Source organism: Lepisosteus oculatus, chromosome 5 (assembly GCF_040954835.1).
Source record: "Lepisosteus oculatus isolate fLepOcu1 chromosome 5, fLepOcu1.hap2, whole genome shotgun sequence".
Taxonomy (NCBI): Eukaryota; Metazoa; Chordata; class Actinopteri; order Semionotiformes; family Lepisosteidae; genus Lepisosteus; species Lepisosteus oculatus.
The window spans coordinates 53,398,883-53,470,971 of NC_090700.1; the positions used below are offsets into that span (position 1 = coordinate 53,398,883).

General features: G+C 38.2%; 1 long non-coding RNA gene across 4 annotated transcripts; it reads left to right on the top strand.

Moving 5' to 3' along the window:
- The first annotated feature begins 1,871 nt into the window (after positions 1–1,871).
- Positions 1,872–49,305, top strand: LOC138239155 (uncharacterized). Of its 4 annotated transcripts, none has more exons than XR_011189583.1 (7): positions 1,872–1,980; positions 37,317–37,374; positions 38,266–38,418; positions 38,818–38,931; positions 41,347–41,457; positions 47,228–47,295; positions 48,964–49,305. It is a non-coding gene; the product is annotated as an uncharacterized lncRNA (long non-coding RNA). The 4 variants fall into 4 exon arrangements; XR_011189584.1 differs by having other exon boundaries at positions 38,333–38,418; XR_011189582.1 differs by lacking the exon at positions 1,872–1,980 and having other exon boundaries at positions 36,797–37,374; positions 47,223–47,295.
- Positions 49,306–72,089: the final 22,784 nt, after the last annotated feature.

Sequence of the window (72,089 nt, forward strand, 5' to 3'; positions counted from 1 at the left end):
GCCTTTTCCCCCATTCATCTTAAAAACGCCTGTATCGAGTGAGAAAGGATGCTGATATTCCTTGATAGAGATGTCAGATTTTATGTACCCACATCTGGATTTATTGTTATTTTGTTCTAAAGACCTTTTTTAACTCAACAAAATAGCCCTTCACTTGAAAATGCAAGCGAATCTTTAAAAAAAGGCTCCTGTGGGCAATATACAGTTTCTTCATTTCAGAATGCGTTGAAATATCATGACAGGATACTGTTGTAATTCTTGTAATTTCTCTGACTGAAGAGATTAGTTTCTGATGAAATAGTCTTTTCAATGTTTAATATAGATTAAATAAACTTTTTAATCTACAAAACTGCCCTTTTCTTTGTCCGTGATCTTTGTAATTAAAATAAAGGCTAAAGGTTTGAGTGACATTTCTTGAAGATCATTAAGTTACAAAGGTCGGTGTTTTATTATTATCTACACAGCTACTTATGCCTGGTCGTAATATGTTTTTTTTTTATCTCAAGATATTCATTAAATGTGAATGATGAAAATACTTAAAAAGTCAATTTATCTTCCTGAATTGAGTGTATTTCAAGAGAACTGTGTCTCACCCTGTGATCAGTTGGTCATTGGAGGCAGTTCAACACAATTAAGCCCTTTGGAATATTTATAAAAGCTAATGATTTCCGTGGTGTCTAATGTATAGTTTTAAGTGGCAATTCTGATTTGGATTAGTTTTTAATCTGTGGACTGTACTGATAGCATGCAATGCTGTTTTGCAGAGAAAAAAGGTGTTGATTGTTGCTTTGTTACTGTAAATGTGGTATTTAAATACGTTGGCAACAATTTTTTTTTAAAAGGGCCTAATGACATTTTTGTGTCCCCTCCTGTCAAGTACTTTAAATTAACAATAGGGTTTAGTGTGGACAGTGAAGTGGGGTGTGGTGACAGCAGAGGACTGTACATTATGAAGTATTATCTCCTGGAAATACTTATACCGGATCCCAGCTATTCCTGACAGAGAGCTTTACCATTCAACACATGGCAGCGTTTCTATCCAGTTGTCAAACCTTCATTGAAGGACCGATGCGAAATGTGGGGAAAAAATTGAATTTGGAACCTTTTTATAACTAGTTTTTCTTGAAACTGTGATTGAAATAATCTGATGCATATAATATATTTTAACAGTCATTATTGCTTGAGGTATACCTAAGAAACAAAAGCTCAAACACAGGAAGGAGCTGGGCCAGTGCTTTCAAATGCAGGCTAGGCCATAGACATTACTGCATTGAAAAACCTTTAAAATAATCTGTATGAATAAACTGTATAACATATGTTACTGATTCATCAGGGACCTTCTCCAATGTGCATGCATTCATTCTTACACTCTGTTTAAATAATTAAATGTTTATCATGTCACAGATGCACAGGGTGAATGGCACCCGGGCTCCTTGAACCAGAAATCAGCAATAAAGAGTCTGCCCTCCGTTACAAAGCAGGTGGGGGCAGTACCGGCAGGCTATATTTATCACATGGAACTGAACCCTCTGTCTGTTCCATTTGCCCTCTCTCTTTAAAGAGAACACGGTTAATATAAAAACTCTTCTGAAATGAAGAACTTAACTACGACACTAATTTAATTACTCTTAAGACCTTTACGACAGTAATGTAAATATTCTTGCAGGGGGCCCGAGATACTCTGAGTAATTACTTAAAGCTTTCCTTCAAATCTCTCTGACTTTTCTTTTTTTATTAAAAAGCTTTTTAACATTAGCACTTTCTTCCTGACAAATTAAATGAAATTTCATTACTCTAGCCAGCCTAATGGCATGAAACTGTCTGCCTCTGTGTGAGAACCTTAACCCTTCTTTCCCTGCCTTCGTAGATTAATCAAACACTCAGCACTGGAGTCCAACAGGAATTGAGCATCGACCCATGGCAGAGTGTCTGGAGCTCCCTGCAGTCTCACAGTTTGGATAATCTGAAACAGAAGTGACGGTAACTACCTAAGAATTGATTCCCATATGCTAAGAGTGTAAAGGTGGTTTCACTGTGTCCCTTTAGTGCTCAGGCTTTTGTGTTGCACTTTTACTCTGAGCTTGTCCTTGTAAACTCTAGCAATCGTTACGTAGAATTCGTTCTGGACACAGAGACGCTTGACTTGTGAGAAGGAGCACAGGAAGGTGAAATTCTGTTGATCTGATTCGTGGATAATATTGGACAGTGAATGTCAACGAAGACATACTCTATAGTGTTTGCTGTCAAAAGGCTGGGAATACTGCATTCAGTACATGCTGGATTGGCAATTATTATTTAAATCATGGCTTTTATTATTTGGCAGAATTATTTTTTTGTTACAGGTATTCCATCCATAAAGTAAAACAGATGATTTTGTTCTGTTTTATTCTTACAGTTTTTTATGTTCAATGTGTCATCATATCCGATTTAAACCCCAATCCGACAAGTTTCTATTTCAAAATAGTCCCAAATGGAATCTATACATGCCATTGTCTTTTTCAAACCCACACTTCAAGTCTTGTGTAGGTTCCTATTTCACTGGCTGATCTTTAACACCTCTCGGTTATACAAGGGTTAAGCTCCTTGGCCCTTTTTTCCCCCTGGGTGAGATCTGGGCAGAATTTGGCCATCTGCCCCATGGGTCCTTGTGGGACTTTCAATCCAATTGCCGGATGTGAGTGGATGTGAATTTCAAGGTTACACCTGAGTGTTCAAGGGCAGGTCCAAGTGTAATCGGCACTTAGATCATAGATTAATCTTATTTGCTATCTATTAGGCTTGATTCTTTCTTCCCTCTCTCCCTTCCTAAAGCCAGGATTACTGTGATAGTTTAAGATAATGGATTCTTATGGAAGGGAGGTCAAGAAGGCTTTGCGTTTCAGAAGCCACAGATAATATGATTAATCTAAAAGCCTCTTTCAAAAGGGGTCGCATCTTCACAGGCCTAATTGGTGAAGAGGGATAGAGAGAAATAAATCTGAAACATTGTGTGCAAACTCATTGGATAAAATTCACTTAATTCAACTAGAGTGTTTAATTAATTAACGCTTTATTGTAGAACTGGAGAGTGGGTGATGACACAGATTTTTATATGTGGAGGTAACCTGTTTATTTTTCAGACGTGCATATCGGCTTGAGATCTGAGATGTTTTTATTTCAACAAAATACAAGTTTTTGAGAGGGGAATTCTGCATTTAACTTGACTTGCAGATGTATTCTCCCCTTTTTCAATCCTGTTTTGAAATTTGCTGGAATGACAAAGAGGTAACAGTAATGCTTCCATGAAATATTGATATTTCAAGGCCATAAACCCCAGTCCCATTGACATTTGTATAATACAAATTCTATAACATATCTCTTGGTTAACTGCATTCAATGAATGCATTAGGTTGCTTTTGAAAATGACTAACATTTATATAAAAGGAAGAGTTCTTTAGAAGCCCCCCAAAAAAACTAACCAATATGTCTCTTACTAGTACAAAAGGTCATGTCAAGTTATATTGATTTTGGTAACTAAAGCTTAGCTTCTTGTATGAGCTACAATCATCCTTGTGTTGTAATTTCAATGGGTAGCCACTAGCCAGGTCCTTGATGATAAAAGATAAAGCAAGATAAAAAAAATATCCAAATTCTGACAGCCCAACAGATAACCTCTGACGACATCTTGATTATCTGGGACCGTTATCACCAACTAAATATTTATCGCAAAGCACAGACCCACATCCTCGCTTGCCCGTTTATTATGCTATAAAATCCTTTAAGAAAAAAATCTATGAATGCTTCATGATTCTGCTGCCACAAAACATAAGGTAAGAGTAAAAGTTGCAAATATTCATTTTATTTCTATAGTTAATCTGTATCTGGGGACTTTCATTAGATTGAAATACTGTAAATTTCAAAATTTTAAAAGTTACTTGAAAAACCCAAACACATACAGGCTACTGTATATGTCACTATTACTATATGTCCTTTGGGTTTATGCTATCAGGAATTATGTGAATGTAGTAAATTACCTCCTGTCATTTCACAATGCTGGAAATGACAGGAGGTAAAAGGCTTCTGCTTCTGCTTGCTCTTGAAAAGCACCATAACCTTAAACGTCTTTCTTGTAAGATACACATGTCTGTAACTGGTGAAAGTATTACAAAGTTCTAAACAAGTTCTGTTGAGCACTAATGAGGGAAAACTAGCAGTTCATGGATGCTGACATTGACGTTATAGATTTGACAAAGCTGATCTAGATGGTTCTGTATTCTTGCATAATAGACATCCATTTATAAAATAGTATTCAGCTTTCTCTTCTGTGTGGTGATTTTAAAGTAATAGTGCCTTATCTTGACTCGTGTACTCAACAGAAACTTCACAAAGGTTTTCAAATGTCCTATATATTGTGTTTTGGAGCTTTGTTGTAAGATATGCAAACTCTGGTTAGCTTCAGCCACAAAAGCAAATCTCTGTCCTGTAAAAAAGCAGCACACATAAGTATATATTTCACTTTCTTTTACAGAAAATTGAAGACAAAATAATATTATTAATAATAATAATGATAATAATAAACACCTTTCCAGGCCTAAGGATGCCATATATAGTGATAAAGAAACTAAAGAAAAAATGAAATACAGAACAATAAAAGTAAATAAAATGGAACAAGAAAATACAGGATAAAACTGTAAGGCAGTCGAACATATGCCCCAATAAAAAGCTGAGTTTTAAGTTTAGAGCTGAAAAGAGTAAAATAATTTGTCTCTCAAAGAGTAGGAGGAAGGGAATTCTGTAATAATAAAGCAGTGACAGAAAAAGCACAGTCACCAAAAGTCTGAAACTTTATCGCAGGTACAGAGGACAGAGGACCACCTTCAGCTGAACAGGGCCTACGAAAGGGAGTGGAGACATGGAGAAGCTCAGAGATGTATGATGGTGCCAGATTATTTAAAGCCTTAAAAGTCAGTAACAAGATCTTATATTGAACACATGACTTCAGAACTTGATACTCTATAGTATGTGGGTGGGTGGTTGATATAGTGCATCTAGAACCATGGATGGAGTCCAAAACAAGTTGTTGTGTTGACATGTGGATTCAATTGGCATTTTAAAGGGCGCAAACAGTCACAGCTGGACCAGTTCCAAAAGGATGTAACCCTTAGGCTCGCGATCCACACCTGTGGTATAAATATACATGTGGCTTTTAAGAGTTGAGATCTGTTTCACTACCTACACGCTCACCTCAGACCCAGGCTACAGGTTTTATGTTCTGGAATGTAATATCATCTGCCCGTTTGATTCCCGCTATGAAAGTGTTAAAAAATTAAACTTTTAATTAGCCTAAGTCAAACAGAGATAGTGATATATTTTTAACATGGAAAAAGGGATGAAATATTCACACTTGTGGTTAAAAATGAAGGAGGTCAACTAGTTAACAGTCCTAATCAGGTCACTTGAACATACTGTCACCATTCATCAATCGGAGAGATTTAGATTCGAAATCAAACGAAAAATTGTACTATACATAATCAGAAATATACTGAATATACTATATTACCTGTTTAAACCAATACAGAAGTTAAGGCTTATTTTTCTTACATTTGGTACTAACACCAGTTTCCTCCCACCGTCCATATACTGAGAGGTCAACTGTCTTTGGGTACAAATGGCTTTGGTGTGTGTGTTTGTCTATGTCCTGTGCAGGGTGTACCCTGCCTCATGCCTGTTGCTTACTGGGATTAGCTCCAGCTCCCATGCCATTCTGTATTGGATAAAGCCATTAGAAAATGGATGGATGGATATTGGTATTATACAGAATACCCATGTACTGTACGTAGTAGACATTAGAAAGTTTATTATGGTTCTGCGATAGCTTTGCAGGTATTTCACTAGGGTTTTAACATAGGACTATAGTCTACCTTTCATAGAACCATTTTTATGAGATATCATTTAAGACACATGGTTCAGGGAAGTACACCCCAGCGAAAGCGCACTCAAGCTACAGCAAACTGTGGTAAAAACGTTCAGAAATGTGCCAAACACATCTTTGGCCAACTTATCAAGTTAGATAAAAAATGCTTCTATTTTCAAGGATGTATTATAGGATGTTTTTTCAAATACAACAATTTGATCAGTGCAATGGTCCATGTAATAGCTGAGCATTTTTGTCGTCTCTTGTCTCGGGGGTTAATTCTCCATATCGATCTATATTACCAATGAGCTGTGAGAGACATCTCTAAATGAGACCTACTGTACAGTACCTTTCAGATACCGTCTTTTAAAATCACGATATTTAAGGTCAGACATGGGTCCTACGTGTTATCTTGAAACAAATTGGAATAAATAATTATATAAATCGACTACTGTAAGGATTTGACCAGGGATCATCATTTGGGGTAAAAAAGGAGAACATGTTCTTCATTTCTTACTAAAACTCCATTACCCCCATATACCCTCAGCATACATTATATATGATCTGTTTATTCAGCGTAGTCCAGGGGCATCTCAATCTTAAGTGACTGACAAGTGCAGTAAAATGAAAAGAGCTCAAAGCGAGCTCTAATAGGTAGGGGAGGCCTTCCTAGTCAAACATAAAGCAAATTAATGTGAGCCCTTGCAGTACCTTTAATCTGAAAATGCCATAGAGTAATAACCAGTAAGGGCCAGACAATAGCTGGGGCCAGATTGCAGGAGATTTACAATGGGCCCAGAGACACAGGTACAGAGGCTTTGCCAGGTTACTGCTCAGTGGGAGAAACTTTGCAGATCTGCACAGGTTAGAGATGGAACTGCTCTCAGTGTATTTATTCCTTTGTCTTCCATGGCAATTTTGACTATCCTTTTGCCCCATTCCTCAAATCTAACAGTCCGTGTTGGAAGGTGTGAAAAAGACAGGTGTGAGCAAAATGAGTCATCCGTGCTTTGTTTCAACAAAATTAAAGGTTTTAATGGCAATGTCCACAGACGGTCCTATCATGGCTCTGATAATTATGCACTATTTTATCTCCTGCATTTAAAGTAAAATGTCATTAATATATTCTGCTGGATGTGATTCCAAGAAATGTGTTGCCCCACAGACGCTCTTAGTCTGCATCCATGTATTTTTAATGGGAGCAGTTGCCAGTTTTTCTCCCTCTGGGCCTACAGATCTGATGGGCAACTCAGTACTTAAACTGAAATGTTAACCAGGAAATTGTCAATCACATTTTTGGCATGAGGATCTAGGACTTGTTTGTACTGGGCCTGGCCTTTCAGACAGAAACTTCTCTGTTCACTACAGATGTGAAACCTTGAGTGTGACAAGATTCTGTTAAAGAAAGCAACCGATTTCGAATAGCATTGATTATGATGAATCTGGATGGTGCTCATTTCGTATTCAGGCAAGCTGCACTTTCAACTCAGCACCCGTTTCTCTTGCGGATCCACTGCAGCCAATTCCTGAAACCATTCCAAATTGCAGAAATCACCAAATCACGTTTGAACGGAAGAAAAAAACCTGTATGGAAACGTTTACCCTGAAGATTAGAAATGCATCAGAAAGTCTATTTTGGGTCCATAATGACTTTCTGGTTCAATTAAACCAGCAACTTAGAGCACCCAAAAGTGGTACAGGAGCCAAATGGCCTTCTCTCACTTTCTTGAGTCCAAGAAAGAGTGAAAGCAGTGTCAAGGCTGGCATTTTTGTTCATGTGAAAGCCCTTGAGAGCTGGAAAAGATCCATTAACAGAAGAATGGGTATTGAGAGGAAATATTGTTTTTCCACACTCTGAAATCAACCGTATTTATTAAGCGACCTTTCTAGCAGTGCCTTGTGGGACTAGAGAGAGGGTTAATAAGGCAAGGCCTGCGTGTACACAGATTAATGATGAGCAAAAGGGACAACCATGTAAAACCAATTAGTTTCACGCCTCAATCCGGAGAAGATGGAAGAGTGAATCAGGACCAGAGGCTCATGCATTTTTCCCATCAATGCACAAGATGTTTGCATTGCTTCACCGAGGATTAGTGCTCAAGGAACCTTGAATCTACTCATGCAAAGCAAAGATGGCATCTCCACCCTGGGGAGTAAATTTCAACCAGTCTTCAACTATCCTGAGAGGATATAAGGAAGTGACATAACAGGAAGTACATGACGGTTTACTGCAGCTGTTGAATATTATAATTGAAGTATAAGTACGTTCTTGTCATGTATGGATTATTTCATTCAAATGATTGATTGGAACTTGAAGCCGTGGGTTCCGTTGTGCAGTTGTGCAGCGTTTATTCTCAAGTCATGTCATGTCATGTCTCACTTCATTTGATTGTGTCGTGTCCTAAGTTAAAAAATCTGCAGTATACTGTACATCCATCTCAGGACCATCTCAGTTAGGTCTCTCAGCTCCTCCTTCCTCCCTCAGCAGTTTGGGTAAAAAGTCATAAATATCAACTGGAATCAGAAGGAAAACACAGAAATACAATATTTTCCATAAAATGTAAAATGTAGTCCTGCAATAGCTGCTGAGTTAGCCACGCTGTTGTAATAAAAAACATCTAAAGTCTGTTAAACATTGCTATTTTGCTTTGAATGTATTGAATGCTAACATAAGCTGTACAATTTACTGCAGAAGCTAACCTGTGACACAGCAATGAGACTGGGTACATTTGAAGAGCATCTGGGCACAATTGAAACGATTGAGAAACATTTTCTAATACTGATGGAGTCCCATAATGAACATTATCTCAAACCTCTGAGAGCTGACATTTTTGAACATTTTAGCTGCATTTTCTTTCATCCAAAAATAACCATTCAGGTTAGCTTTTCACGTTCTGGGTGAAATGTTTTGTTTGTTTTGCTCTGTGTTATTGTTTTTATAAGGAGTTTCTTACAGTACATGAAAATATGTCAAGAATTGGTATGTTTAAGGCCGCATGAAAATTTGAATGCAAACCAGCTGTGGAAATATTTCTCTTATCACAGTTATAGCCCTCAGCACTATACTACAGCTCCCTACCACTGCCACAGCTAAGCACAACAAACCAACTTCAAAATCAACACCAAAATGGCTTGAAAGATCATTTTTTTACCCTTATAATCATAGGCATGGTTCAGAATAACATTCAGTCCATTCTTTAATTTGTTCACTTATTTTAACTCAATATAAAAGAAAACATCTACATTAAAAACACACCACAAATCACATTACTGAACAGTGAATAATGAGCAAGTGACTTTTTAATTATTATTTGTAGGCTTTCTTTGGTATCGGAAGTTGAGTATCAGGTGGGCACAATAACGGTAGGTTAAACAGGAAAAAAAGACAAGCACAGAGTCTGGCAATAGCAGCCCAGCAGTTTTAAAATGGAAAAGAATAAAACTGTTTTGCCTGTTTTAAACAGGAAAAGTTCTTGTCTAGCACAACCTGGAGGCTGAAGGCAAGATCTGTATTTGTAGCCAATTCTGAATGGAATGCAATTCACCAAGCAGAAGCTGACGCCTGGCAGGGCTGACAGTGCTGAGTGGAGCTGAGGCGGCATCATTAGGTGTCATTAGCTAAGTGCAACAGCGACATATGCAATGTGCTGAACACCTGCAAGTGTGCAGTGTTGTCATCTAGAGCTGCGTCCTCCCTCTGATCTAAGCTCACTCTGCAACGGAGCTCGGAACAAGAAAAATGGCAGATGGTGCTCAGATGTTCTCATGTCAGAGGAAAGCCTGCGTGGCTTTCGCCCCTCCAAGTCCTGCTTCAGGGGTCGTAGCTGAAAGGCTGAGCCAGTTCTAAACTTTACAATTTTGGTGATATGGACCTGGAGTGCGGGTTGAGCCCTGGGATGCAGGTGTTGCTAATTCCAGCCTGGTTCGTGGGCAGGTATAGAACAGAAACCGTGGATGATATTGGTAAGAATTGGCAGCATCACTTATTGTTGAAGTGTACAGTCTTATAGTCAATTGATGGGTCCTTTTTTCTTCCCGAAAATAAAACGTTCGTGTGCAGGGCTTCTTCTGACATGCAATTTCAAAGCATTGCATGTTTCAAACCAGCTGACATGTTCTATTATTCTAACCTCTTCATCAGACCATCAGATAGGACAAGCCTATAGGGAGCAGATGTCGTCAGTATGATCCATTGTAGCATTAGTGAGGTATAGCCTTGGCCACTATGTCATTGTTTAGGTGTTAATAGTGCTTTATTTTAATTGGTTTTAGACTCCGTGTTTGCAGCATAAGTAGAGGCTATTAGAGCAATGCAGCCAATCCAACAGGGTCTCCCCTGTGAAGCATGTAATAGCATCCTTTATAATATGCCATTTGAAACCATTTAAGAAAGCATACCAATAATATTCACATGCACAAGCACACTATTACTGTATATACAGTATGTGTGCTCTCATATACATACCATATGTTTGCCGTGGAAAATCTGCAGTTGATCTCTGCATTGCAGCCATTCTCTCTACTGCAACATTTGATTTATATTCACGCTTCTAACTTTTGTGCAATATTTCTCTTTTGAAACATCTACGTACAGTACATGAAACCATGAAGAATGTCTGTGTTTTGATTTAGCCTTATGATCACTCTAAGCATTATTATTTATATTTTTATTGCATAAACGTATATTGTAGCATGTAAAATATATAATTTTGTATTAATTTTTACCAGGGGCTGTAATGTTTTTTTTTTTGCTTGAATTTCTCATTCAATCATTCAATACAATTGTAAAGGTGGTATCCTGTATATAGTGCAGTACAAAATGAGAATGAAAATCTGATATTAAATGAAGTAAATGAACCATGCATCATCTAATTAGGTTTCTGTATATGCCCATTTTTGTGTGATTATGTTGAACACAGTTCAGATCCAGAGAAATTGGATCATAAATATTCATTCATTTGTAATCTTGGTCAAACAAGTTTTTTTTTTTAAATGAAATTCAAAAAATGATTTTTTGAATGCCTGCATCCATAAAGTGATCAAAAATTTAACAAATGTGTGTGTGGCAGTGCTTTGATTTCTAAAAGGTAAAAAGATCCATATACAGTATACTGTATAACATATCCAATATGGAAACAAGCTGAACTTTTCTGAATCAGTGGGATCAGTGCTGTAAGGTATTCATAGTATAGATCAGGCTCCCATTTTCTCATCTTGACAAGCTAGAGAATGTGTAACACCAACAAGCCAAATAAAGGATTAAAATTCTATTTGTAAATGTTTGGGAGGTCTTTGATTCTCATTTCCTGATAAAATGACCTTTCGGTCTGTGCTCCAACAAGTGTTAAAAATAAACATACTAATCTGCTAGTGTTTATCAGGGTATAAAACTTTCAGGGAAGACAGTTATGAAATGCAAAGCTTCTTATACGACCTACACCAGCCTTCCCTATCAAATCGTCTGAAATATTTATTCTGCCTCCTTAATAATTGATAGATGCATCAGCTCTCCCGGTCAATTGATTTATTAAGGACTGTTTGGAATTAAACAGCTTAAAGATATTAGATTTAGCTGCGACCTCTTTGCTTGTTAGCATATTCATTTACCTACGGGAGCCCCCATTAGATATTGTTAATACATGCTGCTCAAGTCAGAGCCTGGCTCTCCTCAAATTACATTAATGTTGCTGCTTTGTGTAGCCACAGAACAGAAGAATTTGATTGAGTGCCCGTGTGTGATATAATTAGATTATGGTCTGAAGGCATGGTTCAATCTCTGTGCTCCATGCACCAGACCCTAAATTGTTGCGAAAAGCAGAATGAAACAGTAACATATTTTAGCATGTTATTTGACCTACAACCTTTTTTTATTTTTTCCAAAATAATAAAACAATATTCCTGAATATTGTGCTTTTATTTTTTGTATTAGTGCATCTATTTATATCCATATACTGTAAAAAAGCATAGAGAGTAAAAACAATTACACGTCTAATATTATATTTAATATGAGTATATATGACATATTACACACGGATATAGATATAATAGAAATGCAATAGATATAGAAGCTCAAAATAAATTGTTCATATATTTCAAGACATAATCCTTGATTAAATTGTTGTATTATCATTGCTATTGTCATTGGTCATTAGTTGGCACATTTATACAAAATATAACAACAGAATGAAAAGGATATGTGGAGAAATGTTGTCCAACCCAATGATGAGTCAATCGAATTGAAGTCAAAACAACTAAATCGATTAGGTTAAAAAATGATCAGTCGAATCTACTGTAATCATCGACGATCACTGTTTTTAACAGATACGGGAAAGTAACCTTGGAAAAGGTAAAGTTAAGCCTCCATTTGATCAGCACCTCATGCTGTCCCACCACCATCCTCATTAAAACCTGTCGGTCAGCTCACTCTCTCAGACACACTCCCCGCAACTTCCATGCTCAGACGTCATTTATCAAAGTCAGTCTGTCAACAAATCATATGAAAGAAGGTTCCACACACAAAAGAAACAGGCAATGACTCATATGGGAAAGTACAATTTCACCACAATGGGCAGCTAGCTAGACAAAAGAGAAAACTGTCTTAAGATGCAGTTGTTGAACTTAAGAATGTTGCCTTAATGGATCTTCAAAACCTGCACTGTTACGCCTTTTTATCGGTCTCATTTGCTGGTATTCTGAGCTGTTTGCAGTGGAGAGTCGCCATTTGCTTTTGTAATTCTTTCTTCATTGGAAAGCTTTTTGTTTGTGACTAAACAGGTAACAGCAGTTAGCAGCTTTAACTTTCATCCCAATCGTTTCTTCTTTGACAAACGACATACAGTAACTACTGCTGTATATACCTTCTTAAGGCAATTGTAGTGAATAATGATTTTAACTGAAAAAATGCAATAATTGGCTTATTAGGGGTTATCACCTCCCAGAAAAAAAAAGGCACAGGCAATTTTAATTTAATATAGGTTTCATAGATCGCCTGATGGATTGAAAAGGTTGCATTAAAACCAGGTTTTGGATGGCGTTATAACCTGGGAGTGACTGGGTCTCTTGTTACTGACTTGAATTTCATTTCAAAGGCCCTGCAGTCAGAGGCAGATGTGCAGGTTTCAGAGCTGCAAGAGGCAATCTTTATCGCTTCTAATGTGCAGCTTGGCGGCCACTTGAAGTGGAAATTAAGGTTTTGAATCACAAGGGTGGATAAAGAGGGAGCTGCCGCACACTTCCACTGCATGTGTATAATCTAAAGAACATTCAATGGAAAAAGCAATGTGGTAGAGTTGATATTTTAAGCTTCATGATCCAGAATATATATAGCATTTGCATATAACACATTCTAAATGCAGTATCAAGAGAGTGTATGCAACATGGAGAGGCAAAATACTATGGATGTGTAATAGTTTGATTGCACGTACAAAAAGTAAATAAAAGTGTTTCAAATAGAATATATTTCATTTCTAGCATTTGCCTATTTTTGTTGACAGATTTTCAGAAACTGGTGGTGTATTAGTTCCCAGCTGCCGACTCTGAGGAAGCCTTATTATAGCAGTTGAACTCGGATCAACAGTTTCAACCTTGTACCCCTACAACTAGATGTGAGGATCGGAGAGCAACGTGATAAAGATAGAGGGTGTCTTTGATCTTCCTCATCCATATAAAGCTAGTAAAGTTCCCAAGAAGTGATTGGACCTCCTCGGTCTGCTCCAACAGTGAGACTCAACAGGCAGCGTGACCAAGTTTATTGGTGTCATAAAGACATCATTTGTTTATTTTTAAATGTAATTAAGTCTTTGCTTTAGTCAGGAGAAAAACACAATTTATTGTAATTAAGGAAATGCGCTTTAATTTTTATAGCTCTTTTTATTTTTACTTATTTACTCTAATTGTACATATGCGCTTTAAGGCATAGGGTGGGTGAGGAAGCCGATCTCATACAGTACTTTGCAAATCTGCAAATTACGGAGAAAGCAGATTCCCATACCTGTGACTGGAAGTGCATTTTCTGGAAGAGAAGGTGTTGTAGTACCTTTTCCTGAGGTCCCCTGCCTCAGAATCACACGTGCACTCAGGCACAATTGAGTGGAATATGCAAATGGTTCTAATTGGACCACTAATAGAGCGTGTCTCTGTTGTTTTTAAGCTTTTTTATGCCTATGTAATCAGTGCAGACAGTCGTTAAGTAAATGAAGAGGCAACTAACAATGTCAAGAGAGGGCCCAGGCGGTTACGGCTGACACTACCCTAATCTTGCAGGACCCATTAAATGGCAGTTTCAGCGCATTACCTACCATAACATCCTTGAATATCACTGATTTTATTTGCAGTATCAAACATTTCATTTCACGCACCATTAATGGCAAGTGCCGAGGTTCTAATGCAGCTAAACATTTTAGTAACTACCTGGACTTAAAGAACCAATTAACTTCTGAGACAATATGGCCAATTAACCACAAAAAGGTAAGTCCACCATCATTGCCCTCCCCCGGCCTCCCCCGTACTTATTCCTGCTACTGCAACACCCCACAGCAAAAATTGAATTTGCTTCCTAACTGCGGTTATTGTTTCAGTTCAGCTGTTAATGGAAATTCAGCAGCTGTAATAAAAGTATGAAAAAACAGAGAAGCCTCTGAGATAAACCCTTCAATGCAGTTTCCTGAAATTAAGTTTTCTACCTGTGTGATGCTAGTGAGATCAAGCTGGAACAGGGGAAATTGCTCATGACTCTGTTGCTTTGCTAAAATGATCAGTTTGACTTTATGTTTGATCAGTTTCACTTTTATTATTTTTCTCTTCAATGTCTTGTTCTTAGTGTGCTTAACATGAAGCAGTCTCTCATGAACGTTCCAGGTCACATTCCTACGATAAAAGGTAAAATATCCCAATATCACGTGTGTTTTTCAAGTCTTGTTGATCTAAAAGGAACATGAACTGTGTAATACTTGTAGGACTCATTTAAAATACATAAAATGTATTTAGTTCTGCTTAATTAATTAATATATCTTTTATTTTAAATTTCAAAACATAGAACTATATATATATTGTGGAAATAGTAGTGTTTAAGCAATTCCAGTTTAATTATTATATCAAAAGCATCCACACAATTCACAATTCATAATTTTCACAAAGCTGAAAGACTCTCATAACAAATGGCTGTAGGTATTCATTCGAGACAGAAGTGTACTGTCAATCTACTGTATGTGACAAAGGATTAAACATAAAAAATCCCAATAATCTTGATTTACGGAAACACTTCCAACTGACTTACTGTAAATGTTTGCTTTTTAAACATTTAATTTGTGTCCATTTTTTTCTAACAATAATAATTTCAAATTATTCATTTAAATTATTATAACACTGGCGGCATCATTTAACTGAATACATCAGAGAGGAGCAGAAGGGGTAGAATCTATTTAATTGGTCTAAAAATGTAATCTGTGGGCCATAATCCAGACAAAACGAGCAAAGAAACACGGAAGAAATCCACCATTTCATGAGGTAATTTCATTCAGCCCTCTAAAATCATTACTAACCACCAAAACACTTAATAAAAAAGACTCTTGGCAGCAGGATTGAGTGATGAAGAGGTCTCCATTAGCCCTCCAGAATCTGACCCTTAATGCAGTTATGCCTAACACAAACTTCAAGTGGCACTCCAGGAGATGGGAAATGAAGAGAACCCCTGCTTTCCAATCGATCAGCTCTTTGTGTGTGTGCATGTGTGTGTGCATGCATGTGTATCTCTGGGCTTATGTGATAATGGATTAAGTCTGCAGTTTTCGAATAAAAGGACTAGAGGATTTTACCATCTGCAACCTTTCACAACCTCTTTGGGTACACAGAACTGCAGATCTGTCCACCTCTTTGAAATCTGGGCTCGGGAACAAAATCGCACATGAAAACAGTCCACTCTGCACTTGTGTGGTCCTCTGTGGAAAACATTGAGGTACACTTCACAATAAAAACAATTACAGAAACCATTAGCTCAACACATTATACAGTTCAATAATAAGCTAGAGCAAATTAATATGTTTTAAGTTTGGATTTAAAAAGATTCAGTGGGACCAGGATTTTACCTGCTTTAAATAAACTCAATAAACTCAAGCTCAATAAACCACCAAGAGTCCAATATTCACTGACTTCAGTGTTTGACCAGGAGTATTTGTCAACAGATAAGTATAAAGGTTCCACCAGCTACAGCATATCACCCTGCAGCTCAGAAATGGCAACCCACTGCAGCTAAGCAGGTGTATGCCTATCCTGGATGGGAGACTTCCTGGGAAAGCTAAGGTTGCTGCTGGAAGAGCTGTTAGTGGGGCCAGCAGGGGGCGCTCACCCTGCGGTCTGTGTGGGTCATAATGTTCCAGTATAGTGACGGGGTACGATACTGTAGAAAAAAGCACTATCCTTTGAATGAGGCATAAAACTGAGCTCTTGACTCTCTCTGGTAATTTGAAATCCCAGGACGTTTCTTGACAAGAGTAGGGATGTTCTGGGGTTCTAGCCCCCTGGGCTTTACCAATAATCCTTTACCAAGTAGCCTCTTAATAATCCCCTTCTCTGAATGTGCTTCATTACTCCCCACCAGAACTGTTGTGTGGGGAGTGTAGTGGTGCAGTCTGGCTGCCATCATCATCCTGGTCCAGGAATTTGCTACACAAGTGTAAGGAGTTATTATGACCAGGCAAGTATAAAGGATCAAAACAAAGTGAAATGTTGCATAAACGCTGAGTGAGATCTGATGGGGAACACCGACTAGATTTCAACACAGATACAAATATATTCATAAAATATATAAAAGTGGCCTCTGTTGCCAATCCTTCTGTAGAGGAAAATCCACAGTTAATGCTGCAATATAAGAAATTAAAAAAATACGTTGAAATCTTAAGGATCAAGATAATGTACATACAATCGAACTGAAGTGATTATGTTGGTATAAAGAATGCTCAAGAAATGCCCTAGCTGATGAGCTAATTCATTTTCTGGCATATATATATTGCAAGGAAGCAAAAATCACGGCAGGAAAGAAAAGGTCTTTGGAACTTGTTTTTAATTGTTTTTATATCATTTTCATCCTGCCAAATCCCAAAGCACCCACCTGGTTGATGTGGGACAGCCACGGTGCTGCAGCAGCCCCACTGCACAGAAAACTAGGCAACAGTAAGAAATAACAGTTCAAGGGAACCTAGTCAGAAACATTTATCAGTTTAGTGTCTCAGCCAGATGATGGCATCTTCTACAGCATAGCATGGCTGCTCACCATACGGGGGCACTAGTTTTGGAAATTCTGGACCAGAAGAAGGTGCACCTTCTACTGGTACACCAATATCACTCATAATAGCAACTCCTTTTTATCTGGGCTCTCTTTTCCCAGTACAGTCCAGGCCTAGCCTTGCTTAGTTTCTGAGATGTGACAAGACCAGATTATAAAATAAGAACAGTGCTGTGATTTTTATGTGTCCTTTCACAGTTTCCTTCCTTTTTATAATTTGAAAACTAAAAACTTTAGCATTTAGATATTTTAAATGATACAATGGCAGTTATTGTTTGGTGTAAAAATTTGAAGAGGACAGGCCTAAGTCGCTCCTTTCTAGCAATGACTGATTATACCAATTACAATTTTCGGCCCTTAACATGTTAAATATTTTTCACAAGATGCTAGTAAATAAATTCTCTCCCTGCTCTTTGCTTGGTCTGATTAATGTTATTGCCCCCAATTTCCTGCTCCATCTATTTAAATTTGCACTTCATTTTAATACAGACTCTTTGCATCTCCTAATTAATAATGAACTGTAGCCCAATTGTATTCTTAAGCAATACCTTTAATGTCTCAGATACTGCTTGTCTAGAGGGATGAAGAATACAGAATGATTATACTTAAAATCATAGTCATGTAGTGAGTATGACAGCTCTCATTCGTCACTGAATGCTAAATAGCAGTGGTTATAAGTAAAAGAAAAACATTTTTAATATTTTAAACATTCAAAATATACCACACATTAAACAAATACAAAACACAAAAACACATATCTTCCAAAATTCACAGTACCTCAAAATATAGTAAAATCTGCAGTATGTAGATAGCCCCAGTGATGCATTATATAATATGGAGTTGTACTTGATTTCACATATTACATTTGGTCAGGTATACAAAAAATGGGTCATAAATGAGAACCGTTAGATTTTATTTCTTATTATGCTTCATATGAGCACCGCTCCCGGCACTGCGAAAGTTATACTCTTGGACTCTTCTCTACCACTTACACATACTGCACACATGGGAAGATTCTTTCATGTCATGCTTGCTAACTGGCAGCACGTGGGTACCAGTCTGTCCAGATCACCAGTCATTTTTCTAAGTTAAACAAAGTGAGCGAGAAAAGCCTTGCTCTGAGGGGTGAGTCAAGGGTAGGATGGAGAGCAGGTCACCATTGTAAAGGCCAGTTACCTCCGCAAGTTGTAATTAATGAGGTCTAGCTGGATGTGACCTGGATTTTAGTGCATGTTTCTCCAGCCACTGCATGGGAATGATGAGCTTAGAGAGGATCAGACCAGATTTTGTCATTTAAAAGCATTTAAACATTGACCTTGGTGGCCAGTAGAGAAAGGCATGTCTTTTGGTTACCTTTGTATCGCCGAGTGATTTGTTTTTATTATTTAAAAACAGAGGGATTATGTACATCTCAAACCATGGGTTGTATTTTAGCCTGTCATTTCATACATAAGAACTGAAATTCAAAACCTCCTAAAAGCATCCTTTCCAATGATACTCTCTTTTTTTATTTATTTTACATTCATTGTATTATTTGTCACTTACTTTCAGTTATTCTAAAAAAGAAGCTCAGTAATATAAAGAAATATAAAACCAATATGTTTTCATTAGTTTAATGCTTAAGGAGAAATTTGTGTATCTTCTTTCAACATTTTCTTAAAATAATCTAGAGTAATGAACAATGACAATCCTACCAAGCATATATTAATTGCATAGGAATAAACTCAGACTTTGGGGTGTAACTGTGCATGTTTATGCAAAACTGTGTGTACAATCCTTATAGTAAATAATTGCAAAATTGTGCCTTTTATTTTCCACAATGACAAATCAACATACAGCCAGTAAGGGTACTGGCCTCTGTGAATGTTTTAAGCAAGACATTGGGAAGATCAAACTACTCTAAACAGAAAGCTAGAGCTAAGCTCTGAAAATGTAAGCTTGAAGAAATACAGTATATCCAGTATACATACAGTGTGTGTCTGAGTAAGTGGTCCCTTTCATTCTGAACCAATAGACCTGTGCTGTGTTGCAAAAATGTCACTGATGTAATCTACTATGTGAGATAGTACCATCCTGTGTTTACACTGTCAAGCCAGGGCTTCCACCCTCCAAGTGTCTAAGAGTAAAGGCATAAAGATTCAGTTAAATGTGTTGCTCTGTGAACCTCGCACACTGCCCCATAACCTCCTACTAACTAGGTAATCTTATTCTTATTGATTTTCCAGCTGGCTTACTGCAGGTCTGATGGAATGATGTCAGCACAGAGCTAATGAATCAGATAATAAACAAAGAGAAGCATAAAATATCATTATTGCAACCTTTTTGTTCCCTGTGGGTCTCTGATTATTATGATATTACGATATTGGAAATGCAATCACCCTGTATACAAAGAATGGGAGGGGTGTTCTGGCTTGAGAGAAGTGAAAATATTAATTCCATGTCTGTCTTTAGTGCCTTTCTTTGCCAAATGTATATCTTGACCCTTTTACTTTCCTTACAGAATAAGCTAAATATTTAAGGTGAAACTAAATAAAAATCTAAAATGTTGCACAATGGAAAGCAAAAAAGCTCTTAAGAGAAGACATGATTTAATTCATACTGTACCCAAAGGTAATAGTTTCTGCTATTGCAGTCAGCTACAGTTGATTTGCTTTATTACAGATGATTATAATTGTGGCTGTGCAGTGTCATTTTATAAAGCAGTGTGAACGATAAAACCTGTTTATTTGAAAATAGCCGTGACCAGACAACACAATAAACCAAGATTACTTACTCAAGTGTTGTAGACTTTTAACATGGACATTTAAATATTTAAACAATGCTGGGATTCTGTACTGTACATTTACAGGCAGCTATGAAATGTTAAGCAGCGTGCTTCAAATCAATTTTACATTTTTTTGGCCACATTATTTTACAGAATCTAAATCTTTTCCCCATTTGCTCCAGGATAAAATATAAAGTATATCAGGAATCTGTTGTAGGTGCTGTACTGTAAATTCTGCCAGAGTACAGGGCTTGCATGCCAAGTCATTTATGATGTGGATGGCTGAACAGTTACCTTGTTAGGCATTGACTTTCCCTCCCTGATTTTGTTGTTGCTGATTAAAGGTAACCTATACTGTCACACTAATTCTGGTGTCATGATGTACAGTATCAGACTAAATCTGGATCTCAACAGGAGCACTCACAAAGAGTGTGCTATACCCTCTTGTAAGTTGCGACCTTTCTTTGTTCCCTTGAAAAGCACTTTTTTTTTCTTGTTGCTTTAATTAAAATGAAAGGGACCACATACTCAGACACCCACTCCCTACAAGGTGTGTGTGTGAAGTTGCCCGTCTGTGCTGTTAATTACTCTTCTGTTACACAACACAGGTGTCCAATAAATTTATCACCATCAGGTTATGAGGATGAGGGGAGAGGAGGAAGGGGGGCAGGGGAGGTAGAGGGGGTGATCATGCTAAACAGCCTGTGATTACAGTACCTGCTAATGTTCCCGAGACAGGAAGGAGAAAATGTGTGGTTCCATATTTCAGAGAGGACATCTCACCAGGTGCCTAATGTGGAAAATCGCTCTTCCTCACTCCTGCCCTAGTTTTGCTATGGTGTATGTTTAAGAGCAACTTTCTTGTTATCTGTTGTTGGCTGTATTTTACTCATCACCGCATGAGTTATAAGGTCTTCTGGCCTTTCTGGGGGCTCTCGTTGGCACAGAAGAGCTGCCACAGGTACATTTTATGTTGCATGAAGGGAGAAATAAAGAAAAGAGGTTCCATGGTTAATAAGCATGAACAGAAGGCAAAAGAAAATGCCTCCTTTTAAATGACCCTTCTGAATGACATAATGAAAAAGCATTTTGGGTTATTTATCTCTAATGCATTCATGAGCTTTGCTGCAGTACAGCAGTGTAGCACAGTAACCTTTGTTAAGTACAGAGATACATTAGATCAACACCGACTGCATGGCTGTGTTCCAGAAACACATTTTTTTTCTTAATCTAGCTTGAGGGGAAACATGGGCCTAATTCATCTACTGGTACCTTGGTATAGTGTTTGGGAGCAACAGACTAGCTAAAGATCATGTAGCTTGTAGTGGCTCCTGTATTCTCTGCTCCCAAAGGAGACTAGATGTAAATGGAGTTTTACTGACCCAAATGTTCTGTCCACACTCCCAGTCCCCCAGTAGTTGTACAGCAGTATTAAATCCTCCTTTTTCTTCTCTGTACAAATGAAGGCCTTGAGCTACATGTGTATGTTCCTTTTGCTGAAACCAAAACCACATATTAATTAGGAAAAAGGACACATTTTTTTTTCCTGCTCCAAATATTCTTTGTCCACTGTTCCTGTTCAAAAAAGCAAACGTTCTGCCACGAGCCTGCCGAAGCTCGAAGAGGCACACACCAAATTTGCGCCGGAGCAAAATGACAGCCACCTCCACACACGTTTGCACCGATTAATTTCTGTCCGCAACACCCCGAAACCACGCAGGGGCTGCGCCGTTCCAGCTTCCTCATCGCCGGAGGCAGTCGAATCAAAATTGAGCTGCCATAAAAACAAGGACAGGCCAGAGCAGAAATGGACAAAAGGGGGCCAATATGTCGGCCTAAACAGGAAGGCCCGAGCAGCTTTAGGATGCGCCTGGCGTGTGAATAATGAGCTGGTTCGTGGGGCTGTGTGTAAAGATGTAAGTAAACATCGGAGCAGAGAGAGCAAGCAGCACACCAGCACCAATGGAGATAAATCCCTTTTTCATGTCACATTGACCTTTCCAACCAAGATGAAATCAGTCTCAGCTTAAAACAAATAGCCACATTTCATCTGCAGTTACCCTTCAGACCGTGCCATATGACCTTTGAACTTAATTTTCTATCCAAACCCATTTCCATGCCCCATTTCTCCCACTCGCTGCTGATAAGGGTCTGTAGTGCATGAGTAAGGCCTGATTAGGGACATATTTTATTTCAGGAAGATAAGCCTAAATAAGCACTCGTTACTTAATGTCTTCTGTTTGCACTCTTTTCAAAAACATGTAGCCAAAAAAAGTTTTAAAAAATGAAAAAAAAGGAAACTAGCTGGAAAAAATTCCTTATGTCACCAACCCCTTTCAGGAGAAGATTTAGAAATGTGGAACATTGCAAATACAGCAGATAGTGATGCTGAGAACATACAGTAAGAATGGAGAGGAATATAAATTAAATGGCAAATTGTGATGTTTCCTCATGTCAAATCTTCAAATTCTATTTTTTTTTTAATTGTAAGATACGTATGTAAAAACAAATACACAAACTGACTGGATACTTTTAAAAAGTGCAGTTATCCTGGATGCTTCGGTTACTTCAGCTGCTTTGTGTTAAAATGAAAAATGCAGCTCTTCTCAGAAGTTGGTACAAAATAAGGAATACGACATGATAAAGCCTTGGCTTTTTCCATCTCCTCATCCTCTTTTGCCGTTGCTACCGAACTGAAAGTGTGGGAAAAGGAAGAAGGCGAAAGGGTTCGTCAGCTTTTATAGATAAATAAATACATAAATAAAAGAAGAGATATTTCCAAATGTACGGGTGGGAGATTGAAGCAGTTGGGTCACCTGAAAGGCTAATTATTGTAAAATGTCAGGTTAACTCGGAAGGCCTCTGTTCATCCAAGTGAAAGCAGATTAGCCCAGATGGAGCCATCTTCAACACAGCCCTTGATCAGCCAATCAGGAAAGAGCTGGGATTAGTTTAGCACCTTGTCTCATCTTCAAGCCCTCGCTCACACACACACACAAAGGTCATTCTACACTCCTTGTCTTCTCTCCTGCTCCCCCTGTCCCCTCCCTTAGGACTCGCTATTTCCTATAGTCGGAGACAGACTGCCCAGAAAAATATTTTTTTACATATTAAAATTTCAGATATACACTCATTACACCATAAATTTGTGTGCAGAATTTAAGGGAACCTCAGCAGCTGCAGTACTGAAAAAGAAGCCCTAGAGGAGCCTGCACTTGTGAGTTTTTATTGATTGTCAGAGCCTTGTTATGGAGCCGGTGCTTCGAGGAGTATTTTCTCCGTCTTCAGAAAGCTGAAAGCGCCTGTTAACACGTTTGCTAGCTTGTTCAGGAGAAATCATACACTAAACATCGAACAGAAGGCATTTGGTCATTCAAACCAAAAGCTGTAAGAGTCACATTGTATTCATATTGTACTCACCGCATCTGGGACCCGAATCGTGCAACATGAGATCCACAGGCTGATGACATGCACTACAACAAATAAAGTAGCAAAAATGTATTCTGTATCAAATTTGTATGACTTAAGATAGGCCTGGCATGGTTACTTTGTTTATTTACAGTTTATACTTTCAATATTGTCGTGAATGAGCTGTGAGAGTTTCACTCAGATACGATCCCCTTTGACTTTCATTTCTTCAGATTTGTAGAGCTGTATTTAATTACCTACCAACATTTTTAAAAAATAGGCTTTGTAATAGTCTTCAGATGCTCTTTTATTCATATCTTTGGAACATTTAAGATTATCCTTAAGAAGGATGCAGTGTGAAAATATTGCAGGTTTCTGAATCACAGTGATAGTCAGCAGACATACAATGCAATCCTCAGATTCCTGTTGTGTGTCCACTGTGCCTTTGGCTTTCACATGCAGAAACATTTACAATGAGTCCACAGAAGAATGGTGCCAAGGACAGCAGCATAACTGAGATGGGTTTAAATCTTTGCAGGAATCAATTTGAAGATCTGTGGCATTGAGAGGACAATTGAATAAAATATTTAAAAGATTATGCCAATATCTATACAGAATAATGCTAGATATTGCTATCAGCTCAGAAAAGTTACTCCAAAATTGATTAGTGTAGCAAAGGCTGCTTTCTGTGATTTTGTTGTACCTGTGTGTGCAAATCCACAGTTTTCTACTATATACATATTTATGCACTGCTATTTTTATTGAACTCACCAAGGAATACATTATTCCAGTTGGATTCTGGTCATTTCTAACACTGAAAGAAAGACAATGTAGGGCATTTTTATGCTTACTGTGATGACAAAATTTGATTTCAACTCTGAAAGGTGATTCGGTTGTAAAATAAAAGCATATGGTTTTAATGAGCTGATACATAGTGAGAGGGGGAAAGGCCTTTCTCTGTTGAAGGGAATGAAGTGGCGTGTTCAGAGTAAGAAGGGAGAATATTCTCTGTAACATCACAAAAGCCAAAATCCACAGGGTAGTTTTTAGTTTTATAGTAGCCTAGCAGAACAACATCTCAACCATGTCCCCCGCATTTAAAGTAAAGTGCTTATAATAGATTTACTTCATGACTGAGATTAAGTGACCCTTGAAGATTTTAGTTTTGCATGTGATAAGGAAAAGCATTAAATAACTATGAGTAAAAATGGAGCAATTAATGTTTCTAAACAAGAGGCTCCACGTAACCTAATATTCATCTTGGAAACTGATGGATTTAATATGAGTTTGTTTTTTAAAGAGGTTTCCTTGTGAGGTTAAGAAAATAAAGATGCTGACAAGAAAATAACTTCTTTCCCCTTTTTTAATCCCCCTGTGGAAGATTCTGTTTGCCAAACCTCCCAAGTTGCTAAAAGCATTTAGAACGAAATGAATTTATTACAACCCTAATTTAATAAATACAAATATTACAAGAGGTGACCTTTCCAGTTGGGCAAAAATAAGTCTGAGCTGAACTGTCTGTCTTGTGTGAGAACGTGCGAGGGAAATGTTGCTCTTTTCATTCAACATCTCACCACACAAACCAGATTAGCTCTGTAATAGTTATTTAACCTTTTCAGCTAAACAGGATTATTTATTTCAATAGGTTTTTCAGGTATGCATTACATACACACCGAATGTATATTAGGAAGAATTAAAAAACGGTAACAAACAACTGGAAACATTTTTTCGCTATTGGAGGCATTACATTATTGAAGCTGTTATGCATATCAAAACCAAACAACTTTCCTAGTTATTGGTTTTTCAGAAGTGGTACCTGTAGTTGCTGTGCTGATAACCAGCCTGAAAGCAATAACTGTGAAGGGGTATAGTGACACAGCAATCTAAGATTTAAGTCATTCATTTTAAAATCTTTAATGCTCTGTTATCTAAATAGAAATGTATGAGACAAGAAAGCCACTCATTGAGGTATAACACAAGCGATTGCACTTTTATTGTATATGCTATATCAACCAATTTTCCCAGCTTTCATCTTCTGCATTATTAAATAAAGAGAAATCACTTTTACATCATGTATTATGTGCCAAATGTATGGTGGTGTTATGTTTTTTTTATTATTGCCCCATTCTGCTGAGACCTACAGTATGAGGAACTGAAGTGTCCAGTCTTTGGTATTCACAATGCGCATGAAACTCAGCAGCCTTGTACTGTAGTAGACGTTTGCATTCAGTTTCAATATAATGGATAACATTTCTATATTTATTCAGAACAACCTGTTAATAAAAACTCAATCTACTGGTCCATGAAGAAGAATGTGATACTTTAATAAAATATGGTTGTTATATCTCAAGGGTCAACAGCCTCATGTGTGCTTGTGCATTTAGTCAGGGAGCCAACCAATTAAACTAAATGGGAATTCTGTGGTTTAGAACCTAGGTGTTCCAACAATCTGAGGTGTGTTTTTTTCTTTCTCCTCCCCAAGTTGAACAGTCCTGATGTATAAGATTAAAAATACAAGGAATCAGATCCTGCACACATTATTAGGCTAGCTTTGCTCCCATACCTTATAATTTTCTGCTATCATGCACAGACTCATTCAGAGCTTACAAATTAGAATGACTCTGATAATTTCGCTTCATATCTGGGGTAATTGTTGTTTGACGCAATTATCTTTTTAAAGATTGGTGAGAGTTTTTTTTTCTGTCTGCCTTTATTTATTCAGTATCACATTGCTGTTTTCCCCCTGGGTTTTCACTTCTAATTTGTTCAGCTTCAAAATAGGAAATTGACTTTTGTTATGCTTGGGATACCAAAACCCGACTACTTTCTTACCATTACCATTTCCTTTACCATTTCTGGTTTTACAGTTCTTTTTCTGCTCCGGTCCCTTGAAACAATGCTTTACGCAGAGAACACAGAGGATACATCTCATTCCTCATTGTGTCGGACTTCATTCATTTAGCATTTATACTATCATTCCAGATTATACCTGGTGGAGATGTCCAGTATTTCTGATGGACTTTTTTTTAATAACCCATCTTGTGCCTTGTTGTTATGCATGACATCCAGGTGAGTGTTTGACCAAATCTGGTGACCCAGACCTCTTGCAGCTGTGAGAAAGGAAACCGTGACCCTCTGAGATCCGACACTACAGCACCATAATGATGAGCAATGAGTGCCTTGACTCTCTCATGGAGCCACCCAGGCAGATGATCCTCTCTGCCTGTTAACCTTAATACATCTATCTCTTCCTCCCTGCCTGCTCTCAGACTTCAGCTTTGAAATGCTGCTGGTGCTGTCTGCTTAGGGACTCCGCAACAACAAACCGTGGGCAATACAAATGGATCCGCAGTGGGACAAAAATTAAGGCAATTTCATGTTTCAGATGGGAGCTAAATGTAATCATAAATGTGTTGTTATAATTAAACCTGACTGAATCAAGGCCTTTACAAAGTGCATGGGGATGTCTATTGCATATTATCTCTTAGAATCTATTACTGAAAAATTAATTATATACTTAACCCTAAAGTGACTACGGGGTCCAGCCCTCCAAGATCTCCCACAAGCCCACATGTCATCAAGGGGTCTTTTCTAACTTAAAATAGCATAACTTTTTCATTTATGAGAGGGACACTGCTCTTATTTTGTAATCTGTCATTCAGAACCATTTTACTTATCTTATAAAAGAGAAATGTAATTTTGATTATACAGAAGATCACATTGCCATCGCCTAGTGGTCGTAAGGATTTGTTGAAGCCTCATGGTGGCAATCTAAAAAGAATAACAGAGTGCCTTGTATTTTTGATCAAGCAAATACTGGTACACACACCAGTGGCTCACAGGTCTGCAGAATACACACATGGCCATACCACCCTGATCATAGACGCTAAGCAGGGGTGGGCAAGCTCTTGGGAGTACCTGCTGCTGTAAGAATGGTAGTGGGAGTCTGGAATTAGTTACCCAGCCATATTTTTGAAGCCGATACCCTGGCTGCTTTCAAGAAACAGCTGGATGAGATCCTTTCAATTAGCTACTGACTACCAAATGGGCTAGTTTGGCCCTCTTCTTTGTAAGCTTTCTTGGGGTATTGTTCATGCCAGTTTTTTTTAATGCCTATTTGTTGTGTTGGAAGTACTAATGTGTGCAGTGTACCATCTGGAGTGAAAACTCCAAATGTGAAAACTGAACAGAAGAACATGGTGGTGGGAAGCAAAGCCATTATGTGGAATCCTGGTTTCATCATGTGTTTCCACGGCTGTGCATATCTCCCAATTGAAATGTTCAATCAAAATCTCTGTTTTTAATCCATGGACTCTGAATACTGATTCTTCCCAGGAATGGTCAAAAATAATCGAACAGCTGTTGTGTATTTGAAGCTAAAATATATACTGTATATTAGCCTACCAAAATATTATAGAATAGCACTTGATCCAACGCCAGGAGCTGCAACTTGTACTTGAAATGAAAGTATTGGATGTACTTGGAGATATACAAAACAATAGCAAATAACTCAGGTCTGTGCTACATTTTGGAAACAGACTTTTGTAGCCTGAACTACAATTTCTGTGGGTATTTTGTATATGGCAACTCCAGCCTCCGAACCCTTGAGGTTGTCTAAAGCAGCACAATAGCCAGGTGTGCTGTTGTCTTCTGCAGTACACCCGTGTTATTAAGTTAAAGGTATAAACAATTGCAGCAATGAGTTGACGTAGGATGAAGATGATATTACATGCAAGGGTGTTACATGTGCAACATGCAAGCTGCAAAACAAATTCTGTTATATTAAGCTGCATTTTCAAATACTCATTTCTTGTAAATATCTTCAATAAAACTGCACAATCAGCACGATGAGCGAAGTCTGTGGCCTGCTTATTTATAGTCCTCAGGAAATATGGGACATGCCACATACTGGGTTATACCCACTACTTTACTGCTTCGTACATTGGGTTGGTGGGTCACTCTTATAGGACACACCATGTTGTAATATTTTAGTACATCAGTGTTCTTACCATAAAAATGCCACCAACTCTAGTTTTCAATGCCCGAGAACACAGGGTCACTGACTAGTCTTTTTGAGGGATACATTCACATACAGTAGAAGTTATCTGTAATTTCATGTAATCCCCATTTCTCATGATTTATGACACAGGGAATAAGAATGAAAACATACAACCAATTATATTGATGTTGGGTGTGGTCATTTGGGAAATATATGAGATATTGTAGTGCAGGGTGAGACATTAGGTGAGATTTGTATTTTTTTATCAGTACCTTTAGCAATCTGTATTCCTAGCAACTAAACTAAGTAAAGAAAATGAACCCACAGATAAGTCTTTTCATGAATTCTTCGGTATTGTACTGTTATTTCATGCCTTCGCAAAAGCTTTTTGAATTTCACAGTACTAATCTTGACTTCCAGAGCAGACTGTGCAGCTCACATCCTTTACTGCTGCATTTAAAACATTGTTCTGCTGCAAACAGTAGATCTTTTTTGCCAGCGCAAAATACAACCTTGTTATCTCTCAAGTAGAGTTCAAGGAACAAAATGATAACCGAGTAAGAAAATGTATCGTTCATCTTTAAATCGCATATTTAAGGTGTACGTTAAGACATATACATGTGTGGAGCATGCAATTATTCTCTCTGGTCCCCTGTATTATGACTAGGGCACAATTAAAATCTGTACAATGAGAAAATGCAAACACCAAAATACAGCCTAGGCTTATCCTGTTATTGATTTTAAAAGCAGAGTTATAATCTGCGTCTCCTTTCATCAAAAATAATAAAATATCACCTGAGGCAGCTTTTATTTTAGTTGTCGTAAATGTATGTTTGTGTTGATGCAGATGTTTGTGGAAAGGGGGCGGGAGGGGGGCCAGATCGGCGCTGTACTGACATGCCTGGAGGCCTCCTCAGTGACACAGCTTGTTTAGCACAATTTCAAAATTATTTTAATGAACTCCCATCTGATGTTATTTATGACACTAATCACAAGGTCAAAAATAGCATCAGTTTCTTGTCACAATGCACTTTTGACTTCCAGATTTTTCTGTTTGTTTTTGTTTTTCATTTTTTTGGGGGGGGGTTGAAGTTGATGTGGGATGAGAAGTACAATTTTTGCACAAACTGGAGCCTTTCACCTGTCAGATCCTATCCACAGCAGGTGTGGGGTCGCAACGTACTGTATATTACACGTGTCCTTCTGAACGGACCTTCAGAAGCCAGTCTCAGAAAGGAATGCTGGGGTGGTAATCCTGCTATTGCTGCACAGTGGCTGTAGCACTGTCTTTCATTCATGAGGGCTGCACAGAATTTCAGAACTTTCTGCATTCCTAATGAAACGTTTACACTGTACACACACAGGTGGGAGCATTCTCCATATCGAGAGGCCTAAAGAAACACACTGATGTGTTTCCTGAAGGTTTGGTGTGAGTTCGAGATCTCAAGTTATAAAGATGCAGAAAAGATGAGGTTACACAATATATCAACACGCGTTGCCTTGTCTTATATCTGTTAAATTGAATACCCTGTGCATGGAGGGGTTAATTGAAAATCTAGCTAAAAAATGTAGAAAAATGCAGTAACTGACTGGACTATTGTCTTAAAGGGTTAATGTAGCGTGCTACCGTAGTGGTAACAGTCCAATCCTGAGATCTAGCACTTGAAAGTGTAGAACAGACAGTATCTGAAATCATGTGGCAGTATTTCGTTAAAATACTACCTGGAAAAGGCAGACACAACTCAAGCTAGGTTGCTGAGAATTGTTTCGAATGGCCAATTCCAACGACAGAATTGTGGTAGGATAAATACTGCAGATGGGTAATTGCCTGGAACAAAGTAATTCCATTGGAGAACAATTGCAAATTTCTGAGAATTCGTCTGTGGTATTAAATGAGGGGAAACAAAGGTATTATTTTCATTTGATTTTGTTTTCCTCCAAGTAAAAAGTTAATAATTCTCAGGTTTCTGTTTCCTTTTGTGTTCTTGTATTTTCTAGTTTAATCTCCTCAGATGTTTTTAAATAAGTATTTTAGCAGAAGCTTGGAGAATATCATAATAAAGAAGTCTAAGAATAAGATTGTAAGAGCACTATTAATGAAGCAGATCACATTGTGGGATTTCTTGTCATTAATAATAAATAAAAATAAAAGCTGAGTCTCAGAAAAAAGGGTTCAACTGAACCGCCCCAGAGTATCGACCCAGCAAAAGGCACCTGTTCCCAGACTGACCAGAAGAGAAGAACCCTCTCTTTCCCCAGCGTGCTTCTTCTCAAGGGTTAATTCAATCACGCCAACCTCTTTGCTCTGTCGCTCGCTCTCCCATCATGCTTTAGGCTCAGCGGAGCGTTCCCTCATTGAAGGCACCTTTGGCTCCACAATAGAAGCCAATTTGTTAGAATCTTTCACAGGTCAGGGGCTGGATGAAGGCAGAGAGGGAGCCTTGGCCACCAGGAAAATAAAGTCGTCCTCTCCGAGGCAAATTAAATGTCTGCCACTCTTTCTGACCACAGATCTATAATATATAAATATCTATTTCTCTCCTTCTCCTGACGAGAGAGCATGAGATATCGCCACGCAGCCCAGTTAACACAGGTTAATAGATTGATTCCGGTGACACGGCTCATAATGAACAGTAAATTGTTTTATCTCTTAAGTCTTATTTGGTCAGCCAGGAAAACATATGAGGTAATATGGCTGGGGCTAAATGGAGCGTATAATAGATCTCTCGCTAAAGCATAAGGATAGGGGTGACGGCAGAGCTATGATTAATGAAAATAATAATGGTCTTGAAATTGAAATTTTTCTAATTTTTTTTCTTCCCCCTTTCTCTTCCGCGGCGATCCCGAGCGTTCATGCTCCAGATGATTTGTGCGCCAGTCGCTGGGCTGCTGCTCTCTTCCCTTTTCTGCATGCTTGGCGTGGAGCGGGGGCCTTTGCGTTATTTGTACTCACATCATTGTGTAATCTAAATTTAAAAAAGGAGAAAAAATAGATCACGGGAAGGGGAGATGAAATGACTCCTGAATTGAATCCACGGTTTTGCCCTTCAGGAATTAACCTCCTCACTACGTACAAATTTACAAACCCCCAGCCCACAAAGTGGAAAAACATGGGTCACCTATATGTTTCCTCCCTGTTAGTGGAATAAACTTAGAGCTGACCTCTGAGTCACTTTGTTCTTATTATAGAAAATAATGCTGTGGAGCAGTGCAGTTATCCCAGGCTTCTAATTCCAGGACACTTAAACTATCTTTCACCCTTTGCAATGCTTCCATTTGGCTTTGGGATGACATTTCTTACATTCTGCATCTGGCGTAACCATCTCTTGCTTGTGTGTGCACTAACAGCTTAAGAAAACAAAAGCTTTTATAACAGGGCTGACATGAGATAAGAGCCCCTTTCTGCTGTGTCTCTGAGCACCTGTATCGGCTTTATCAAATAGCGTTCTATGTCTGTATCGAAGGGAAAAACATATATTGCATAGGTACTGTTTTTACAGATCATGAGGCAGAAAATGACAAATATGAATGACAGAACAACATAAATCCTTGATGGATATCCACAATAGTTGAGTTTTTCCAAGAATCTAAAAGACCAAAGCTACTGTGTAACAATCAGTATAAAAGTACAGTTATATGTCTGTGCTTTTCATCAAATGTCCATAGCCTTTCATACTAATTTAAAATGTTAGAAGGAGCTGTTACAGCTTGAGGACACCCAGTGGCAGTAAAAGGAGAGCAACAAAGTCCAGGAAAATGCATTTCTGTGGTGTTTTCACTGAACGCAGATTGCATGAGCACATCATTCTCTAACAGATTTTAAGGCAAGATCCTGTACTGCAGGTTGATATGAGCACTAGAGTATTCTATTAATCCCATGCTAAAATACTATGATTTTCAGTCCAACAACCTTATAGGAAATGGGTTTTGATATAAAGCATTTGACCCAATTTACTTCACGGTTCTTCTATAGCATGTAATCTTTTAAAAATTAGAATATTTCATCACAATATTTCAGTTCAGATGCTTATCTGCATCGCACAACTCCAAAAGGCTTCATGCATGTATCAAGTAACGGAAATACATATTATACAAGAATTTTACGTTCTGTATTCCCAGGGTACTCCAAAAATGGCCAAAGTGTTAAAAATCTCCACTCAGAGTTTAAGTTATAAGCCTCACAAATCCCCAAAGTCATAATATGGGCTATGTCTCTGTCCAGTTATGGGCAGGAGCTCCAAAAGGACATTGCACAATTGAACAACTGGACAAGCACTATCAGGGCTAATTGGACTGGGCTGAGTCAGGCTTTCCTGGGGTTGCCACGCAAACGCAACTCCATGTGGCTGGCCAGGGGTCTGTGAGCACAGGACCGCCATCCCAGCTGCTGTCTGCTGCACCAAATCCTACATCAATTCCCATGCCTCTGCTGTGTGATGGCCTGTTTGGGAAGGACATGTGCTTTGCTGTCTTCATTTCTCCCAGGCCGCTTTGAGAGTTGTATTTGAAGGCCAAGTTGCTTTTTTTCAGGGCTAATTTCAAACTGAGGTATAGAAAGCAGAAGATAAGCTAAAAATAAAAATATAGCCACATAAAAGTCTGTCATCCCGAAGCAGGTGGAAATAACAAGCAGCCTAAGCTGATCTTAGGCTTTTGTCGGCTGGTCAAAGAAATTAAAAGCGCCCCCACTGTTCCAGTTTGTAGGGATAAAACCTGTTGCTTTAATTTTTTGCCTAAATAAACCTTCCTTGGAAGACATGACTGAAGGTCAGTGTTTTCTTACCAAATTTTCCCAGTGCTGATTCCATAGTCTGGGGTTACAGCCTTTGCTTTCTCCCTTAGAGGAATGGCCTTGAGCCCAGGGAGGTTTCTGTTTTCCTTGGGATTTCAGTTTGCTTTTCCTGGCACAGGGGTCTGACACATCAAGGCTTTCCACATCTGTTTATTAGGCCTTTATCTCCCCATCAGGTGTTTCTTTCTGAAATGATTCTGTACTTTTCTTTTCTACCCGCAGGACTCATAGCGAAGGGCAGTGCTGTGGATCCCTTGGTACCATTAAGAGAGTGACATCACTCTGATATTAGCCTGTATTTCGTTAGGAAGATAACTTTTTGAACCTTCAGAAAGATGCATTTTATGAATGTAGGAGGTGTATATGAAAAAAAAACACTCGTAGTCTGGTGCAGTTATTAAAGTGGGTATTCAAAAAAAGCATTTTGCCTTAATTAATAATTGATAAATCAATTAAAGTACAGACATAGGTTAAACTCTAACTGGTGGAGACTGGAACCTCAGATATTCTTCCTTCCTCTTTATGTTGAGAGACCTCAATCGAACTCTTAAGAGGGCTGAAATGAAGGGAAGTTAAGAGTATTGTTTCATTGAGGCTCAGGATAAAATCACATCAATTTGCAGACTGGTGGCATACTTCACTTTAGTTAAACCGTCACTTGTAGGTTTGTCGACAGCCCTACTATATACCCAGGTACTGTATATTTCCTTTGCAGCCTATGCATGCTGACACAGCTCCCAACTTGAACTATTTGTGTTTATGCATGAAAAACATAACCCTAATCACATCTAATCAATTGCCACATAAATAAGTCCTAATCTTAATCTCAGCCTTCAAACTAGTTATGTGCATAAGATAGTTACAGTATGGACATATCTATCTTGCCACATACTATAGTATATTTGTGCTCAGAATTCTAACAAAAAAATCTATCAGTGATAGATTCAGGTGTAGTTCTCTCAGGTGTAGATATTCAAGTGCTTATGTCTGATGCTGAAAAAAAAACAAATAATCAAATATTTGGAGACAGGACTCCAATGCCTTTTTTGATTAAGAATGATTAACCTTCTTGGACTAAATCTCCAAAGGAACACCCAACTTAAATTTTCTTAAAGTTGGGTTTACCTCCAGGAAGAAAAAAAAATATCTTAAAAGAGATATTTTTTTTTTGTTCAAGATGGTATTTTTATTTTTGTTGTAGGATCCTTTTTTTTTAAGCTTTAGTGTTGTTCCATTTGTGATCTGAGTGTGTGATATCATGAATGTACTGCATGCAAAACGTTCAAATCAGACACTAGAGGGGGAACTTGATTCCTAATCAGTGTGGGTTTGGACAGGGAAAGAAAAAATGCTTAAAGTTGAAAAACTCCAGTGTAAACTCCTAGAGAAAAAAATCAGGTCAAACATTTGACATATATTTTATGCATATAAATACCTCATGCAGAGTGACACTTACATATTACTGTGGGGTAAGACAAAAAGTAGACAGATGCAGAAGGAGGTGGACCACCCAGTTCCGTTTTTACAGACAGCAGCGAGCAAACGACAAGATTTAACAGAATAATAATGGAATAAAGTCACTCAACAGCTTCCAAGCAGAGAAATGTCATTAAAAAGGAAAGTTTGCAAAACTGAAGTTTTCTGCCCTGTACACTGGCACTTTTAGCAGGAAATAAGTTTTGACAGAAATGTGCCTGAACACTTTTGCACCTCACCAAGAAATAGCTTTAAATTTCCTTCAACTACGCAAAATGTTTGCTGAAACAGATGTACATTAAATCACTAATTAGAACTTTATTTATTCACTTAAAGTTGTGTTTATAAATCTAGTCAATATGAGTGATACATAATTTATGTGGAATTCTACCATAATTTTTGCAAACACTTTTTAAAAATGTAAAAAATTGTATTAATCGTATTTAATTTTAATTTTCAAATGATAGGAAACAACATTGTTGCACTAAAGACCCCAGAGACTGGAAAAAAAACCAGAGGGAAACAAATACAGTAGGTAACATGAAAATGAGAGGCTCCTAACAGGCACATATATTTCAAAGTAAATACTGTGGACTTGGTCATTTGCCAAGGTTTATTCAAGGCTATGCTTAGAAACTGCAGAAGGTCTCTTACTAAAAATATGCTCAAACATTAAGATTAGGAAGCCCAAAACATTCAAGTACAAAACACAGACAAGAACATCTCTGAACAAAGATTGCACAGTAGATGTTGGCTTTTATCAGCATGAATTACTATCTTAGTCTTGCTTCTTTCCCTTCAGTTACAGGAGTCTTTCCCGGAAACTGAGACTTAAAACCAAACATCTGAAGATACCAAATTGGGTTGGATTCAATTTTAAAATACAAAATGTTATTTTACTGTTATGTCTTATGCGAATAAAAAATATGAACAGTTTTTTTTAAGACCGAACCACTGAGACATAAAGAGCCGGTTGCCTTTTCTCTCTTCTTGTACCTTTCTCTCCTTCAGTGTGGCAGAAAGAGATCCATGAGCTGATGTTGCAGACCACCCATAAAATTTGTACTTAACACTAAAAAAACACAGTTTGTAACTATGCTGTTAACCAAAGAACTCATCAGCTGCCATGTGTTTGTTTTAGGTTGCTGTACATGTGAGATGGCAGTATCAGGAAGTATCAAATATGAAAGCACTTTGCTTTGAGGAATTGAGGTGTGTTGGCATCATCCTGGTGTTTGCAGGCATTTTACATGTAAAAAAATACAATCTGATGAACAAACAGCCAGTTACAAGGACACTTGGAATTAATGCCACCCAAAGTGTGATCACTTTCCATTTTAGAGGCCAGAGATGGACTTTTGAATCCAAGATAATCAGTTTTCAATCACTGCCATAGATGACCAGCAATTTTTGCTTTCTGGTGAGGATTATCCATGTGTCAGTGCCTTATTTAGGCAAAATTCTAGATTGGTCTTCAGTTGGTCTTCCTTGCTTTTGGATGCATATCTTTCCAATCTACTAGCAATAGGGTTTCTGTTAGTTTTCTGCAGAGGAGACAATAGTTACTTTACCAAAAGACTTCATCAAGATACTGATAATCACTGAGTCACTGACTCCCTATTGCGGGATTTGATTCAAAATGTCTTGTTTCCAGCCACTCAGCTTCTCTCTATTTTCAGACTTTAGTCTCATCTCCTCATCTTCTTAGATACGTTCTGTGCTCTTCCTCTCCATATTCCTGTTTCCAGAGCTCATTCATTCTCCAATCAGTGATGGAATGAACTTCCAACAGAAACAGAACCTAAACACCTTTCAGCACCATCTCAAGAGTGATTAAACAGCACCTGTGATCTCTCAGCTCTTAACTACATCCTTCAACAACACCTTTATTGTATTCCCCGCTAATGTCTTAAATTCTCAAAATGGTAATGTAACTTTCTAATTGCACTTGTTCACTGTAAACACGTACTGTAATACATAGCAACAGGGTGCTTGCATTACTGCTCTGTATTCATGCTGTATGCTATTTCAGTTCTTACCATGTCCACTCTGAAATGGCATGGCCCTTACATTACTTGTGTTATCTTCAATGTAACCTCATTAATTTACTTAGTTCTAATTTCTTATTTAATTATTTATGTTTACCTAATTCTGCCTATACATTTATCCCTTGAGCTTGCAAGTCATGTACATTTTCTATATTTTTGCTCATCCTAGGAGCAAAGGAAATGAATAATAAATGACTGTAGTATGATGCAGCAAAAGGAAAGGGATTAGTTATCTGTGCATCTTCACAGAAACAATTTCAGTAGAGATTATCTGTTCTTCATGATAACAGAGCACTTGAGTTATGCTGTCTCCAAAAGCATGGTTCGCTCTTAAAATATGATTCACATTTGGAGAGCTCCTAGCCCTCTCTGAGATATTTTCTTTGTACGACGCACATATAGGTGTGGCTTAGTAATGTCATAGGAAGCCTTGATCATAGATGGCCGAACTGATTTTGATCAGAGCTGGTGTTTTCTTGTAGATAATGATAACACTCACACGCAGGCTTAGGTCAGGCTGGTCAATGACTCCCACGGATGAAAACCAAGAAACTGGATGATTTCCATAACCTAGAACCAGGATGGTTTTGGTCTGGAATTTCACTTATTTTCTCTTTTACACATCGGAGATGATCCTGTGAGATTTGTTTGTTCCCAGCAACACCCTTTTGGAAACATTCCACAGCTGGTCACTGCCCTGGGAGACAAATGGACAAGTAAGTATCCCACAAGAACTCATCAACTCCTTGATTGGGAGTATGACTCACTGTTGTCAAGCTTGTGCTGCTGCAGAGCAACCAAATAACAAATGAAAAACTGTTTAAAAATGTAGAGGCCCTTATTTGTGAAAAGATATTGGGATCTCACTCTTTTTTTTCCTCTCCTAACACTTAGAAATACGTATTTACTGGTAAACATGATATCCTTTATTTGAGATTAAGATGGACCATTAATTTGTATCCTTGGGTGACCCACTTTTATTTTCTTTAATCCTTGTTGTTCTTGGATAAAGTGGTTGTACTGTTCCTGGATGGGTTCCAGTGGAACAAATATTTATTATATTTCTGAGATTGATAATACATAGCCAATGAATGTCTTATGGATTTTTTTTTTTTTTAAGTTTCAATATTTCTCTCTAGGAATGTATAATCTATAGATGGTCAAATAAATTCTGGAGGGGAACTACATTTGTTTTCATTTTAATAAGAACAATAATAAAAATAAATTAATAATATTTTTTTATGGGTCATTAGACCTAAACTAGTTAAAACCTGAAAAGGGAGGAGGTCTGAAGGTCTGTACATTAAGGAACATTCTAGTTATGCTACAGGCTTCACATAATAAGGAATAATGACTTCACAATGTGGACAAAGTCACCATTTTCCATGTCTCTTTCATGACAAACTGCCTCTATCTGGAATTAACTAGGGGGAAGTTGAGTGACGTACCTGTGTTACCCATAAAATCATTAAACAAATATGCTACAGAGTAATTGAAAAAATGGGAGAATGCACAGAATACAATCCATGTTATATATTAAGATATATAAAAATACACTGATTACTTGCTATCACATGTGTTGTAATTATGCTTTTATGGATAACGAGGATGAATTCTCCACTTGTGATTGAGATGAGAAGACACGGTGTATTAACTGTGCCCTGACCTGCCCAGCATTGAGACCGGCACATCACTACAGCTTACTACAGCAGTGTCTTCTGGAGAGCAAGGGGCCCTGGGCCGCAACCTGCTATGGCAAGGTGATTAATTACTGTTCTTAACGATCATTGATTACTTTGTGCTTCTCCACCTCATGTGACAATTGTTCAGTCACTCTGAATAGACCTTAATAGCACATTAGAAGGAGGAAAGCACATAGCATGCTTCCCGTTGATTAAACCTGCTTGTTGCTTAATAAAGACAAACTAAAGTATTCTTTCCTTCAATCGCCATTGACTGTGAGTAGAGGAAATTAGCCCACTGTTTCTCGCCTTGGTCATTTATTGGTGCCAAATGAAAACCCCTTACATCTTTTTCTTGCATTGAATATGAAAATGAAAAAAGTGAAAGGCTAATAAGAAGAAATTCTACATTCATACTCATAGACCTTGTGGTGAAGTGTACTAATTATTTTAAAATAATTCCTTGCTTTTCTAAAGCACTTTTCATCTCAAAGGCCCTTAAAGCACTTTACATATAGGAGGGTTCCCACTTCATCGCCCACTGAAGTGCAGCCCCCGCCTGGGTGAAGCTACGCTACACAGCAGATCAGGGTGAGAAGAATCATTTCATTTCATTAATTAAATTAAGGGGAACTTTGAGGTGGCCAGATTGTGCAAGTCCAAAGATAATGTGGCCAGGACACAGGGGTTAATACACCCACTCTTTCAAACAGTGCCATCTGTAACGAGGGTTTTAATGAACTGTTGTCAGGACCTTGGCTTCACATCTCATCAGGAGGATAGTACTTCAAACATCACAGTGTCCCCTGTAACCCTACTGGGGCACTGGACTGGAAATTCTCTTCCGGAGGGGACACCATTTACCACAGCAAGCTGGTTTTTCTTAGATGCCTCTCATCCTAGTGCTGACCAGGTCCTGCTTTGTGTAGCTTCTGAGGTCTGACAAGGGTAAATTACTATGTGGTCACTCTGCCATCAAGGTGTCATATAAGTAATACATGTAAATTTCACAAAGCTCCACAGGGACCTAACTTGTCAATTCCTAGCCATGCATTGTTGTCATAAGTAGTACACATACCTAAACAAGAATAATACCTAAATGTAACAAGAATAATGGCATGAGTGTTCTACAGAAAGTAGCTGGAAAGCTTTTAGTAATTACAATTTTGAACAGGTTTTGAGGTGCTCTTGCATCAAGTTTGCAACAGCTTTCAATTTAGTTCCACAGTGTGTACAACTTCATTTTACACTTCCACTTTGATGGCGGCTCAAATCAAGAAAGGGTTCTGAAACAAGGACGAATACAGCTTTTTTAGACAAGCCAGCACACCAAACTTAATACATTTGATTGCTTTCCTTCTCCATTACTTAACTTTATTTTCCAAACTTTCTCTTCCCACCAAGAAAAAACAAATTAATAGCTGACTACCATAACACATATAATTTAGGTCAGACTTTCATTCTCTTTACAAAGCTATACTAACTTCCTTTATTGTCCCAGATGGGAAATTTGCTTTGCAGGCAGGTAAAAGACAACACAATATATAAAACATTTAACACAACATGAATCCATTAGCAAATAAAACAAAAATACATGCATAAGGTAAATAATATATCATAAAGGTAAATATGGACATGCCATTTTCTTTGAGTACTTGGTCTCTTAATTGTTGTCTTTTTCTCTTGCAGCTAAATACAGTTGCAGATTTCTTTGGCATAAGACAGGGAAAATAGGATTTTTTAAAGCTGTCCTTATACAAAGAGAATAAATGATTTTTTTTTTAAATTAAACCTTTGATAGATTTAAAATAATTGTCAAATTAGCACAAGGCAGCGTACAACTAAAGTACTATTTCATGATTCATTCTTTTAAATAAAACATCTTGAACATTTTATTTCTATTAATTCTTTGTTTTTACTGTAACTCATGTTTTAATATTGCTATTCATTTTCTGTTAATTAAAAATTTTGACTCTAATTTGCTATACCTCTCCCCCATTAAAAAAAGAAACACTTAAGCCTATTTCTTCCAATTAGACGCATTGAACAGCTGATCAATATGACAAATGTGTGCAAATTAAAGTTATATATTCATTAATAAGTAAAAGTTTAAAATTGCAGATTGCAGAAAAAGACAAAAAATACAAAATGCAAGCACAGATTTTTAACAATTCATTAGATATTTTAAGATCTTTGTATTGTCATGAATTTTCAGGTAAATTGCCAGTCAATTTCAACCTATCAATTAATGTTCAATTAATACTTCTATTATGTTTAATAACTGGGCAACATCAAAAACCTATTCAGCATGAAATTATGGGCTCTGTTGACAATCCTAAATTAGTTTATCCGTATTGTGATCCCTTAAGTCTGCAGTATGTTATTCTGGGTCATTTTGTAGCTGAAGAACAGATGCAAACTGTACATTTTGTCCATTTGATTCTTATACCTTAAAGGTAGGACCAGATATCATGACCTACAGTAAATAAGGGGTTCCCAGTCCTTGTCCCGGGGATCTGCACACCAGTGGTTTTCACTGCAGTTGACCTCTTTACTTAGATTAATCCTTGTTGAATGCTGATAATTTCTGTCAATTTGTGATTGTGTATGAAAAAAGACCAGTCTCACTAGGGAGACAGAATGTGTTGAATAGCATTATTTGTACAAAATTACATGCGTTTTGTTGAGTTCTGATCTTTCCTGTCGATTTGTGGTTGTATATGAAGTCTTGAAAACACTAGTCTCATTGGGGAGACAGGATGCAAATCTCTGAATCCCTCAAAATTCTTTGCACAAGGGAAAAGAGAGTGGAAAATGAAATTAAAACTTACTTCCTCATCACTGCAGGAGCACATGGTTTCTCTAGGGGCACTATGGCCCTACAGGTCTGGAATTGTGTACCCCTGACACATATTCATCATTTCGTAATATGCTGCTTTGTTGTCTTTCCCAAGATTCTTTAAGTTTGTATTGTATTGTAATTTTGACCTTGGCCCACCTTCATAGACCTTGTGAAAATGGAAAGTCCAAACGCACCACTTGACGATGACCGTCTGGTTTGTCGCTTCAACTTGACCCCTGGAAAGCCACCATCAGTCACCAGTTCTGGACTTGCAGGTGAGTCAACGTTTTGATTTAAATTGGCCCTGGTCTTCAGCACAGGACTGTGGCCCATAAGCACCACTGGTATATCTTTACGCAAAGCACAGCACCCTCTGTAATGAACCCTGTCACATTTCCCCCATGTCACTCCACCCCCAGATCACTGTCAGTGTTAAGCAAATGCAATGAATAGCATAATAGACCAAGAGGTGAAACTGTCGGAGGTCTAGAGCTCATAAAAAGCTCTGGAAAAGAAGCTGTCTGTTGTCTCTCAATGTCTGACACAAACCTCAAGTTCTCCCTCACCCCAAACCACTCAGGCCGGGACTGGGGAGTGACAAGGCAGTAGCCTCAGTGAGGCAAGAGGACTCTTGTCACTCTCCAGTCAGACTGAGCAATAGAAACTCTATAGGACTGACAGATTGATATCTGGTTGACTGCATGGTTGGTAACTTGATTGGCTTCTGGATATGCAATGGATCACAGCTGACCCCATCTTGCTGCCTTGTTCTAACAACCGGCCACTGATTTATAGATTTCATACAGATTTCACTTCGCCTCATATATTGATATAAAATAGCATGTAGAAGAGATTCACTGTGCATTTCTACCCCATATTCCCCCCTCTCTACTTTCTGCCTGTGCCTTGTTCTCTTCTCCAACTCTCCCTAAACCCTCCTGCTTCTGTCCCTTTTTTTCTCTCCCCCTCACTCTTCTTCTGACTTCCCATTTCTCACTGTCTCTGTCTGTCTCTCTGTCTCTCTCCTGCTTGTTCTCACCCTCGTTCTCAGCTGGCTTTTCCTTTCTGTTACTCTCACTCTCACCCTCTCCACTTTGGGAAACGCTGGTCTTTCCTGACAAGTTACTCACTGCCTGGAAAAGAATCTAGTCCTCTGGAGATTGTCAGAGATTCTCTGCCAAGAAACATGCGTGGGAATCGTCAGGATGGGAAGGCTTTTTTTGTTGTTTGAATGTTTTTCAGCCTGCAGTAGTAAATGGAAAATACCTTAATTGTTAATTCATATATTTTGTTTTATGTGAGAATGGATCATGGAACAGTTCAGGCCAAAGGCTAATGGTTGGGGGGCCTATTAAATAGACAAAAACTATGCCTTTTTAGTATGTTCGTCAACTGTCTTTGACATTTCCATCGCTCTGTCATCTCTCTTTTCAAATTCTTTTCTCACGTTTTGCTTTGCTTATTGCTTATTGTTCAGGCAAATTCCCATTTCTATGACCAAAAACATTTACAGTATATGCTCTAGTATATGTTTATTGTATATAACACAGTAATTTAAAGGACTTGTGAGGGAGGAGAGGCAAACAAGAAACAGCCCCTGCAAATTTTCTGTTTTATTTTAGTTAAGATTAGACCCCAGATAAATGCCCTTCCCTGCTAGGCTCCAAACTCCCATCAAGACATTGCAATGGAAGCCTATTTCTGTATTTTGCACTGGTGAATGATCAGATACCTCCTCATTTTTAAAAGCTGCCTCAAACAACAGCTGGAATAACAAGGGCAGCCCTCCTAGGTTCATTAAAGGCAAAAATCAAGCAGTTTCCTGAGTGGAGTATTTTCCTAGTTCAAATCTGGGGGTGTGCTTTTGTAAGTCCATGGATATCTGAAGACAGATGTTATTTTGACATGCCTGAAATTCTCCTTGGATAACCCAGTACATGGTACTTTTTACTCTCATTTCGATAGATTTGTATTGCCTTCTATCATTGAGAACAGTCATATCTAATTTTATGCCTTCAAAATATGGCATCCTTCACAGCGACTGCTACTTGTTCTTAAAACACACTAACATGAAAGGGTTTTTCTTACAACAACCATATTAAGCTCGTTTCACTGGTCAAGATGCACACATAACAAGCTGATGAGCTGTCCCTGGTTGCTTAGCCTTACTTAATATAGACATAATAGAACTAGAAGGCTCTTCAGATGGCTTGGTTTTATAACATTGCAAAACAGATACAGTTATTTAATATTCATATATTTATAATTGTAAAAGACGGTTTTCATGTTGGCTTATACAGAACATGAAAACAGACTTTTCGTACTGTAGATACAGTAGTAGGCCCATTTCACCATTTATGGCAGAGCTATGCCACAAAGATTATCTCTATTAAGGGCGCTGTTTGTGGATACTTGTCTTCGCTAAATATATGTGAAGCACAATTAAAATTCTCTTTTAGATGGTTTTGTTTCAATCATTGTGAAATCAGTCATAGTAATTTAGTTAGCAGATTTCTCTTAAACAGAATTATCTAGATAGATTAGTAGTATGTATGTATATAGACAGACAGATTTATAGATAGGCAGATTGCCTGAAACTCAGATATTCTGCTTCCTTGCTTTATCCTTGCATGACCTTTTCAATTTGATTTATGTGGATGCCAGTGCAATGATGTTTTAATTCTTACCCTTCTGTGGAAAGCGCACTGAAGAGGATCAAGCACTTATTGTAGAGTTGATTAATTCCTTTTCATTGGCTTGTTTTTCCTTTTTCATAAGTTATTGTTACAGTTTTCCTCCTTCATAAAATAACACCTGCTCGTTGTTTTTATTTTAAAATCATCGGTGAGTCAATGGTGTCAAAAACAAAATCATTTTGAAAAAGGGAGTGTAATTTAATTTGTGTTGCAGCTAGCATCATAGGTAAACCCAGAGTGAAAGTTCGCACTGCCGTAAAGACATGCACTGCACCAATTCAGACACAATACAAAATTAAATTAGCAATAAAACCTTTTGTGAATATTAAACTCACAGTCCCATGAGATAGAAGATGCATCATCTTCTGGGGGTTTTTGTGAAATGTGTCTGAGTTTCATTATTGTTATTATTGACACTGTCTGTTGGCAAATTACAGAAAATATCTTTTCCACTTTCACTGCCTTATTTTCAGTGTGAAGCACAGCAGCAGCAGCAGCAGCAGCTGTAGAAGTGGAGACATATTTCCCATCTTGACACAAAGAGAAAAAGAGGAGTGTTTCATGAAGGCTCCCTTTCTTGTCACTCTTCTCCGTACAGAGCTCTGTCCAGGTCCTGCTGAAGGTCACAGAGGTCAATCTTTTGTATCAGAATGTCACTTACCATCTTTGTTAAGTGATGGACTTTAAAGGACCTTTATAGCAAGAGAACAATTGCACATCATTCGTACATTAAAAGAGCATAGCCAGGCTAACATATATGAGTTAGGGGGAAGTGCAAAACTCTGGAGTCCCAAATGTTTAAACGGCCTTCCTAAAAGTCACTAAAGGTTTCAAAACGATAAGCACAATATTTTCATAGGCTGTTCACTGATGAAGTTATATTTTCAGTATATATTAAAATTACATTTTTACAACCATTTAGTTGTCCATGAAAGTCAGTCATCTCTTAGACCCAGAGCTGAGCAGAGCTGCAAATGGCTTGTGTACTCTCTAATTCCCAAAGTAAGAAACATTTGCACTGGGTCACCAAGACAGAGGGAGTAAATTGTGGTAGGCATTGTCAAAACTAATGTTCTCAGTTGTCATGTTAGCTGCTTTCATGTTAGCCATGAAATATAGAGTGCTCGTAATTAATAAATAAGTGTAACAACTTTAAATTCTGCAGCTGGTGGTACTTCTACCACCATCACAGATAACACATATTAGAGCCTCCTTTCTGCAAGGAAAGATATTGCAGGTTTCATTTTAAAGTGTGCTCTCTCAAGCTAGATATTAAATAGTGTTAAAAGATTTAAAGTATAGTATTAGAGTTTATATTAAATATTAGATTACTTTGTCTTTTAAATTAAAATGAATAAAAATTAAACAAATAATATGATATTTTAAATTAAGTCATTTTAAAAATTAAGCTCTGTGAGTAAGGGGTAATTCAGGATTTCGAGGTATGTTCATTACACGTGACATTTCACACCAATATATAAATGGATTTAAACAGATTTTACTGGCTAAATAGACTGTCTAAAACTGAGACCTCAGCATCTTTAATATCTTCATGAAAGCAACTGCAAATCAGTTTAACAAGTCTCATATTAAAAGATGGTAGTCATAACTCCCGGGCAACTTTGAATAAAGCCAATATGTTCAATAAGTTTTATTAAGGTCAGGTTTATACATCCCACAATTTTAACTAAAATATGCTTTCATGAACCAGAGTAACTGTAATCTTTTGTTTTCTCCTTTTCACAGTCTCAGTGCAGTTTCTCCTGTGCCTGACTAAACAGTAAATAGAGGGAGAAAAGCAATGACATCAAACAATAGAATTAGGAGATGTTATCAAATCCACTCCAACTTAACATATAATTTTGTTATGCTTAAAATGACAGTGTTATTGCACTACATATAAACAGCTCTTATGAACAGGATTATGGGCTTTCCCTCTTGTTGACATCAGAGGAAAAATTCAGTTCTGTTCTACCAGCTGGTCCACTTTTTTCTTCCCCCTGGCTTTCCTCTTTCATGGTTTCATGGGATTGGGACTTTGAGTACTGTACTCCTTTGTACGTGCTTCTGAAAAGGAAAGGGCTGTTTTAAACTACTCTTTACATGGTGTTCTCAGACCACACTGACCCCGAGACTTTGTTTGCTGTTAAATCATGTTTTATGCTGTACTTTATACAGACTTAATATGACAGGTGACTCGGCTTCCTGTGTAGCGTACTAAGAATTTAGAGATATGTTGTTGTTTTTTTTGGGGGAGGGGGTATGATGTATGTTTTAGAGGAACATTTCTGTACAGCATATTGCTTTCAATAAAATCATAGCATGTCAGCATATTTCTTCATTATCGTAATTAAGACAGTGATGCTTACAAACCTTTTCCACAGTACATGTTCCTAGTATCTTGGTAGTTCTTACATACATGTAACAACCATATAACACACAAGCCGACCTTTGCTTGGCATTGTTAGTTATATACTTTTTTCTTACTTCCTGGTGATTTACTCTGCTCTTAACCCCACTCTAGCTTTTATGTTTAACAAAGGTGGTGCAAACCACATGCAATGTACATTTTACATAATTAAGTGCCAGTTCCTTAAAGGGCAGCACAGCATCATAAAAACAGTTAATAATTTTAAACAAAATGCTACCTTCCCTACTACGGGGCTGGTTTGCAGGCTTTTTCATATAACTAGCTAATGCAACATAGCTCCCCTAATAACTCTCTCCGTCAGCTTTGTTATTTCTCAGTTTTACCCTGTCCAGGCTCTGGAGAGTCCGCATGTGCTAATCTGATTAACAAAGCCCCACTACAACCTCTCCTGCAGTCTGACACCATTACAATTCCATTCTGACCCCCGGGTGCTGGTCGAAACCCCAGAGTTTATGACGTGAAGGAGGGCGAGGAAAGCTGACTAATGTAAACAGAGAGAGGTGAGCCGCAAAGACTGGGGCAGAGTTTTGACAGGTTTACAAAACAAGATGGGAATCTTCATTAATCTTGAGAAACGGGGGGTGGGGGACATCCACACATGTAGGGGTGGTGGCAAACTCAAACTGGAGGAATTTAATCACCTCTCCACAGGAAGCTGGACTGGGTGGTTTGTTTAACTGGATGTGATTCCTATTGGTGAGAGGGGGGTGTTGCCTAATTGTTGGAGCACAATGGAACATACTTTCTGAACAAGACTAATAGGCAATAATGATGTGGCTAGGGTCCAGGCAAGCAGTGGTAGATATTGCCAGATTAAGATATCCCCTTCTAAAAAAACAGCCAGCAGGTAACCGAGCTGCTGCTGTTGCTTTCACTCTGTGTCCCTTTCTTTCCCCTCTGATCACTGCCAAAGGACAGAGCCCCCAGCATGTGAAAATGAAACAGCGGAGCTGCCCGTCATCTCCACAGCTAATCCCGCACCTGAGGTAGGAATAAAAGCAGTTTGTGTCAGAAGGTTTTCTTCATTGTGGGCCTGGAATTTTCTAAAATCGTCCTGTTCATTATTTTGAATTTGCAAGATGAGCTGACTGGCCTTCTACTGCTTGTAACTTTTCCCTAAATCTCTCTTCGTCTTTTTAATTGAGGATGATTAGGCCCTCAAGATGTGGCAGAAGGAACTAATATCACAAGGAAAGGATTTGTCAGCTTTTATTTAGCATATCGTAGTGACTAAATTAGAACAATGGTTCCAAGATTTTAGTCCATTTTCAGTTAAACTGGGTTGATTTAATACCTGCCTAATATTCAAGGCCTTTGTTTTGCTGGAGAGGCCCTTAATTAGAATTACTGCTATTTGTACAAATACAAAAAAACTCAATATATTTCCACCTGCAATCACTGACACTTAAGACATTGAGCCAAAATTTACAATTTTGTATTTTTTTAAATTATTTAAACTGATGACTTATCATGGATTTACCAGATGTATGTGTCATATAATGTTTGAAAAAGGACAAAAAAAAACCAAGTTTTACTTGGCTTCAGGTGTATTTGAAATGGAACATTTTAAAGAGAGGATCTAAAGAGATTTTTCAGCCAGGGGCCATGCAAGGTGCAAGGCCTTGTTTATTCATTTTTATGAAGTGAGAAAGAGATAAGCCGCTCCCTGCCATGTAATTACGGGATGAGAAAAGTAATTGCTCTATGTAAAGCACTGTTGTGCAAAATACCTCCTACATCCTATATCTTCCAAATGTTTGGTCAAATTCCCTGTTAACATATTGTGCAAATGGATAGACTGAAAACCCAGGAGTATCATATTACAGGAAATAACTGTTCTCACTCTCTGGGTAACTGATTCCAGGGGAAAAAAAAGGAAGAATGAAAAGGGAGAGGGAAAGAAAGGCAGGCCTGGGAGTTTGAACACTGAACAAGATAAATTCTTCAAAATTCTAATTGGAGAACAGTTGATTTAATTGGTATCCATTTGGCTGACAAAGAGAGCAGAGCAGTGGGCAGGCCTGATGGGCCCTCAGGGGGATGTGAACTTGCAGCGGTTTAGAAACGCTCTGGGACGGATCACTTCCAAAGACAAACCGTGGGAGCTGGCAGGACAGATTGCAGGGGGAGACGAGATCCTGGGGAATGAAAAAGGCTTTCAAAAGGGAGGCATCTTTATTCTGTAGACGGAGGCCATTTCTATAGCCAGGCAATCTGCCTCCAAATCTTGCACTTAAAGCTGCGTAATGTGATGTAAAGCACTGCTGACCCTGGGAGAAGACAGATCAAGTGAGCGAGGTCCATCAGACTCAGTTTTCTGATGGAAATGTGGGCCTATGATTCTGTACTAGAATCATCACTGAAAGCCCAATCTCAGAATATATTTTTGATGGTCATTTTCAGAAGTGTGTCCACACAGTTTTACTATACATAAACATTAAGATAATTCTAAAAATAATGCTGGCAGTGATGTCACTTTCTAACAAGCAACATACTTTTTCCCTACTTTTTGTTGCTGAACCTTTAAAAAACACCACCCAGAAAAGGGTCAGTGATGTATTATTATCTCTTGCCTTTTGTCTCTTTGCAGGCCTATTTAAACTGTTTGATGCAAATATATAGGGTAACATTCTTTCCTGTCGTTTACTGTGCAGAAACCAACCCCACAAAACAGATGAACTGAAAATCCAATCTCTCTGGTGGTATCCAATAGATGGCTGGCACGGTTAATAAGAATATTGCTGTCTCAAATCATTTCTCAAAGTGGATGACTATGTTCCATAGGCATCAAATTCTTGCCTCACAGCTCAGGACGGCTCAGTGTCAGAACTCAATATGAATTGACAGAAGGAAGCTTTACCTGCTGGGGTAGGTCTCCTTTTCCCTTGATTGACAAATATGGATTAACAGACTCTCTTCCCTCAAGTGTGACTTGCTTGTCTCTTGTATCTGCATATAGATTTATTGCATTAAAGCCGTGTGTATTCATGACCAAATAGCCTGCAGTTTAAGGATTAATTGGAAACAAATTATGCCATCTCGCTGCGTGTTCCGATCTCTACAAGAAAAAAAGCTATTGGGAGCACCTGGGGACAGCATATGTCATTGGTGTACCACTTTGTTCTGTTCAATTTAACGCACACGATAGAACAGCTAGGTTTCTTAATGGGTGGACTGACTCTCTGAAACCAAAGAGAACAGGCCGAAAGAGAGACAGAGGAAGACTCACAATGTGCGATGTTCTGTGTCACAGCATTCTAAATACTTTAAATCTGAGTTTTAAGACATAATATAGGCCATAAATCCATCCATTCATTTTCAAACCACTTTATCAATACAGGGCTGCCTTGGATCTGGAGCCTATTAAAGCCCCTAAATAAATATTTTTATTTAAATGGACAGATTTTATTAAGAATACATTCACATTACACTGTGGTCTTCCCCAAGAAGAAACAATAAATGCTTAGGGAAAAATTTTGGATTTTTAAAACCAACTGTCTGTCGACATATACTGTATACTGTATGAATGTATGTATAACTTATCTACAGTACATAAGATTTGTAAATTAGGACTCTAATTGAAATCGCATGAATTTAGAGTGAATTGCAAAGGGGCATTCCCAGATACAATCATTATTTTAAGATAATATGATAATTAGACTTTGCTGAGGCCAAAAAACAAGTTTAGAACCTCAGAAGAAATTTAGTTTTTACTGTAATTAGAAACAGCATATATGTGTGTCGGTGCATACAGATGAGCTCTATTTTAACCATATCAGATGTTTTTGCATTTCATTGCATGAAGAAAGCTTTTTTTAAGGGTCTACATAAAGCTTGCAAAAAAGAAATGGCCTAAGATTCTGCAGAATTTGACTGCTGAGAATACAGAGTGGGATCTCATTCCTCTGTAATAAGTCATTTGACCAACAGCTTGCATATTACAGTAGAAGGCAATTCCTTTTTAAAATACTGTACATTGTAAAGATACTGTAATTAAAACCTTAATAATGTGACTAATCATTATATGTTTAGCACCTTTTTAAGCATGAATATCGGATCTTTGCTAATCAACAGGAGGTTCAAAAGGAGGTATGCAATTCTTCTGGAACAAATGCTTCAGTTGTACAATTGATAAACACTTTGTGTCTCCTGGAAAGAAAATTGCCAGTTTTGCAGATTTGAGCAGGGGGGTGCCCAGGTGTCAGGGAGTCTTGTGCTGGAGTGCTTTCCCTGCTTCCCCTGAGAGGAAGGGAGGGGATCCAGGCCAGCTGACCTGGAGGGGGGTCTGAAACAGGGGTCAGCCTCACTGAGACCTTATCTCACGCGCAGGGGGATTCCAGCAATGTCTTATCGTCCTCCTGTTCTCCTCTATCTCTCTCTCTCGTCAAGCCTGCTCACTCCTTGACAGGCCAGCTGATCTTTTTTCATGTGTGTTTGCTTAAATGATATGCCTCTAGGATTTTCTTGTTGTCAAATAGCCAAGGTCTACGTTAAACGTTACAGAGTTTTTTTGTGTGTGAAAATCTCAACTGTTCATTATGTCGATTATGAATTCTTCTTTTTGTCCAGACTTCTCCTTTGAGCACTCCGTGGCTAGAACAAGGAGTTTTCAATTGCTGCGGGAAGGGACTGCTGTTAAAATGATGTCTTTGCTGGTGGATGCACAGAAATGCCAGGATAGGGCTCCTCACTGTGGAGAGGGCTTTAATTTACATCTAATAGCTATTTTTAACTCCTGTCTTCATATCCATCCACATTAGGAGGCGTGGATGTAGTGCTGTCCCCTGGGTGGTGTTATTTTGAAAAATTCTCCCTTTTCTCTACCTAATTGATTTTACTATTTAATTACATAAAACAATGGTGAAGCTGTTGATAATTGTATGCCAAGGTCAATTTCCAACACAAACACAGTGATCACATAAATGATGTCTGTCTTTCATTAACAAGTAAAAAATTCTTCAGTAGGACTACATGATAAACTAAATGAATGACTGCACATGATGTTGACAGCAGTTTCATTAAAACCAATTGCATTTTAGCATTATTCATATTTCTATTACAGTAGCTAATATATATATAAATATATATTTTACAGGCATTGGTAGGAAGAGAAGAAGTGCATTTAAAACTAAGATCAGGAAACGTTTTTACACAAAGTGTTGTCAGCGTCTGGAGCAAGGTATTCATCCATGTTATTGAAGCTTCTTGGATCAGTTAGCATCTGGCAATCAAATGAGCTACATGAGCAGAATGGCCTCCTCTCATTTGTAACATGTCTTAAGGTCTTGTAAATAACAGGCATTTCCTTATATCAATTTACAGTTTAGACATGCTAGGAGGCAGTTTATTGTAATAGATTTGGATTTAAAAAAAATCTAATAAAAGTGTGATTCTTCATTTGCCCACACCCCAATTTGTAGATACAGTTTCTGTAGCTCCAGTATATTTTATTACTCTAATGATCACCAAATGCTTTAATCTCTCATACTATATGACAGGCCTGCTTTCACCTTGCTTTGCACTTAAAGAAGCAATCTTTTAAAAACCTTCAATTAGAGACCATGTGTTTGTAATGTCAGAGGCAGCGACAGATAGCAGTGTGCAGAAGGGAGGGAGGGGGGGTCTGGGAGAGGAGAAACTACCCATTCTTGATGTAAATTAAGAGATGCATATCGCTATTAATCCATTGCTTTGTAGTCATGTCCATACCCAAAGTCTCTCTAATTTCCACTTCCATGCTCTCTCCTGCGCAGGCAGAAGTGTATCGATCGGCAGTAATTGAAGTGCTCTTGATAATCCACAAAGCACCAAAATGGCGAAGGAGACCCTCACAGGGTAGCAGAGCAAGGCTGGGGCCAGGGGAGTGTGGGTAGGGGCGGGGATGGACGACGCCCTTTCACGAATTTAGCCCCAGCTGATTAAACTCATTGAGACCCAGGCGAGTGGAACAAAGTGATACAAAGGTCTGCCTGGCAGCTTACAGCAATTCAGATTTCTTCATTCACACAGTAAGTGCCAAAACTCTCCTGAGGATACTGGCACTTTTAACACTTACATTACTAGGCAGGAAGACTATTTTTTTCTGAAAACTCTCCATTCTTTTACACTCAGAATTGAAAGAATGAAACCGAATTACATGAGGGCAACAAATTTTGTACTGCGTACATTTACTTCTGTATACACATAGACAGATACATTTATTTTCCAGGTGACACACAAAGACACTTCCCTGATATTGTAGATTTTTAACTATTTAACTGAACATTACACTGATCCACAAACACAACATTAAATCATTCCAGATGTGCCAAACTATGACACTGCATATAAATACAGGAATTTGTGCAAGTTTGCATTAATATGTATAAAATAAAATCAGTCTTTTAAGGATGAAGGTATAAAATACTTACATACTACTAGAACAATATTTTTAACTTTAAGTTCCTAACTTTGAAATGAAATTGTGCATTATGTCCCCTTACAAGCACATTTGCTGATTTCATTTTGTCATTATGTCATTTTACTCCACGTAATGAAGCCCATAAATAGTGAAGCTGTTCGAAAACGGTCCTTCCTCATTTTTGAAATGTCGACCTGCGGTGTGGTACTGTTTCCAGCAGGATGTCTGGGCACTTACAGTCTGGCCTTGTGGACTGTACCTCCTGACAGTAAACACTTGAGCTCATTCCAAATGTCCAAGGCAAACACAGGTCAGCCAAGAGAAGAGAGACAACAATAACCTTGTAACCAGGTCAAGAGGGAACATCCCCAATTAATTTGTGTCTAGACTAATAAATAAATAAATAAATGGATGTCTTTTCAAAATCAAGTCTGTGACAAGATGTGCCTCAGGTTACTTCACAGTAACTAGAAACCTATAAGCAGTATTGAAGGCTTACAAGCAAGTACTAATATCATGAAATTATAAAATTAAGCAATCAGGCAGTAAGGTTATTAGTTTTTACTCAGATAAATCATAAAGCAGAAATTGAAATTAAAGTCGCTGATATGAACAACTGTATTACATCTTGTGTGACATCTTACATTTCTACATTGTGATACTGGCAGTATCACAGTTTTACAAGTATTACAATTAGCCAGCTGATGGTACTTGCCAGTTTGAAATTGATTGATTTCAAGAGCACCATTGCATATCACTGTGAATGCATTTTCCCACCACACTTTCCCTTTCCATTCTTATGGCATGACTTTTCCAAGCAGGTGTCCAACAGGTGCAGTTTGCAGCACAGCCCATGCATCAACATGAGACCAAGTTAGCCGGTAGTCACAGTTTCTGTAGCAGATGCATTTCACCATACTGTACCTACTAAGTTTGGACATAATTGCCAAGCAGGTTTCCGGGTAGTTTCCATTATGGGCCACAATTTACGAAGCAGCTGAGGACCGATGTGGAGAGGAAAATCTTCACAGATGCATTTGAGGTGCAAATCCAAAGCAGCTGTGGTTGTTGATATAATATGCCAAGTTGGAATTCAATCAGTGTGGCACGTCACAAGACAAGGGCAGTTGGAATTCTGAGAAAGAATGGCTCTCAGGTGGCCATCTTGGATCATGAAGGAATGCCATTTGCCAACTTTATAACTTTATTCTCACTAGAATGATACTTGACAAGTACAAAATTAATTCAAGGAGGAGTAAGAGGTGTCAAATATTGATAATGAAAAGAAAAACATGACATCCAGTTGGCCATCTTGGTTTCCAGTGGAATGCCATTTTGACATATTGGACTGTATATTCCTGGTACTGGCACTAGAAATATACCTCCCTGGAATCACTTCCCTAATCAGTTTTGGAAGAAGTTTATATTATAGGCAACATTGCATAAAGCAGTTTATGATTTATTGCAGGCATAAAAATGATTACAGTGACTTTTCATTTGAAAATCTGAAGTGGCCCTGGCTGTGATCTGGTTGATCAATTGATGTACCATTTCCAAGAAAAAAATATTTCAAAATTGTTTTCAAATGCCCCAGTTTTTGTCATAAATTAAAAGGCTTATCTGTCCTTTTACACCTACGTAGTATGACATTACTCAGCTATCCAGTCTTCAACCATGACCAGTTTCAATAATGGAAAGAATAAAATGTAAAAAAATAAGAAATCCTTACTACCTCTACTTGAAACCTGAAAAAATACAGGTCATTACTTCCCAGCCAACTTGTTATTGAAATCTAAAACAAAACTTATAATGTATCACAAACCAAATAAAATACCACTGTACTGAAATGGCAAATAAACAGAGAAAAGAAGTTCACATTAAACTGATAAAACGTGCTTATTTTGTTTTTGACTAAAACAGCTTACTCAATCTCATAATCCTTTGTTGTGGCACTATATTTTGAAAAGCTAAAAGAAATGCTTGCTTTTCAGAATTCCAACAGCTATATGGCAAATGTGTGACGTTTACACATTTTTTTATTCCACTGGAGAAACACGCTCCTATAGTTGTAAGAAACTACACAAACTACTACGGATTTTCCAAGGCTATGGTCATGAAAGTAAATACATAATATCTCCCCTTTGAACACATGATTAGTCTGCAAATTAGAGTTAATTTGGCCCTTTCAGACCAAGCAACAAAAATTAGGAGTGCTGCCTCATAAAGTTGGCTACCATCACTTTTTACTTAATTCATCCAATTGCACTAATTCCTTTATCACTACCCTGTGCAAAACAAAGTCATCTATAGACAGTGAACAAAAATGAGCCATCTCAATGGTTTTGACCTACAGAGTGCGTAGTTTTATATAATGTGTTCTCATTACCCCTTTCCTAGAAAGCATTTCTGTATATCTGTTCATATTTAATACGAGGAACTGTCCTGATGCCAGGAAGCTGAAGTACAGCTTTGGAATGAGAATGCATTCAACACAAATCAATGTCAGTGCCCTCGATAACTGCTGCCAGACCTTTAGCATTAGGACAACAGACAATGCACAGACATAAACATAGCCTTCTGTGTGATAAAAGTAACTGTGCTTGGATGAGATATTCAAACAGCTTTTGCAAAACATTTTTTGTGGGTTTTTTTTTGTATTTTAAAGGAGAAAGAGACAGTGAATAATATTAATGTGCTTTTCATTATGTGAAGTTTGTTATGTAATTACTGCTTCCTGTAATCTGTTGTGATCTGGAGAAAAAAACACAGTTCCTACAGCAGTTCCCCTTGTCCTGGTTCACAAGAACCACAATCTAGAAGGTTTCTAACTCTTGTGAAATTATACCCTGTTAAAGATCTTCAGAAGAAAGTTAATTTGTCCTAATTAAATCACAATTGGATCAGTTTGACCCTTTTCCTTGGATTTTAATCTGTTGATGATTTGGAAGGCTGGAGAACCTGAGGGACTTTAACCTTCAAAAAACAGAACTATGGATCCTTTATCTATACAGGTGCCTCTAAAGAACAGCACCTGATTACCATTTCAAGCCAGCTAGAAGTGTGAGATTTTTTAACAGTCTTTGCAACTTTGTTGTTTTTATTACTGCTGTAAACAAAGCACTTTATATTCTGTTGTGCATTACAGCAGTTACTAAATGCCGAATTTATCCACTACAGTGCAAATGTGAGTTTTATTGTGTTCCACATTTACATCCAAAGTAAATCAGGTACTGAGGGTGGGGTTCTGAGACAGGTTTGATATTTGTCTCTGCTGGGAAAAATGTAATATAGGGGCCCACTCAGAATGGGAGCCACAATCTGGCAGTCACCCTTCCATTTCTAAACCATTCCATTTCTAAACAATTTGAACAATTTAGTCTTGACCCTTGAAGTAAGGGATTTGTTTAATTAAGTAGTGTAGAGATCATGGTAAATGAAAACACCAAAATCCTGCCGCCAAAGTTAACCAATTAACTTTCAAAATATATACAAATTCCAACCTTTCAGATTCTTTACACACTGATAATTGAAGGGTAACCTGTAAAACCTGCTGGACTGAGACTCTCAGGGATTATGGTTGGCCACCCTGAACTGTGCATTGGAGTATTTCTTTCATCAACACCAATGCATACTGTACATATATAACCTGATCCCAAGACAAAGTTCTAGACAAGCTCTCGCTTTATTTCTTAAAAGTCATCTGAAAAGATAGGAGAAAAAACAGAAACAGCCACAACTAATCTGAACATTAACACAATATTGATTCACATTCACAGAAAGAATTAATCTGAGAGAACTGTATACAACAGCTTGTTATCAATACCTCTATTGTGCTGCCAGACCTCAGCTGTTGTACTCATGAAGTGCACATCTCCAAAATGCACAAAGAAGGCTCTTTTTGGCATGTAATATAAACTCTTGAAACATTCCCCTTGTTAAAATGCACTTTGTACTCCACCTTGTTGCTTGAATTAAGCTACACCACACCAGTGAGTCATAGCCTGTCTCATCTCACACACCTCACACTAAATGACTGTCAATAAAGACAAAGGATATCCTTCACAGTATTTCTACTCGCAGACACAATTAAATAAAAATCCTTCAGGGTCATGGAGCCAAAATCCTTCCAGCAAATGTCCGGCAGGATCCATTGAGGATCCTCAAGGGGACAATCCCACAGAAAATGAAGGACTCCAAAAGGAGTCCTGCAAAAATCTTGTATCATTCCTCAAGGATTTTTCAACCTCATGATCCTGGAGGACATCTGTATCCTGGTTGATTTTTAAAAGAATATTTCGCTTGTGTTTTGCTTTTGTTTGTGAAGGATAATTTCCCTTAATGTCTTACAATCTTATGCATTAACTAATACGTAAAGCATCATTTGAGTTTAGTAGCCTGGAAATTGGGATATCTGGATGTACAGAGAGATTAGATTTTGCCTTGCCTAGTTCTGTTTCACATGTTTCATAAGAACAATGTAATTGGGTATCATGTTTAGACTCTGAACCGAGTCACCTCTGCAGATTTGACTCTCTGGGGGTAATTTCAGTTTTGTGTATTTGCCAGCCAAAACACAGAGTTAGTTTGTACGAAATTCTAAGCGATGACACAAGATGTGAGCCCTGAGATGCTGATACAATTCATCACATACCTTCCATTAAACGTGCTTCATTTCCAGGCCCATTTTTAATGTATCCGCTGTATTGATCAAAGCACTGAAGCAAGGGCTGGGAGAGTCATGCTTGTTAACAACAAGTTGGTCTCACTCCTGAGTTTTCTTAAATGCAAAGCATCCGTGTACAAAGACGGGAATATTGCACGCATGGCGTGTTGCACTGCACAGAGCACAGAGCACAAGGCAAGGCCATAACTCCTCTCTCCCTCCCATTGCCCTCTGTGGCTTCTGTTTTAAGTGTTGCTGCAGGTAATTGCTGAGGTGGTGTGTTGCAGATCAGCCTGTACCTCTTTGTGTGCCTTCAGTGTCATTTCTATTTATTATATTCCACACAGTCTCGGTCTCGGGCTCGGTAATCAATTTCGCAAGGATACAGGGCTGATATCAGCCACCGTGCACATTATGAGACGAGCCCTCCTCTTATCAAGTGCAGAATTGCTGGCTAGAGGTCAGGTACAGATAAACCAGAGACTAACACACCCCTCCCCCACACCACCTTCTAATATACAACGACAAAAAAAGGGGAAAAAAAAGGAAGCAGAAGAACAAAACAAAAAAGCAAGAGAGGTTGCGACCCTTGTAAGGTGTCTCTTGTTACGCCTGACCTTCAGAATTTCATCATCAGCGTTCCTGACAACTTAATAATTCGGAGGCGCTGGTCTCATCTCTTTGCTGGCTCAGAGAGGCGAGCCCGCAGACGCCCTTTCTCTGATTATCTCCCCACTCTCTCGGCTGCCCTTTATAGACCAACCAGAACTCCATCAATCACTCTTGTCCCCCACTTCCCAGAATTCCTGCTCCCCCAGTTCACTGCCACTGTGGCAATATTATTGTGTGACTTACACTGTGATGTCAAGCATGTGTGTCTTCTCAAAAGTATCTTTTAATTGCCATGTTTTTACTGTTTACTTATGTCTCCTTAAAGATAGGGCACAAGCTGATTGAGCACTGGCAGCAGGAAAATATACCAAAAATGAAAATAAGCACAATCCCTTTCCTTTCCAGTAAGGACTGCACTTTCACAGTCTGATTAGAATTAACTGACCTGCATTTTACATAATAATAATAAGAAGAAAAAGAACAACAATAATAATAATAATAATAACAGATTTGCCTGAAATATAATATCTAATAGATATTTGACTTTCATCCAAAGCAACTAACATTTTTACCCCTGTTCATAACGGGTCATTTACTGGGTAGTGCTCAGAGGAAAGAACTTTGATTAAGGGTGTCAAAGCAACACCTCACCTAACATCTGAACCAAAAACCTCCCAGTTCCAAGTCAAGGGCTGTAACCGTGACTCCCTTGCATTCCCATACCAATGCACAAATAAAATAAGGCATTCTGGAGCTGAGCCTTGAGTCACTCACAGTTTTCAAAAACCTTTATTCATAGACTCATAATCAATGAACATGTCAATGTTGTTTCAGTATTATTAATATAAAATGAAGGTGAGGTAATAAGCTATGCAAAATCTGACTGTTGTAAGCAAATATATAAGATTAATGTATCATCTACTTATTTACTTTAGGAAACACTGATATTTATTTGCAAGATATAGTAAAGACCCCAGACAGGTATAGTGTCAGTGGAGCTATGAACGACAGACTCAGTCTGAGCTCACCTGGAGTCTCAATTGCTACGATTTATCAGTGCTTAATAAATCTTAATAACATACCATTACTGAAAAGGATTCCCTTAAGAATACGTATTTAACTGATGGATCAGTACTAACAGTTTTTGCTTCTGTTATATAAGATGCAATGCTTTAATAAAAATTAAATTATATTTCTCAAATGGAAAACAAAGAAATACATTCTCTTTGTTTAAGGAGCTTAGCCTACAGAACCTGATTTTTCTCCAGTTTCACCCATAAACATCACTTATAGGAGCCTGAGGAGCTGTAAAATTTTCTTTTTCAAATCACTATAAATGTATTTGTAAAAAAAAAAAGAAGTCTCAAGATCCAAGATGTTAGGCAGAGAGAGCAGAAAGAAACAGGAATAGTGGAGGCCCATCCAGAACCCTGGGTGATTTCCAAAACCGCTCCCTTAAGTAAGTTTGTTTGTAACCAGGATGGTGCCAGACTGCGGGGCTGCAGTATCACGCCAGGGCTGACATGCAAAATAAAATCAAGAAACCATCATGCAGCTGAATGCCTGGGCAAACATTCATCAGAGTGCAGGACTTTCTTTGTGGACACATCTCAGCATCTCACCGCAAGCAGCTGTGTGTATTTGCCAAGAGAAATAGCCTCTCACAGCTGTATGTATTTGTGTATGTGTGCCTTTCTCCCCTTTAAAAAATCCAATCCCAGATTAGTGACTGCAACAACAGAGTATAATGTGAAGGACCAAATTTTAATAAAGGGGAAAGACCGGCTTGGGACTTTATAAAAGAAGCAGCAAAAGCAGGTACAATATAAACTATGTGTGTATCTTTTCAAAGTGGTTTTCCTCGACTTAATACAACCACACAAACAGATTATTTTTCTGCTAGAGAATAAATATAATTTCAATCCAGAAAACTGGTCTGGGAAATATACACACTGCCAGAACTCTATATGTATATATGAAGTTATATACTATATAACTTGTATAGAGCCTTTAAAGAAAACTTGTATATAACTTTAAATAAAGTTATAAAATTTACATATAAATCATTATGGTATTTATATCCATATATATTAAGGAATTGAGTTGGAGACCCTCATAGACTCTAAGGTTAATATTCTTAACTAGTTTAATTTTAACAACCTCTCAACCTATCTGTCCCATGGTCAGAGGCCAGGAGGTTGGCCTAGAAGTGAACCTCACGGTGCTGTTTGTAGGTTGTAGATAAGGGGAGTCACGAAAGCCAAGATCTAATGAATCTGTCTGTCTGAGTGTTTGCAGCAATGACTCCATGATCCACCGGCTGGCCTGCTGGGAGTGTGTAGGGAGCCTGCAAGAGGATGCGATGGTGGCCAGAGAGAGAAGGGTAACTCAGGTCACCAGACACTGCCACTGCACAGAGCACTCACTGGAGCAAAGCACAGAGCTGTTAGGAGTCCTTTCCACAATTTGAGAGGAGTGCTGTTTGGCTATTTCAATTTCAGATCATATCAAATGGCATATAGCTTTCTTTCTTCTTTTTTCAGCATGGAATAAACCTATTACTTGTTCAAATGGCATATTATTGGCACTATAAGTATTAGCATTAGTATTAGTCTCTCAAGCTGCACTCAAGGATGGAGAGAAGAATCTACAGTAAAATACCACTAAAAAGGCCACGCTATAATTAAACAAAATGCATTTAAAATATTGCATATACATTGACATACAATAGTTTACTACACCTTATAGACATACATGTTATAGTCAACCATTACTTCTTTATTTGGATTTGCATTTAACTCGGAGTCATAAGGCTGAGAACAGCTTTTAAAACTAAATTAGACGATTGAGACAACCTGTGGAAATGAAGGACAAGCCAACCACTGATAAGCATGCTGGTTCTTTTAAATGGGGTGCCTGAAGGAGTGTAGAGTAAGAGAGAGTAGTAAGTGGGTTATCATGGTTCACTGTGGATTGACTTAAAGTACGATGATTGTGCTACTGTAATTCACAAGGAAGGATATTCTGGAAGGGAAATTGAATGAGAAGCTAATGTTTCTCATTATCTCAATGTGATAGATACAAAAATTTAGTAACAATACATGCATTAGTGGCCAAGACAGAAGGAGGAAAAGATGTAAAAGAAAAGCCAGACTGATCTGTTTTAAATTCCAGGGCTAATCCTTTCCAAATCAGTGCTCAGCATGTTCCTCATTTCAGTTCTACATCAGATCTTGCCACATCAAAAGGAGACAGTGAAGAGACATCTTTTAGAAGTTTGGACGATGGGGAGACCTGAAGCTCAAAATGACTTGTTCAGCAAAGGAAACAAAGCTGGTCAAAACGCCAAAAGAAGAAAAGTGCTGTAGACAAACAAATAATTGTTTTAAATTTTCATTCCAGGGGAAATCGCATTTGAGAATTAAACCAGATGAGAAACTGTCAACATGGTTTGCAGTCTAACACTAATTTGATATGTTAAGTGGTTAGGGGTGTTTTGCTACAGACACAAGTACTCCCATTAATATACATTTCCACTCAACTCTGTCCTGTGCAGATCCAGTTTGTGTACAGCATGCTCTTCATCTCCTTGTCACCTGTTAACAGGTACTTTTCATTGCTATGTTTTTAGCCATAAAAACTGATCTTCTAACTGACTCTTTTGATTGACCCTGAGATCATGAGATCTAGTGTCAGGTAAATGCACTTCTTTCTTGCTTAGGCTTTGACTTTGGCACCACCAATGAAGTTGCACCTTTGTATTTAAAGGGTTCTGGGAGCATTGAACTGTTGCAATGGATGCCCTGGCTTGATTGAAGAAATGGCTGGATGAGATTGAGATCCTTGGATTAGCTACTACTACAATTAGCTACTAACTTCCAGACAAGATAAATAAGTCAAATGACTTCCTACCATATGTTATATTCTTATGTTAAAAGTGTTCTTTGGAGGCATTGTACAGTGAAAGGATCCAGCTTTTTGAGGTCCTGGGTAGCTGTGGCTCATTTCTGATTGCCCTATAGGAGCACAGGGTTAATAAAACTATCAGTTTTTTTGTTCAGTCTGATGTTAGTTGTTAGGTGTGTTTTGGTGATGCACAGACAGGAGATATGATAAAAGGAAGAATACTACGTAAAACAACAATATATTTCCATTCTTCAGTAACATGCAGTACTCTAAAGACATTGAGATGGTGATGGGTTTGTTTTTCAATATGGTACGACCCTAAACACAGAGCCAGACTCAATCCTTGTGGGATATACCTGAAGGAAAATAGGTTTCAACTGATGTTTTGGCCTTCACAGTCACCTGAAATTTAACACAGTTATTGGGATTCCTTGATTAGTAGTGAAGAACACGGCCCCAGTTGTAGACATGGCAAGATTTGTAGGACCCAGGACTAAGTTGATGTTTTGTAGAGGGTCAGGAGATAAGCCTGCTCAAGATGTATGTAAGTGGAAAATAAATTTACACTTATATAATGTTTTTCTGGACACTCCACTTCACTCCACTGCATGTAATGGGGACTCCACTCCATGACCAATGTGTATCTCCATGTGTGATAACAGTCAAAGTGTGCCGTCATGCTCACCAGACACCAGCTATCACAGGGGAGCAGAAGAAAGTAATGATGCTAATTCATAGATGGTGATGTTTAGGAAGCCATGATTGGGAAAGGCCAGGAGGAACTTTGGCCAGGACCCTACTCTTTTTGAGGAAAACCGTGGGATGTTTAATGACCACACAGGGTCAGGACATCGGTTTTACTTCTCATCCAATGGATGGTGCCTTCGTACACTATGGTGCCCCCATCACTATAGCGTGGCATTAGGACTCACACAGACTGCAGGGTGACCACTAACATCTCTTCCAGCAGTAACTTTAGCTTTCCCAGGAGTCTTCCATCTAGGCACTGGCCAGGATCACACCTTCAGTGGGCTGCCAGGTGTGTTGGGGGGTTATATAGCCCGTGGTAGTAATAACACAGGGGGTTTAAGAATACTGTTTGTGGAGGCTTATTTGAAGAAATGAATGAGTGGAAGGTTTGAGGAGCAGTGCTCTGGAGAAGTGTTCTGAGAAGATGACTCAGTGTACAGAGGAAGAGATACTGGAAAATGACTTCTGAAACTTTGTAGAGCTGATGTTGCAGGTCCTGAATTTCTGAAATGGGGAGCCAACAATCTGGTTTGTGTTTGTGGTTTTATGTTCATGATTTAAACCACCTCTGTTTTTTATGTGTAACGATAATGACAGATGCACAAGTAGAGTGGATGAGGACAGTTTTTGATTCCAAGTAGAACCTCAATAAAAGTGGGTGTGACTACAGCGTACAGAGGACTCTGAGAAGATTCATGAGGCCAGGGGTCAGCAAACTATTTTTCTGTGAAAAGAGACTAAGGGTATGGACAGCATGGTGATGGTAAGATGTTGGAAGTACTCAGGAGACAGAGGGCAGCCATTATATAAAGCGAGGCTGCATCAGGAGAAGGAGCCACAGCCTTATTTCACTACACAGTTGACTTCCAGGTGAACCCACTGATGTTAGGATGTTAGTGAGGAAGTGAAATTGAGAAGGTAGGTGACAGTGGAGCCTGAAGGATGATGCATTTAACATTGTTCAGGTGACACGGGAAGTTTAAGCACTAGTATTGGATTAGAGCAGAAGGCAGTTTTAAGAATGTTTTAATGAAGCCAATCTTGGCTTGTAGCTAATAAGCTCCAAGGTTTAAGGTCAAGGACAATCCCTAAAGGCCAAAAAAACGAACACCACTGTTTGAAAGTTTTGATAAACTAAACGTTTTTTTTTTTCCATGCTGAAGGGAACTCAGACGTCTGAATAACCAGGGATGAAGGAGTGCTAGTGGGAGGGAGTGTCAATGAGGGAAAGTCACCCAAGCAATGACAGGGCAAACGCCAAATGAGAAAACGAAACGCACAGGCGAGCTTGCAGGAAGCTTGTTGTTTATATGTAGGAAGGTTGAGGTGGACGAAATTAGGGTTTGACCTCCTGCTGAACTGTTTAAAACTTCATTTATTAAGAAAGACAAGCTCCTGCGTATTGGTGCATTTGTACTGCATTTGTGCTTGGAATTTTCAGAATTTTATGTGATTTTTTCCCTCTGTGTTATTTCCTTCAGAGAAGTTAACCAATCTGACTTGCTTACTTTGTCTAAGGATTCCATTGGCTTCCACAGGCCAGGCACAATTGATGATTACATCAGGCCAGGGACATTTTGAAACAGGAAACAAGCCAAGGACGTTGCTGTAGTTTATCACAGAAATAAACAAAAAACAGAAAAAAGATTTTAAGCAACATTTTTACATCTTAACCAAAGCTCGTGCAAAGGCAAGAGGTCAAGAAAAATCCACTTATGTGTTTTGGCAGTCATAGTGCAGATCAGCTTTGAGTAAAATAACTGTCATTTAGCATTATATCCTTATATGTATTTTATTGAGTTCTACTGCACTTATTCATCTTTACTTGGAAATGTGTTTTTATATAATCTGAACGGTAAGAAATCAAGAAACAGGGGTGTTGATAAAGGGGTTCAAATAAAAAATTAAAAGGGCAAATAGATTTAAATAGAAAATAGCACAGTTTAATTTGGACGACAGTAAGGGTCATACAATTAAAAAAAAAATTACAAAAGCTTTACAATGGGATACTTCTGATAATGCGTTGTTCATTTTGGTGGGGGGAGGTTCAAATGTCTTGCTGTTTTTACTTATCTGTTTTTGTTTTTGAAAAATAAAATGAATAAACTTGGTTTCATGCATTTTAAAAACAACAAACAGCAATTGTCCTTTGGTAAAAAAACGTCTACTGCAGAATCAATGTAAAACTTCACCATTGCTAGTGGCTCAGATCTGGTAAAGGGGAGCTTACACTGGACAGAATCAAGTGTCTCACATTCAAGGCTAAAAAAGCCTCACAAACAGGGCTGCTTGAAAGCCCTTTGAGTTCTAAGAATCATGTACAATGACTGGGAGAACAACAGTGGCCAGTTTGTAGTTAAGATGTATCTAGCTGTCTCCCAACATGTTTAGTATTCGGCAAGTGGAGTATATGAAGATAAAAGAAGAAATGTCTATCTCTGAGGCCCAGGCAATCCAGAATAAGCTATCAAGCTGCTAACATACAAGTATGAATGGACTCCTTTGGCAGCAGAGATGCTATCTGCCTCGACATGTGAATTCCTCACTGTTGTCAACTTAGGAAGGTACAGAACACAAATTCATCTCTTGTGAACCAAATCGGGTATTCAAAAATATTTATTGGATTATTTTAGAATATATTTAAGTGTTTAATAATTATATATATATATGCTTGTGTGTGATGACAGTCTTGCAGCGTTGCAGGATTTATTTATTCTATGCAGTAGCAGTAAATGGGCTTATGCTACAAAAACAAAAAATGTTTTCATCCTGTTTTTAGGTCAGTAGGTCACATAAAACATGCATTATATTAATGTTTTAGGATAAAAAAGTCTAGTCATCAACTCAAATTCCCAGTGACTCTTTGGAAAGCTGCCCAGTGTAAAATCAGATTAAAACAGCATTAAATTGGACGCATGTCAACCAGGGCTTGCTTCAGATTAAATATTATGTGTTAATTTGATCAAAACAAATATTGTTCCACATCCACTCAATTAATTGCATGAAATTATTATTTCCCTCAACAATTCCCTCTGGCTGCAAAGCTGAGGAAGATTCTCCAGGCTTGGAGTCACTTCTTTCAGATATGACAGCCTTGTATTAGTGATGAATAACATAAGGCAGTGGGCCTGTCGTAATATTAAACAGACAGGAAAAAAGAATGTGCATCAATTTGTGAGGGCAAAAAATAATGTGCATTAGCTCACACAAAGCTCAAAGACTGAGCTTCTCTACTTAAACAAATGAAAAAGCAACAGTGGGCAGATGGTCATCAGTTTAAATTCACTGGAAATTTGGAAAAAATATTTATAGTAAAGATATGTATGCCCCTTCCCTCATCTTCCCTTTCTATACATCTTCATTGAGAAAGTACTTCTGATTTGAGACTCCTGTGTGATTTGTTTTCAGATTCCAAAGCTGTTGTCTAGGGGTGATTAGTTTATGTTTAAGAATGTCATCAAGATGTCGATGCTGAACTACATACAGTACATTACTCAACTGCCCCCCAACTTCCAGGCGGCATTAGGGCAGGTGACCATTTGTATGAAGCCCCTCTTCCTTAAATTAGAAACACAGAAGACCCCAGGGGTGACTCAATATAATCCACAAAAGTAACATAAGTTATTTTCCCCAGATCAAAGGTCTTTCGTTTAGGGAAAGCATAAAGTAATACACAAAAAATACTCATTTTTAAAGATTAAAATCTAGAGGCTGTTTATTTCAAAGTTAGAAAAGGATTAAATAACTTGCAAAAAAATTACAAGGACAGTTCCCTGCATGTGCTCAGTTTCAGAGCATCACCGCCTCTCTCAACTACAATCCATTCTTTGAGAATTAGGTCCTTTTAATTGGGTGATAAATATATATTTTATTGTCTATGCACAGGAAGCAGAAAAGTAAGAATGGTAAAAAAAGCCACACAATCAAGAGTAAAATAAGTGGTAAAAAATTTTAAACTAAGGGGGATAGAGTTTGTGAACAGAGGACTCTACAAGTACAGTATAACAACAGTTTTTTTTTTAATGCCAGTTATTTCCACGCAGACGGAGAACAGCCATTGCTACTACCAACCAGAGCTTATTTGTTTTAATAGTTTTAATAATTAGTTTAAGTCTTGCTAGATTTCCTTCAGATTTTGTGGTCTTTTGGTACTGAGATGTTTTTGTTTATAAGTCATATTAGAAGTGTTTTAGGAAATATTACACTTTTCATTGTTCCAGAAAGGTTTAAGAAAAAAAATAGAACAGCTGAGTTATCACAGACATTGATATGAGAATTATTCATGGAGGACAAACTTCATCATGCAGGAACAAGAAAAAAAAACAGTTTTCAGTATGCTAAGTTACTGCACAGAAAGAGAAAAAACAGAAATAAGTCCATGTGCTATGAAATTAGCCAACCCATACCCATCTCCCGGACAATGACACCTGACAGGTCTTCAGAAAAAGGTCCATTGACTAATATTGTTTTAGCAGTAAACACAAGATTTATTTGCTATGCCTGTTATCTCCAAGGGTTACATGAAGGCATGGGGATCAAGCCAACCCTAAAGGTCTTCTCTGAAGACATGACTTACAAATTATTTGGCACCTTGTCTGTACATGGGATAATGCAGAATGGATTTTTTTTCTTTTTTGAAACAGAAGAAAACCTCATACTTCAATCTATCAGCAGGCCCAGGGGAACGCCTGTGACAACAATAAATGATACTGTGGTTCCCTGTGTGCCATCAAATATGAAATGGCTTACCGAATTCTATTTGTTTCACCTTGTTTTCTGTGTTTTTTAAACAGGGAGTTTCTATTCACATTCACCAAACCTACACGAATTCTCTCATACCTACAAACATACTTATCCTTCATTCTGGTAGGCCTTGAAGCTGTTTAACTTTTTTCCTTGACACAGATTTGGGGTAGCGTTTATGTCTGTGTGTGTGTGGTGGTGGTGGTTGTGGGGGGGTGTTTGTGATTTAACTGTTCTTAAATCTATTGCATCTGGGAATTATTAATTTGTATCTGCTTTGCTTCAATTCCACCACTTAAGCACGGGGGAGAGAAAAGTGGCATTCTATTCAATTTTATATTTCTGAAGCCCCTGGGCCTCAGCCGGGTCTGCTCCAGGGTCTTGGGTGTCAAATGCCAGGCCTTGTAGTGAGCTGTCAAAGAGCAGAATAGGCCTGGATGATTGATGACTGGAGAGGCTGAAACCCAAACCCCAACTGCAAATGCTAGCTCGCCAAAAGCCGTCCACCCCAACAGTCGCTATTCAAGGTCAGCTCACATACCATTACACCCAAAACACTGGGCGTCTCTCTCGGCCTCACGACTGAGAGCAGCCTTTCTTCAGAAAATATCCGCACAGTCCCTTGCCAGATTTCAAACCACTTAATCCCAGTTTAAAAAAAAGAATGGGGGGCTTTTTTCTCCCTTCCTCCCTCCCTTCTTTCTTTTCTTTCTTCCTTCTGCCGTACTTGACTTGGTGTGCTCGAGAGGCTTTGGCATGGGGGGGGGGGAGTTAAAGAAGAGATGGGGGCTGGGAAACTGTGCGGAGGTGGTGGGGGGAGTGGAATAACTTTGAACGCCCAAATCAGATGACAAGATTATTAATGGTGCAGGCAATGTCATATCTGATTCCATGCATATTCATGGCGGAGCCTGTACAGATGGGACCATGGGGCTGTGAAAAGTTTCTGCCCTCCATAGTGAGGAGGTCAATTGGTTTTACAGTAGAGCATTGTTATGCCTTACATCGCACAACTTGGGAAGGGCAGTGAGCTTGGAGGGAGCGAGAGAGGGGGAGTGCAACCCACTGTCTTGTCTTTTTCAAAGGGAGAGAGGGAAAATCAACAGTGGTTTTACACTGCCTTTGCTTCACTATAGTTTCCTTCTCTGTCTCAGCAGCAGAGATACAAGATACAAGCAGATGCAGCATCAGTAGCAGTCTGTCTGTAGGAGCTGCATAGCAAATATGTTCCATATATTGTGCAAAAGTGCATCAAATTATAGCACTTCCTTTCTGAATTCTGTGAAGACACACAACTGGTTTACGTGCAATTATCTTGGTGCTGTCTACAAATATTTGGTTCTTTTAAAAAAAATTTTAACAGATTATGGTTGTGAACGCCTGCAGAGTTTGTGGAGTTGGCCAGGAGTGCAACATCTTTGAATTGAAATCCATAGCAAAATGCAGGTTGCACTAAATTCTTTCTTTTTTTAACTAAACATGATCCCTCTCAGCCTTGATCTCTCTCTAAATCATCACCTAAGCTGATTAATGTTAGCATGCCTGATGTTTTTCTTTTCTTGGAAAATGTCATAGCAAACAATGCCATTTCAGATGTTTCAAAACACAGCAGAGGGCTGAAAAGAAGACAGGAAAGGAAAGACATAGCTCACATTAATGAAATATAACTCTTGTGTTATTTTCCTATAAGGGTGTTTAAGAGCTGCTTTCTTTTCCTTTTCTTTCCTGTTTGCTTTTTCACAGGCCAGGACTCTTAAAAGGAGTATCTATGATTAAGAGCAACTCTCTTTTGAAATTGCACCGAAAATCATTATGATCAAAGGCTGCCTGGACGGAACAATGGCTGTATTTTTATATCCCGCGGATCAATGCCTGTTGCTTGTTGATCTGTTAATCACAGGGCTTCTCTGCCATCTTCATTAGGTCTTCATCTGAACCAGTGAATCTTCAGAAGAGGAAAGAAAGAAAGAAAGGGCCGCTATATTTTATCCTCCCTCTCTCTCACTCACTAGCTGTCTCTCCCTGTCTCTCTTAAGTCAGGAAGATGGTTATCTGCTCTCCGAAATCACTGCCTGTTCACAAGATCAAAGCAAGCACCCACAAAACCTTAACGCGGCTGATTACTGTTAATTAAATGGCATAAGTGGTATTTAGAGTTCATTAAAAGCTCAGAGAGAAAACACTGGTGTATGGAAAGTGAGTCTTGAGGAGGGTCGGGGGAGATGCGGTCACTTCTGGTTTTGAAGATGAGAAGAGGGATCCACTGCCCTCAATGCCAGGATGGTGCAGGCAGGTTTGCTGCATTTCATTCTCTTTTCATGAAAAAAATAGAGAGATGGCATCCGTGTTTAAGCTTAGCTTAATGATGATGCACAATCGCGGCTCTTGATCGGCTTATCACCCACTGGTCTGCCCCCCCGGTAATCAGAGCTTTCATCACAATTATTAATGCCCACTACAAAGATGAAACAAATAAAAACTTGCTTGTGTCCTCCAGGACTGAGAATTAATAAAGCCTTTTGGTTTCATGAAACAGAAGAGATTCGGATACCTGAGAGCAGGCCTGCAGCCTCCTCCTCTCTCTGCTGGTTCCAAATCATTTATTTTCCTTTTTCTGCCTGACTACCTTTTTTGAACATGTACGATTCAGTTCTAAATTGGAGACATTGTATATTATATTAGAGTACTTTGAAAAATGTAAACCCCATAATATATAAATGAACACCCTTGTTACGGATACAACAATGTGCACTAAAAGAGAGCGGAAACTCATTAAACTCACCTGTGATCAGCAGCCTTGCCTTGAAATCACATGTGGAAGATTTGTATTTACACGACAAGCCATGGAAGGCTTATAGGAAAGTTTTACTGTTACACAGCATTTACAGGTTCTCATCTTCATATGTTTTTCGGCAAGAAATGCAGCTCATTCCTCAACAAAATCTGTTTTGTGTTTTTTTTTCTAATTCTTAAGTCTATTTTTGAGTGGTTCCTCAAACACAGGTGAACGTCATTTTCTTAGGGGAAAATGACAGATCACAACAGCTTAGCCATTGTACCTTAAAAGCCCTGATAAAACAGAACTGGCTAATTTAAGAAATCTGTTGAGTTGAACTTAAGAAGCCCAAACTATTTATGTACCCTCTGTTTATTACACAGGCTTATCTCTAAAGAACTCTTTGACAACAATATGCATGATTTATTCAGAATCCGAGTGTCATATTGTGAATATGAAGGCTTACTTTGTTGGAATGTTCCCCATATTAATCTGCCTTAAAGAAAAAGAAACATAGTGAGCACAGAGGTTAAATCAGTCGTATCGGCTTTTTTAGCTAAGTGGGAACTTCCAATAAAGAACTTCTCTGGTTTTACTGTCAAATCTGTGAAACTGTGTAAAAATACAGTCTTGCCAAACTGTATGATGTCACCATCCTGTGGTTCAGATTACAAATAATCAAAGATGGTGTTAAAAAATATGCTTTACATTTAAACACAATTACTAATAAATGGTTATTTTAAGATTCAGGAAAGTAGATGATCAATATATATACTGTATATAGGATTTCAGAATCTAATATCACAAGTGGAATGTGTCTCAAGGTGTTAACTTCACTTTTTGAAACTGTAAAAGCAATAGTAATCGTTAATAACAATACCTACTGCCTTGTTGTCTGATCCCATCAGGTCTCAGAAACCCAGCAAGGCTGGGCCTGGTTAGTACTGGAATGGAAAACCTCCAGGGAAAACCAGGCTGCAGCTGTAAGTGGTGTTGTCAGACCTGTAGGTGGCGATCTTTCCCCTAAACCAAAATACCCAATTAACACCCCTGTGTGGTGACTGGGAATGCTGAAACGTAGGGGTTCCATCCTTCAGGTAAGATGTTAAACTGAAATGAACACACAGTATATTGGGGCTGCTGGTTTCCGATGGTTGCCAACTGGGAGGTGGCTGAAGTGGGTCTACTCCTTTTTGTAAAGCACTTTGGGATCCTTATGTAATGAAAAGAGCTATAGAAATCCATGGAATTATAGGAAACAATGGAAAGAATATTTAAAAGAAATAAACATCCCAAATGAGGAGTCAAACATTACCAGGAAAGGCTGTCAAGATTACATCTGTGGGTGACTGGAAAAAAGCCATGATTTCAAAAGCAACTCATGGAGGCTGATAATGTTAATGGTCTTTTCTAGGAAACTGGTGGAGTCCAAAGAAACTGTGAATACAATACCAAAAAATGCCATAAATGAATTAGCAGATCATGGGAAAATCACCATATTAAAAATGTAATAATATGTGCAGCTCCGCATGCATATTACTGTATACAGCGGTACGTATACAGTATATGTCCGAGTTCTATTTTATGCTTGCATGTCCAAACACCTTTGTTTTTACAGCTTTCCAGCACAAACACAGCCACATTATAAAGCTGTTATCTGTTTGTTTTTCTGAAGATCCCCTGGATTTTATTAATGGGCAGGAAAGGAGGATGTGGTCACTTTAAAAGCTGAGGAATCAAGGACCAAAGAGAGGGGAAGCTGGCGGACGTCTGTAAATGTTTGTTTGCCAGGCGCTTGCTGGTGTCAGACTTCCTGGCATTCTTCTATTTTATCTTTTTTTTTCTACTGGACTGAACTATAAACTGCTTAGGGAGCACGGAAGATCTAAGCTGCTGTGTTGTATGTGTGTGTGTTGCCCTGTATGAAATG